Genomic DNA, 72,089 nt, shown 5'->3' with positions numbered 1-72,089 from the left:
ACTCTCTCTCCACTCTCTCTCTCCACTCTCTCTCCACACTCTCTCTCCACTCTCTCTCCACTCTCTCTCTTCACTCTCTCTCCACTCTCTCTCTCTACTCTCTCTCCACTCTCTCTCTCCACTCTCTCTCTCTCCACTCTCTCTCCACTCTCTCTCCACTGTTTCCCTCCACTCTCTCTACTCTCTCTACACTCTCTCTCCACTGTCTCTCTCTCTACTCTCTCTCTCTCCACTCTCTCTCTCTCCACTCTCTCTCCACTGTCACCCTCCACTCTCTCTCTCTCCACCCTCTCTCCACTGTCTCTCTCTCCACTCTCTCTCCCCACCCTCTGTCTCTACTCTCTCTCTACTCTCTCTCTCTCCACTCTCTCTCTCGACTCTCTCTCTCTCGACTCTCTCTCTCTCCACACCCTCTCTCTCCACTCTCTCACCACTCTCTCCCACTCTCTCTCACAAAGTAGTGTGCGTTCCATGGGCGTCCGCAGAAATGTTTCCGGGGGGGCACATTTTTTACTTCATCACCATCCCCCTTGCACCCTTCTCCCCTCTGCCTTGCACCCTTCCCTCCCTCCCCCTTGCACCCTTCTTCCCCTCCCCCTTGCACCCTTCTCTCCTCTGCCTTGCACCCTTCTCTCCATCCCCCTTGCACCCTTCTCCCCGTCCCCCTTGCACCCTTCTCCCCTCCGCCTTGCACCCTTCTCCCCTCCACCTTGCACCCTTCTCCTCTCTGCCTTTCACCCTTCTCCCCTCTGCCTTGCACCCTTCCACTCTCCGCCTTGCACGCTTCTCTACCTTGCACCCTTCTCCCCTCTTCCCCTCTGCCTTGCCCCATTCTCCCCCTCCACCTTGCACCCTTCTCCCCCTCCACCTTGCACCCTTCTCCCCTCCAGCTTGCACCCTTCTCCTCTCTGCCTTGCCCCCATCTCCCCTCCACCTTGCACCCTTCTCCTCTCTACCTTTCACCCTTCTCCCCTCTGCCTTGCACCCTTCCCCCTCCACCTTGCACCCTTCTCTACCTTGCACCCTTCTCCTCTCTGCCTTGCGCTCTTCTCCCCTCTGCCTTGCACCCTTCTCCCCTCTGCCTTGCACCCTTCTCCCCTGTGCCTTGCACCCTTCTCCCCTCTGCCTTGCACCCTTCTCCCCTCCGCCTTGCACCCTTCTCCCCTCCACCTTGGACCCTTCTCCTCTCTGCCTTGCCCCCTTCTCCCCTCTGCCTTGCATCCTTCTCCCCTCTGCCTTGCACCCTTCTCCCCTCCGCCTTGCACTCATCTCCTCTCTGCCTTGCACCCTTCTCCTCTCTACCTTGCACCCTTCTCCCCTCTGCCTTGCACCCTTCTCTGCTGCCCCCTTGCAACCTTCCCACCCAATGGAGGGGGCTTCCACCTGGAACAATGGCACCATTTCAAAAGCATGATGGACCCTGACTGGGCCCACACCAGACGCACTGGCGATCCAAGGGGGGCAAGTGCCCCCCTTTCCCACCCTACGGACGCCCATGGTGCGTTCTAACAAGAGTGCTAACTTGAGGGTACTATTTTGCTGCCTCATCCCTTCTCATATGAGCATTGCCCTGGAGAATGCTGTCTCTGGGGCCCCCACCCCATCCTTGTCCTTGTCTCTTCTCAGAGGAGCAGAGCCCTGTGGGGAATGCTGTCTCTGGGCCCCCACCCCCATCCTTTTTCCGGGCCGGGCTCTGACTGAAGAGAAACAATGTAAGTTGTTTCTCTTCAGTCAGCCGGAGGGGCTCAGAGCAGGCTGCAGACAGCCTGCACCTGCTTTAGCGCAAGCCTCTCTCACAGCTCTCACTGAAGAGCTGAGGGGGCCCCCTTCATTTACTGAAGAGAGTGGGGCCACCCGCACCGCGGGGGCTGCGTGGGCGTTTGTTACGCCCCTGATTCTTAATCGATGTGCTAACTTTGTTCATAAGAATTGATAAAATATCTAGTGTTTTTTTGTATGAATGTATTATCCATTTGTATGAATGTATTATCCATTAACACATTGTTCATGTATTCAGTGACCTGTATGACAACCAACATGTTTTTTTAACAAAAAATGACACACATTTTTTTAATATAAAACTTTTTTATCCAAATTGAAAAATATTTTTGATACATAACAAAATGATAAATAAATAAATGAATGATATCAGTAACTGTCAATATTGTTTATTTTCCTATATATCAACTGTAAGTGTCTGCAACATGCTCTAGATCTTTCTGCCCGCAAAAATAGTTTAAATACCTTGCCCTGCTCTTAGTCCATCTACAGGTAAATTGACATTTGAGAAATTATGTTATTGAGGGTGTTTCCCAGTGCTGATACCCCCCTTTGTGTCCTCTAGAGTTGGTGTCAGGCAGATAAAGCAAACAAAAATTGTCAGTTGTAGTCTTTGGTCCCAACTGCCTATGGCTTGTTTCTATTATTTTTAGAGGTTCTGTTGCCATGCAATCTTTCTGAGGTTCACTTTGCTATGCAGGTACACCCTTCTGTATTCCTTGGGACTCTGGCTTGCCAGACACAGATTTGTGTGTAGGTACCTGTCTGACAAGAATCATTGAGGCAAATCTGGTCCTGCCAGAGGAGTAAGAGACAAGGTATCCCCAAAAGACCCTTCACCAGTTGCTGTGGAGCATGGAAGATGAAGATGCGTGTGAGCTGACCTTTTTTGTAAACAAATTGAAACTGACTTGTGTTGAAGTGTTTCTAATATCTGTTTGCAACAAACATTCTGTTGAATTTTTGTGTGTTTAATTTTGCACTAGAGGATTTATTTTTATTTTTCATGTTTAAACATGCTCACTCTTTCATATGAAAGAGTTACACACCAAGGTTTTAAGTGGTTTGTTGGAAAGGTGGTGGTGTGACCACGTATTATATGGGATAAAGTACCCCCAGGCATACATGTTTGGCCTCGTTCCTCTATATGGTAAACAGCTGCTAATATTTGCTGTAGAAATCCACTGGCTACCAGGCTTGCAAAGGAGTCTGGTAGTATCTTTATGTCTGCATGTCCCTGCCATCTTGCTCATATAACGGCACCTAAAGGCAATGATGGCTATGCATCTGTTGCTAGGTACAATGTTGAGCATATGATGATAGACCTTTTTATTGGTTTGAAAAAAGCGCTAAAAAAATGTGTATTAGTAGACTTCATGGAATTTTGCAATCTGCAGTTTGCAAAAGCATTAAAGCATGTAACAGGTGTACTGTGTTGAAAGGGCACTAACAAAACATAAGAGTTTAAAGTCTTACTTTCTTATTAAAAATTTCCATGAGGTAAGATTTCAGCATCTTCAAAAATTCTATGAAGATCCTTTAAAAGAGGTCCACCTACTGTTGCATTGGTCACCACTACACATTTTTTGTGGCTCAACACTCTTGCAGAGGCAACATCCATGCATCCATATTTTAAATGAAGCCATGATGGACCTCAGCAAGAATGCTGGCCCAGCGTGTCATACTGCCAGAGATCCTGAAGACTATTCCTCTGTGGGATAATGATTTAAATGATGAAAACATCTACAAGTCGCCAGAGGTTGTTTTCCTAAGGTTGTCTGCAAAAAACTATTCTGCTTCAACTTCTCAATGATGGAGACATCTCGGAAGCAAAGTATAAGCAAGTTGTCATGGCAGCAAAACAGTACTTTAGGTCTAGTCATCAGTATATTAAAAATAAATATGCACGTAATAATAATCCTCTAATTGTCAATGCAAAATGGGTTAATATTGCAAACTGTATTAATGTTGCTTTGTCAAATGCTGGGTACTTTGTAGTACGATTTTCCAGCCTTCTCAGATTTGCAGAAGAAGAGGATCCTGCAGCTTTTTGAGATTATCAAAGCATTTCCAATTAGGCAATAGGACAATGTGCATTCACCGAGGCCCTTATGAATGATGGAGATGGCAGGTGCCATCACTGGATGGATATTTTACACGACAATTTGCAACGTATGATTGTAACTGGCACAAGTAATGAAAAACAATTCAAACTGCTTTTTAAGGTTGAAAAGTTGGTATATTTAAAATATCATTCAAATGTAGAACTTGAAACAGTGATTAGCATTGTTAGGAAAAATAAAAGCGACTCAAGAGCATCGTTAAAACTTGATGGGACACTCTCTAATATTTTAACAGTTAAATATACAAGAAAGTAGTGTTTCATGGTATAGTTGGGAACTTCATAAAGCCAAGTCGGCAACTAAGTCATATAATAGGGAACATTCCTCAAAGTAGGATTTGAGCATGTTCATTTTGTACAAGTAATTGTTGAATATATCTATTTTTTTCTATTAGGCCGGTCTCATGGCAAAAATGTAATAAGGCCTGACAATGAGTCCTTAAAACATGGTAACTGACAAACACTTTCCCTAGGGGCACAAAGTATGGTCTCTGGTGTACTTGAATTGATTGATGCCAACAGGGTGGGAGTGAGGCTTTGCAGGAAGGGGTGTGGGGGAGAGGCAAAGTTTACGTTGGGTAAGCAAAGCATGTACATGATGTAGTCAGTGAGACATGGAACTATTTGCGGTTTTCATTCCATCCTGCCCTCTAAATTAAGGCCATCATTTCTAGAAGAGTCATATATTTGACATTACTGTGTTATTCTATATTGGCATCGCTATCCCTCTACCGCATCTTACGGTAAGCCTTATCTACTTCCTAGCACTACCTCGAGAGTCAAGTGTAAAAAGGAAGTAACTAGGCTCTCCAGGCTCTCCCACCCTCTACTATCCTCACGATGGCCCGGGACCAACCTCCCCCTCCTCCTCCAGTCCCACTTGCCCACCTCAAACCTCACAGTCGGAACTCCTTCACCATCATCTCCCCCCCTCCTCTCTACAAAGCTTCGACGCACTTTCAAGCAGAAACTCATCCGCAAACATAAAGAAACCCTAATCATTGACATCTACCACTCGACCTCCTTAGACCGATGAAGATGGACCTAATATTTCACACCGAAAGACCCGAATATTAGGTCTCCACAATCAGAACGCGGATGTTCATCGCCAAAACCACCTCCACTGCTCACAGCTGCAAACTAACTACGATTCTTCCCTTCAGATCAGTTGGCAGGGGCTATACAACCGTGACTATCTTCACCAATGGCACAGTCCTCTTACAAGCCAACAACGATAACCTGGAAGCTTTTGACTCCTTATTTCCCTCTCTCAAGTCAGCCCCCCCTACCCCGCCGCACCTCGCATCAACACCCTCACCGTCCACTCCCTCTACAGACAGAGAAGACCGCGACACGACCCTTCTCGATCCACACACAGCCCGTCAGGCCCCCCCCCCTCGCCACATCCCACCCCCCACGCCCACCCATCTACCACCAACAGGAAACCCAACTCTCACCCCCTACCCCCCTTACCTCCTCACCCCCCACAGCTACCGCCCACCCCCGAGGACAATCACCCCCCAGTCAACAGGCAGTCCACAGCCAACGAGCCTCCCCTCTAATCTCCCCCCAACTCTCAAACCTCCCCCGTCCTATCCTCCTCCCGACCCTCTCCCCCTCCCTCCCACGTCCAATCTCCCACCCAGCCCTCTTCCCACACCCCCTCCCTCTACCCCGATCCCTATCTCCCAACCCACTCTCCCGAACTACAACACGCTCGGCCCCACTGCAGTTGCCCACAACCCCCCCATTGATTCCATAACTAAGCGGCTCACAGCCTTGGAAAAACAGGTCGACTCCATCACCCAAGGCCTAATAGAAACCCTCCTCAACCTCGGTATAGCCTGTTTTCCCCCTAAACCCCCTCCCCGAACGCCCCTCCTCGCCAACGCCAACATCACCCAGGGACCCACAGTACCCCTCAATGCTCAATATAATCCCCCCAAACCTCCCAATACCCCTCCCCGAACGCCCCTCCTCGCCAACGCCATCATCACCCAGGGGCCCACAGTAGCCCTCAATGCTCACCCGATCGATCCCTATCCCAAGGTCCTGACTTCCAGTCCCAAAAAATCTGAACTCTCCAGAGCCCCATGGACCAGGCCCCTGACCACCATCTCATCTCACAACCTAGCAGGCTCAAAACACCTGACCACCAGACCGCTCAGATCAGAAGCGCCTATGTCAGACAGAGAAGCAGCATTACTAGCCACGACCTACGACTCTCCCATCTCAGTCTCACCTAAATCTAAAATCCAAGTAATCACTGGTTACCGGAAAGATCAACCCACCGTCAAACGACAAAGATTACCAGTCCTCACCGCCATACCCAGAGAAGCTAAAGACAAAACCACCAGCATTCAGGAGAGAATTACCAACTGCCTCCTAATCAACTGCAGATCGGCCTCATTACATGCAACGGACATAGCTGAAGCCATCCTCACACACGACATAGACGTTGCGTTCCTCACTGAGACCTGGCTAAATAAGTTGTCTCCCCCCTGCCTAGACATGCTGGTTCCACCGGGATTCTCCCTCATCTCCAAAGACAGGATAGAACAACGAGGAGGTGGAGTTGCTATCATCCACAAGGACAGCTGGAACATCACAGAAACCTCCCCCTTTGAATACAACTCATTTGAATGTCTATCCGCTTCCATTTAAACCAAAGACAATGACTCTCTACTTTGCCATCTACTCTATCACCCCCCGGGCAGAAACAATGAGTTTGGAGACCAACTATCCAACCTGATCGCTCAAGACGCTCTCGGCGATTCCAAAAACCTAATTCTTGGTGACCTGAATCTCCGATGGAATGAAACCCATAACCCTCTAATTAGATCGCTATCCAACCTCCTCGCCGATAACAACCTCACTCAACATTGCACTGAGGAGACACACTACAAAGGAGCCACAGTGGACGCCATCATTGCACAAAAGAATTCAATCACGATCAACCACATACTCCCTGTTGACTGGTCAGATCATCATATGATCCTATTTCACATTAATCACCCCATCATCCCGCTTAAACCTCCTCAAGACCCACCCAAATGGTCAAGAAACCTCTCCCAAGTCCCCCTAGACATTCTAGAAGGGCAGCTAAGCTCACTTCTTCCAGACAACTCTCCACACCTTTCGACCAACGATCTCATTGACCACTACAACTCTGAGCTAGTCTCCATTCTCGATAATCTAGCTCCTCCAAAGCTCAAAAGAAGCCGTGCCACCCCGTCTAGAACCTGCTTCAATGCGGACCTCAACGCAGAAAGAAGAACATTGAGAGCCAAAGAAAGAAAGTGGAGAAACAACCCAACAGCCATCCTTCGCCTACAACTAAAAACAGCCCGCAAGAAGTATAACAACCATATCAAAAACAAGAAATCCAGCTTCTTCCGAGAGGCACTAGCCCACTCCAAAAACAGACCTAAGGAGCTCTACAACATAATCAGACATCAAACATCCAAGCCTCTGCCCTCACCCCTGCAGGCGTCCAAAGAACTATGCGACAACTTTGCCAGCTTCTTCAACGACAAGGTCTAAAAAATCGAACTATCTCTAGACATCAGCAACGCGGCCATCCCGCAGGCCCTCCCCTCTGGCCCCCCTCCCCTCCCTTGGCTTAGCTTTCGCCACGTGCAGGAAACTGAGATAATCTCGCTGATCTCGACCTCCAAACCATCAGCTCACATCTCAGACCCCATTCCTCCCTCACTAATCAAAAAAATGAAGCTCACCTTAGCACCTATCTGGGGCAAAATCATAAACAGCTCCCTACAAAGCGGAGTGGTCCCTGACTGTCTAAAAAGGGGACAAGTCACCCCTTTGCTGAAAAAACCCAGTCTTGACTCTACTGACTTGAACAATTTCAGACCGATATCTAACCTCCCTCTACTCGCCAAAACACTGGAACGCTGCGTTCTCCTGCAATTGACTCATCATCTGGATAACATCAGTCTCCTGGACCCCCTCCAATCTGGCTTCAGACAAGGCCGCAGCACAGAAACCGCGATGCTGAACATCATAGACGACATTCACGGTTCTCTTGACGCTGACAAGTGCTGCCTTCTCATACTCCTTGATCTAACCGCAGCTTTCGACACGGTAGACCATAAGCTCCTCATCAAAACTCTGCAAGCAAGAGCTGGCCTCGGCCAGGTAGTTCTTGATTGGTTTTCTTCCTTTCTCCACAACCGCTCGCAAATAATAAAACTGAAGAACTTCACCTCCGAAACACAGCAAGTCAACAAGGGTGTCCCCCAAGGATCAGTACTTTCTCCTCAGCTCTTCAACATTTATATGGAACCGCTCGCCAAACTACTCAGGAATGCCAATATCCTCTTCCACCTCTACGCGGATGACACGCAGATCTACCTGGAAACCTCTTCACTTAACGACATCCACAGACTAAATGCTGTCTTAAAAGATGTTCAAGATTGGCTGACAAAAAAACACCTGAAACTCAATCCCGACAAGACCGAAACTCTTCTCATCTCAAACAAAGAAGACAATCCTCAAATCACTGAGTGGCTGAAGTCGATCGATGCTCTTAAAGGTTCTCTCACGCCAACTGATTCTGTTAAATCTCTGGGTTTCACCCTAGACCCCAAACTAACCTTGACAAACCACATTAAGAACTCGGCAAAAAGTGCTTTCTTCAACCTCAAACTGCTGAACAAAATCAAACCTTTCATTCCAAACATGGACCTTAAACTAGCCACACAATCTCTAGTTCTATCTAGACTGGACTATGGGAATTCAATCCTTACAGGTATCCCCAAATCGCACTTGGCTCCATTAAAAACAACACTACATGCGGCAGCAAGAATGATCACAGGATGCAAAAAATTTGACCACATCTCCCCAGCACTCAAAGAACTTGAATGGCTCCCGGTGGAAATGCGTAGCACCTTCAGAACGGCCTGCCTAATCCACAAGGCCCTCCACACCGGTAAACCAGAATACTTGGCAAACAAGCTCACAAAAGCAGGCCAAAGCAGATATTTGAGAAGCTCCAACTCCCTGTTGCTCATCCTACCAAAAACCAGAAAGAAGAAAACTGCGGACTGCTCCTTCACTGGAAATGCCCCCAAAATATGGAACTCTATCCCCCCGCATATCAGAACTCTACCGTCCTATGCGGAATTCAAGAACCAACTCAAATTCTTGTTCCTCACCCGTTCCCTAGGTCCTAGATAACTAGGATCTCCCACTGAACTATGTGTTATCTCCATATCCTTCTACCAAAAGTCCTACTGTTACGAACTTCTCCACCTCCAATATTGTCTTTCGAGGACTGCCTTATTTGTTACGTGTCTTTTTGTTCACCCTGTCATTCCTTTTACTGTAAAGCGCTCTGCTACCTTCGGGTCTTGTTAGCGCTATAGAAAACTTCTAAATAATAAATAATAATAAACTACATTATTGATTGGAATGAAATAGAATTGCGCAATGGGAAACCAGAAAACCTAGATTCAATCCCGGCTTCCCCACCTGGCCTAATAATGTGATCCTTGGTAATTGTTTTATTTCATTTTACCTTCTTTTTTCTCATCACATGTAAGAGCACCTTGAAATAAATGTGTTCTGGATATGCACTGTACAAAAACCTCTCCTGTGTTTGAATTAAGAAACTATAATACTGTCCTGTACAATAAAAACCTGGGCCATCCAGAGGGTTCGACATGACAACTGCCGCCTCTAAGTTCAATATTGGCATTGGTGTAGGGCGGGAGTAGGCGTGAATGTTTCTTTGTTCATTTTTTAAAACTATTCCTCAAATGCATTGATATAATCTGATGTACTGAGGTGAAACACTTCTGCACGTTAATGAAATACACTTTTTTACATTTTGAAGAGAATTTGTCATATTGTTAAATGTTTGTTGCACGATGTCTTAAAAAATGAATGTGTTTTTAAAGTTATCTGCTCAAACATGCCTTATTTGCGCCTTTTCTTTTACTTCAGTTAGCTTGTAAATAAACACGTTCCTGTTTATTTAATGTATTGCTGAATGTTAGCTCTTTCTCAAGTAAAATGCAACCAAATGCGGTGTGAAAGTCAGGAGTGCCGCATGCGGCCCCCGGGCTGTACTTTGATTTTGGCTGTCCTAAAATTTAAGGCCTTGCATTGTTCATTCCCAATAAAAAAATGCAGCAACTCGGATCTGAAAGCCTAGGCTGGGGTTGGGCAAAAAACAGAACTGTCAGTTTATTTACCAAACCATTACTGGCTAGCAAAGGAAACACTGCAAGGCAGCTAATGTATATAAAGTACTTAAATGTTTACAATAGTGTTAGGATTTAAAGCACAGTTAATGCATATGCAGCAATTAATAAACTACCTGTAATTCTCAGAAAAACATGTCATGTTTTGCATTTAAACTCTCCTGTTGCTGCCCCGCTTGCTGCTTTGCCCACTCCGTTGAATCTGCTGAAGGATCACACTGTAGAAAACTTTCCAAGGTTGGCAGGTCTGGGATCTCTTTGTTAAAAATAGTAGCTCACTTACCTAGCTACATAAAATAAAAATCTGCCATCTACTTGTTAGATGTTGTGAGACACATTAACCCTCTATGCTACTTTGATACAAAACTGGGAATAGAGAAAGCACTGGTCTCTCCAGCAAATATGTTACCCTCCAAAGTTACCTAATCATAATTATTGTTCCCTGGGATTTACTGGTCAGACAAAGATCTCTGCAGCAGGAGCCTTAACTCAATAAGATATTTTAAAATGCAGAATTTGTGTAACCACTTTAGCAGAAAAGATTTACTGCTCCATTTCTCCTTGTTGCCAATTTCTTTGCGGCATAGCTTTAAAAAACATAAAAGCATAAATTGAGGCTCACAGTTTGCATCAGGGTTGCAATAACGTATGGCCCAACCCAGACGCAAAATCGAATTTGTTAGCTCTCATAATATGCTCAAATGTACTCATGATATACCTGTGAAACGTGTGTGAAGTGTTGAGATCTGACGTCACTTCTTGTGATGTCACTTCCTGTGAGGTCATGGTTTTTGAGGTCACTTCCTGTGATGCCATGATGCTGCGCTGTGATGTCACGTGCCATAATGCCACTTTCAAATTGCCTAACTCGGTTTGTCCCCCGATGTCTTTTTTTATGATTTGGGGCCTGTGTAGTCTATTTTGTTCTAGAGAGTGGTGGTGTACTGCCTTTTAATTTCCTGTCAGTGTATAGCTGACAGGCTGATTAGAGCATCTGATTATTTTCCGCACCTGTGGGTACAGGGTGTGTAAGCCTGTTTACACAATGTATGGTCATTCGATAATGGTGTTTATAGCTTAAATCAGACCTCAAGTGAATCAAGTATGCATTTTTCCAGGGCATGTCAGAGCTTCTAAAGTACCGGTGTCTTCTGCTGTAATTGCATAGCCACATTTCTCCTGTGCCTCACCTTGTTGCTTCTCATTTGATAGGCTGGAACTCTATTTCTTCACATTTTTACTATCGGGACACTTTTTTCCTTTTTTCGCATTCACCAGTGAAGTCTTTCTGTGCGCAACGGTTGCTTAACTTGAATTCTCTTCAAAGGAGCCAGGCTGAGTCTTGATGTCATCAAGGTCTGTCTGTCCCTAAGTGCTGATGGCAAAAATGGTCCTTTTAACATGGTTGCCAAAACGATGTATTGCCTCATGTTCACTACTGTAAGCCAGCCTAACACTGTGATTCTTTCTGTTTTTTTTGTGCAGTTTTATATTGCGCCAACACCACGCGAAGGTAGTGGAGAGCTTTACATTAGCACCAGTTACTTTTTTGTGTAGTTTTATACAGCACCAACACCACCTGAAGGTAGGGGCGCGCTTTACATTAGCATCAAAGATGCATTTATTTTTGTTGGCACAGTGAGATTCAGTGATTTGCCCAGAATCAAGGATGTTAAGCCGATGCCGAAACTCAGACCTGGTTTACCAGCTCCATAGTTGGCAGCTCTGGCCCTTACATCACATCCTCTCCCTAAAAGGACACCCTATCATCTCCTTAGTATTGGCTTCAGTTCCACATTTTATGATTATGGATAAATCACTTAATCTCCCCGTTTTTAAACACAAAAAGCATTGGCAAAGCCAGTAGGATTCTTCTGTGCAAATCTATTGTTTTTAGGTCTAAGCTAGACAGCTCATGTGCAGTCATGTGCAGTCATGTGCTGCTCCGCTAGACAGTGCATGTGCAGTCTCGAAGAGATGTGTTGTGTTCTGTCTGTGGGTTTATAGGCTGCCCATCACCTACCATTGGTAAACTTCAGCATCCCTCTAATTTTCTTTGATGCTATTCCTAATGGCATTTGGGCTGAAATACACTCTTCTTGTGTTTGGCCCTCCCATAGCGCATGGACCAAGTACATTTCTCCTTACACTGTTGCCGGTTTGCGCACCTATTTTTATTTATTTTCAAGCATTCTCCTAGGAGTACTTGGGGTTTCAGGCCGTCTCCTTGTACACATACACACATAGCACTAAAAAGCATGGAGACTGCTTTAGGTGTTGTTGTTTTTGGAGGTCACATGGTGGGTTTATGAGTGTCATTGAAGGGACTTCTTGAAGCAGGAAGGGTGCTTAAGTGATTCTCTCAAAGAACAGATGGAAGCCAATGGTCTATGCGGGAGAGTATTCCATTGGTTGGGCACTAATTATAGAAGAAGTTAGGCAGGGAGGTCAAAGTGCACAAAGTTATGCAGAAGAGACAGATGGAAATGTATGTAGTAAGCGCTACTGGAATGGAGTATCTTTCTACTTCTTCTGGATCTCAGTCCCTATGTCAGGCAATAGGCCTGCTCTAGCCCTCAGTGTAGTGGCAATGCAGTTTCTGCTGCATAGATTCAAGCACTACCCAATATGGATTTTAAGAATGGATTTACTTGTGACTCTTATTTATTACCTAATGTATTATAGATTCATCCAACTTATTTTCTCTGTCTGATTTCTTTTAGTCATTTATGGTCACATGAGGCGTGCCATTGGTGGCATACAAGGCAATACAGCCATTTAGCATTTACAAATTTTCCTCAAGGAAAAATCAGTTTCTTAATTTAAGATTAAACATTATCCCAAAATACAAATTATTCCAAATGGGAAAAGTTTGAGAAAAAAATCAGGACTTTGTGTGGTTGTATACACAGGAGCGTACCTTTTTGGAAATGAAACAGAAATGCAAAACCTTATGTTTTCTTTTTTTAGGCCTCTCTTGTCACAATTCCTCAAACAAGTGTGACACTTGGCAGAGGGAGCGTGGATTCGGCACCACCTAAAATGGCCACCTAGTGGAGAGGCTCTGCTGTGCTATGGAACGGACACAGCTTCTTTGCTTGTTTTCCTGCTATTTTGATGGTCGTGCTTTACTTGCGAAGGAAGACACAAATAAAATGATGCTGGGGTGCCGTTTTGCTTATTGAAGTAAGGCACCTGTCTCCTTTCTTTTTTGGCACCGTGGCTGCTTCCAATGAATATGCCGCCCTTTTATGCACTGTTTTTTACCGGCACGGGAGAAATGGTCACTGCGCTCTGCATTTGATAAGTTAACTGATTCCTGAAATATTGAACAGACTATGTGTAGTGCAGCTTTTATACTGATATTCATTTAGTGTTTCCTGGCGCTCATGACGTTTTTAAGATCAATCTTCCAAGAGTTATCTATTGTTGCTCATTATTGTTTTTTTCTCATTTGAACAGTGAAACATTGGTGGCAATATAGGCATTTAATGTGTTACTGATGACAAGTTGTACTGTTATTTTTTTAGAGGGAAACTACGGAAGCCGCAATTTGTATTTACTCCTAAGGGGTAATCTTCTTCTGGATTGTGTGCAGGTCCTGTTTCAAAGCTATTAACAGCAGACCAATTGCACTCCCCTGGTGAGATGGCCAATTCTGCTAATCCTCGTAATGCCTCTTTACAATCCACTATCAGTAAGGCTTTGTCGCCCTCTTCAACATCCAAGAGGTTACAGCAGGATCCTCCTTCGACTGAGAATTCTGTATCCCTATTTCTTTAGAACTATTGTTGGAGGAAATATGTGCACTGCGTACTTTTGTTGAGGAGACGAATAACAGGATACAACAGCTGGATGACAAATGGACATCAATGGAGAGTCGTGTTGCTATGGTAGAACAGCAGGTTGCGGATTTGCGTGACAAAGTTAACAAAAATCACTCTTTGGAAAAGGAGGTGCTCCGGCTCCATCAGCACACAAAGGATTTGAAGAACAGGAGTAGGTGGAATAATCTTCACATATATGACCTTCCTGAAGCTCTGGAGGGAGAGGATCATGTCTCCTTTTTTACCTCCTTCCTGCCAAACTGTTAGATATGCCTTCCTCAACCTTGCTTAATATTCATATAGCTCTTAGGCTTTGGTCTCGTCCTTCATTGTCTGCATCTTCTACCAAACCCAGAGAAGTAATTATCCTTTTTTTGAAGTTTACTGCACTTACTGGTAGTTCGTTCTGCAGATAAAGCTGAACATCAAATCACTTGACATGGTCAAATAATTTTTCTATCTCAAGATGTTTCCAATGTCTCTGAAGCCAGAAGGAAATAATTTCTTATTCTTTAAGCTCCTTTACGTTCTCTTGGTGCCAGATATGTTTTTTTTGTTCATCCTTGCATCTTTAAAGTGACCTTCCGGAATAATACTACAACATTTGAGGATCCAGACGATCTTAGAAAGTTTATACAGATGCATACTTTGGTTTCTTTGGATATTGTTGGACCTTCTACTAGTTGATATTCTTTTTTCTTATTCTTTGTTTTACTTGTTAGGATTTTAAGATGGTTTAAATTGGTGTTTTTGCAATCTTTGGCATATTTAATATGTTTTCTTTAGAAGCGCTCAATATGTTATAATATGTGTTTTAAGATGTTCTTTTTACCTCTTTGCAAATTAATCTTATGTATTTAGTTAGTGCGTTCATCCTCTTGAGTGTTTATGGTCCTGGTGTGGCTGGATTCCTCCCCTTTTGGGCGTGTCATTGTCTCATGTGTCGCCACCACCCCATTTCTTTTCCTTTTATTACTCATTAGGGTATGTTTTTACAGTCGTCCTTTTTGGATCTGTACTGTCTCTTTCCTTGTTTTCCATTTTTCTTTTTTGACTTTCCCTTATTCACTGTTTGTTATTCTTCTCCTTTTCCTACTCATTTATTAAGTTTTTTTATAATTTTTGACCTTTTCAGGTCTTTTCTTTTTCATGTTAACATTCTCGAGCTATTTATCTGTTAATTACTATTGATAATTACATATAATATCATGGAATATTAAAGGATGTAATGATTCTGTTAAATGACAGAGGATATTATCCCATTTGGTAAATCTTATCCTTACCTAGTTCTCCTGCATGGAACCCCTCTTAATGAGTTAGAAGCTTTAATATTCAAACGAAGATGGGTGGAGAATGTGTTTGTTTCCCCATTATTGAAGAAAAAGAATTGTGTTGAAAATTGTGCAGGAAATCACTCAATTTTACTTTTATTTCGCAGGAAACAGATGATAGTGGTAGATGAATTGTTGTTAATTGTCTTATTGATAATGTCCCCTTGACAGTGTTAAATGTGTATACAGCTACGATTTCTGACCACACCTTTTGGCCCTCTCTTGCTAGGAAATGTACATAATACCATGACTCATATTTTAACTTGCGTGGCGACTGCAACTAAATTATGGGTCCTTTTTTGGATAGATGTTCTTCGACCCAATTTTTGTCCCAAAAAATGCATAAACAATTTCATTGGCCATGGCTAAAGGTAATTTGGTAGATTTTTGGAGGCTCTTTAATCCTACTGTACAAGATTACTCTTATTACTCATCCTTCTCTGCTACACTTTCACATTAACCCTTTGCATGCTCGTGGCGGAACCATTCCGTCACGAGCCACGGTGGCGCTGTGCTGGTGACGGAATGGTTCCGTCATGGCCCAGCCGCCGCGCCTGCGCGGCATCAATTTCGCGCCTGCGCGGTGCGTTCTATTGAGCGGGCGGGGCCATGACGGAACCATTCCGTCACAAGCACAGCACCACCGTGGCTCGTGATGGAGTGGTTCCGTCACGAGCATGGCGGCGCCGCGCGGCCCCGCTAGCGCCGCAGAGGAATTACCGCCGCGGCCAAGGGGTTAAAACCATATTTTTCTAAATCTCTTTCACAACATATCACACATTCATATATTTCTCCAATTATACTTTCTGATCATGCTATGGTTATTACTGACTTGGATTTGGTATCTCCTTGTCCCTCTTCGTTTAGATGGAGGTTCAATGATTCCCTCTTATGGGATGCTCAATTCTCTAAGTCTTTTGTCTCCATTACTTCTGAATTCTTTAAATTTAATGACAACACTTCTATTTCTCCTTCTTTGTTATGGGATGCATTTAAAGCGTCTTCATATATAGATACATATTTCAGTATACATCTATATCTATGTTTGTATACCTATATTTATGTTAATACTCATCTATGTATTCCACTCTTTCATACACATATTAATTTATTTATTTTTACCCTCATTTTTCCTTTCCTTACTTATCTGAATGTACATATTCCCTTATTCACTTTTTCCTCCATTTATTTACATTTCATTCTCTATCAATTTCCCTCATAACTTTCAATTTTTTTTAATCTTCCTCACTTTATTCCTTTTCCATCTCTTTCTATTTATAATTATTTCAATAATATTTATATATTGGAATATGTATATTTATTAACTTATTATATCTTTTTCACTTTCTTAGCATTTTCTTTATACCATATAAGATGTCATATGTAACTTTTAATTCTTTCTGTCTTCTGTGATAATATATTATATATTTGATATGTTAACTGATAATCCTATATATTCATGTGTATGTATCCATTATAAATGTTATTAATAAAAAAAATCGACACAAAAAAATCCAATTACATCATTCACAATTAGTACTGGGCTACCTGCTCAACAGTTGGGGTGTAAGTAAGAGTGGATTTGGTGAAAGGTAGCTCCCTAGGGGCTTAGAAGGAATATTTTGCATTTTAAGTCTTCTAAAAGAAGATTATAGTGGGCATTTTTGTGGGTACCCTTGTATTTTGGAATTCCCCTCCAGAGAGGGAGGCACCAGGAAGGTAGGTCAGAGTTAAGATGAGGATTATGTTTTACTTTTATGAAAGAAATTGCACATTTAGATTGGGTTAGATCGAGGTACTTGGCACTTTAATAAGGTGTATTGTGCTGATTACCTGAATAACGGAATATCGATGATTTTAGTGTTAATTAAGTATTTGAAAATTTTGACTATCGTTGTTGATTGTTTGTATAATTTATGCTTAATTGTTATGGTTTTAATCAACAATACAATAAAACGCTACTACTAATAGTTGTTTTGCATGTTTGTATTAACACATTATAATATCAGAATGGAATAAGATGAACTACATTAATATGAGAATACCTGCCCATCCATTGCTGGCTCCAAGTAGATGCACACTGTAAGGAAACATATCTATCCAAGTTGTACCCCAGCCTTTTTCCTTTTGGACACTCTAAATGTGTGTAATTACTGCTACTGTCAGAGGCTGGTATTGACAGAGCTTCCTTAACTCCCAGGTTATAACCTTCTATATGGGACTGTCCGGCCTCTGTGAGAGGTCACCAGGCTGACACTGGGAGGTACCAAATATTACTAACCAGCTCAGAGTACAAGGGTATCTCTATCTGGACATTTTTGTGTTTTCAATATGATACTCCAGAATGTCCAATACATTTGTATCTAAAGCTGTAATGTTGATGTCTAATAATATGATTTTGGAATGAATATTTAGGGTCAAGTCTGAAATCAGAGTCACCGTATGTATAGCAGATGAAATGTTTTGAGAGGTATGTAGATTTAAACATTTTATCCAGACAGTAACCAATAAGGTATTGGTTATTTGGGCTGGAATTAAAAACTCATTACCAAATTCACATTACTTCTTCTGAAAGAAACTGAATTCAGAATTCTTACACTTCATGGGATTATTGTCTAGAGATACCAGGACACTGCAAGGAATCTGTAAAGTAAGTATGTAACCAACATTTATACCTTTGATTTGGTCCTCTAGTGGGGGCAGCTGTGTACTGGCCCCACTATCCACATGATGCGTCCTTCAAGTTGTTCCTCTTGGTAGTGTGGAATACCCTTGAAATCCACAGGAAATGGTGTGGAGACCCATATTTGGTGTTTGCCGAATCTCAAGGGGGCATTCCCTCATTTGTCATAACAGCTGACACAAGACAAATGTGATAATGCCTTTTCCTCTGAATAGTGCTACTGGTACGGGAACAGGGACAAACAGGCTCTTGGAAGATGCCCTTATTGTGCATTACTGAAGTACTGGAGCACAGTCACTGCACCCACAATGGTGTCCTTTAGGTGGTGTCACAGGTGTTGCATATGCTCCCCTCACAGGAACTCCCTGCATTCTCACACTAACACTGTCAATGGCAAAGTTCCTATACCTTCTTTTCAATCAGCGGTCCAACATTCAGACATGGAGTGGTGGTTAAAAACCATATTTATGTCTTCAGTTGTTGTGTTGTCCCCAGCACAGACGTATTCGCACCAATTTGTGTCACAATTGGTGCACTGTTCCAGTCTGCACACAGTCTCAAATGCATAACATGGCAACTGGTTATATGCCTGTGTGAAAAATTTTAATAAAATGTGGGTGGGTATGCCCAGACATGGGTCCCTTGCTCACTCTGCCACTGGATTCAAGCTAGCCTGGCTGATAAAGAGTGACAAATCCCGAAACCGGTCCCAGGATGCTTGTTTCCAGTCCAGGGAGGACCTGGCTTGGCAGTTCGGTCTGGACTGTTCCCGTGAGGCACAGGCTCAAGACTGATTTGGATATGGCTAAGTCCAAACTGGGGTGGCTTAGTGGGCAAAAGAATGATGGATTTAACCCAGATCTCTTGACTGCGGCAGAACGTTTGAATCATTCAGCATTCTGTCCATCATTTGTTGCAGTTACACTGCTCTGCTAGGCATGCTGTATTTAGGTATGGACTTGAAGCTTCGCCCACTCTCCGCCCATATTTTTAATTGGCTTGTGTCACTGCCCTTTGAAAACTTTGGCTTTTCATTGGTCAATAGGCATAGTAGTCCCTCGTTACTCCCGCCTTGTCCCATTTTGTAACCTACCATGAGGAGACACCATGTTACGTGTGTTGTTACTCGGTAGGCTTTTTACAGCCTCCGTGCACTATTTGCTTAAATGGGTTCCTCCTGCCTGCTGTTGCAGGCAGGACACGCTCTCCCCCACTGCTTAATTTTTTTTTATAGCACAGCACGCCCAATTACAGTCACAGTCATGCCATTGGTTTATTTATGGCACCGGACGCAGACGCATTTTTACTATTTCTTAACCTTTTGTTTTAAAACTGCCCCATGCCGCGCTTTCAAGGCCATGCAAGTGAAAAAAAGACATGGGGCGCTTTTACAAAAAAACCATCTGTTTCTCAAGTTGACAAACAAATATTTGTTTTTGTTAAAACACCATAAACAGCGCTTTCACTTTAATGGCGGCCATGCTCCTTTCTTTAGACATGGCTCGTCTAAGGAAAGGGGCGTGGCTGACATTAAAGTGAAAGCGCCACATGGATGCTGTTACAAACAAGCCCTTGCAATGCAATAGCAAAGCACGAATGAGGCACATTTATTTGTGCAACTCTGAGGTGTCTCAGAAGCCCAGATTTTAATAGGACCACCATAAATCAAGAAATTGTCCTCTTTGATGTATAAATAATACATATTCTGTGAAACTCGATTTCCACTCATTATCATTCGTGCACTAGATAGTTTTATGAGTAAAACTGCATTCCTGTGCCAATTCAGTGGCAATTGCAATGAAAAATGTGCTGTCTGTTAATGACTGTTTGCTACTTCACCATGATTTAGTAATACATTTGCAACAGTGTGCTGCAAAATCCACCATCATTTACGTAATACCCTCTTATCAGTCTCCTGCTGAATACACCTTCTACACTTGTATTTTGTGTGACACTTGGATTTGTATCAATCCCTATGATTTCAGTGATGTGACATCGATTGCAGCACACCCATTTTGAAAGCTGTTCCAACACCACTACTGTAAGGAGTGCCAGCAATTTGTATTGCCTTTGAAAAACAGATGTTCCCTTTATTCTCAGATAATCGCATACCTAAAGTTTGGCCTTAAGTTTAAAAACACAAACGTGTCAAAAAAATGAGGCAGAATGCATGACACGTCACTTTGAAGCTGATGTGCTTGCATTTCTATGCGTTACCCTCAGCTCTATAGATCACCCTCATTGTTCTAAAACAAAACTGGTGAACGAGGCCTGCGCTCATGTGCTGAGCCAGGGCTTTCGGTAGCTGCCTCTCTGCCTGGAGGCTATAAAAACCCAGCAGGGCAGGGCACAGGGCACGTTCCATCCACAGGACTTTTGGCTGGTCTTTCTCGAGGTAAGAGCCGTAGGTTTTTCTGGGGTAAAATAATTATTTTAAAAAGTTTTTAACTCTATGTTGGTAGCCTCTGTTATCTTTTTAAGATCTTTAAAACTGCATTTTAAGAAGGACTCCTTCAATACAATGTGGCATAATTTAATTTCTATAAAGGTTTTTGAAAAAGTATTAAAGTAAGAGAAGTTCTGAAAATGTGGTTCCCTGTGCCACAAGAAAAGCAAAACGTAAACTGTGTTCACGGTCATTAGAATAGAAACAGAGAAGCAATGGTGTTCTACTGTAAAGTCAATTATTTGTGTAAATGGCGGCACTTGATCCCACCTTGACTGCACATTGCTGAGAGGTGCACACACTGTCCCTTGATGTATATATATATATACACACACACACACACATATATACACTCGTATCCTTCACTATTAATCATAATATTAATAATTTTTATAATATGTTTAGCAAGATTATTGAATTTAGGACACACAAAATAGGTTGGAGCGAAGCACAGCAGAACAGGCTGGGCACTCTCACCTGTTAAGAAGGTTTCCAACCTCTTTTGGCAAATAACTTTATTATAACGCAATTACAAAATAAAGATCTACTGTTACTGTAGACATATTGGGAAAAGGAATAGAAATGTGTCTATAGGCAGGTCTAAGACATTTCTTTTAGTAAAAGAGCTGTGATGAAAAACCCTTGCACATCCTGTGCCCGATTCACTAAAGGGTAAAACTTCCACCCCCCTGTAAAAGTACTCCTGTGCATGGTGCAGATTTGCAATTCTTCTCTAGTCACATAACTCAGCAGTAGGACATCTCTGGAAAGTTGTGCCAGTCGCAGACATACTCACAGACTCAGCCTGTTTAGCCCTAGTCTAACCCCAATCCCTAGAGATATCAGATACTGTCTTACCGGTGCCCCACTATCTCCCCAGCCAAACACCTTCTAGGCACGGGTGGTCAGCGCCAAGATGCTCCGTGGAGTGTAAGTCGCGCTTTACAAAAATAAAATGACATTACATTACATTACTTTGCTCTTTTCCTAAGACAGAATTCAACACAGGGTTCAATTACGCATTGGGGAGGGTGAGCCCCACTTTATTTTCTTCAAAGGCAAAAAAGTTTTCCCTGTGTAAAAATCCCTTCTTCTATCACCCCACAATGTTTGGGTGTCTTCTATTTATTATTGTTAGGTATCCTTTTGTGACGATCTGACTAGCTTATAGGGATCCGTGTTTAGTTTTAAATGTAGGTTCACATCTAAAAATGGTGTTAAGAATGTGCCAACTTGAATATATGAATCTGGAGTCGATATTTACTGCGGTAAATTCCTCTTTTTGTGGAATCTTTGTACTGTGAAGGTTTTTACATCCCAAAGTGAACCTACCATCGAATATCTATTTATTTGAATTCTGGTTGTATCTGCTCTGATCAGTTTAATATTTAAATTCTGGTTAAGTACTCTATAAACCAAGTGTGCTCTGTTTTTGTTGATTCTAATATAATGTCTGAGAAATACACGCAGATGTGCAGCTATTATTAAAGTGGCCAAGTTTGCCTGTTTCATTTGATGTTGTGACAGTCCCGGTTTCAGGCATATGTCCGCTTGGCTTGTTCATTTTACTGCGCTCTGCAGTGTGTAAATTATCATTTGAGCCTATATGCAATGCAGAAGAGGAAAATCGTTACATACTGCACAGAAAGCAGATTGCTGCTCTTTCATTTTATACATTTGTCAAAAGAGGCAGATCTGTATTATACTGAAAAACAAGGGAAAAAACCGCTTGACTCTTATTCATGGCACCAATTTCCTGAAATGTAATCAGAGAGAGTGCAAGTTTTGTACCTGCAATCGCTACGGCATTCCTTTATTCTTTAACCCTCCACATTGTTTTGCCACCTAAACGTGGTGGACATATGCTTGCAATAATGAATAAAACTAAACACAGCAGAGAGTAGCCATCTTCCAATGGTAGTTCACATAGTGAATCATTGTTTTAAAGTTCGAACACAGCTACCCCATCTAAAACCAATGTGTTGGCTATCTTGGAATGGTAAAACAAAGACATATTGTGGTCAATACCATTCCGTAATGGCTAGTTTAGTAGCAGTGGCCATGCAGTGTGTGAAGTACTGCAGACAAAAAGAGCAACAAGCAAGTGACTCGTTAGCACTGTCTGGAAGCTGCAGTATACTCTATAAAATGAAAATAAAAAGGAAAGGAGGAAAGAACTGAAAGGGGACCATTAAAGGGAGAAACTGGAAAACTAAAGGACTTGTCGACCAGACATGGTACTGAGGAATGCAGGCAGATATGTACATGTGATGAGACAAATCCCATCATTCACAGTGCAAGAAAGCAAATGGCTAAAGTTAACTGACCCATTGGCTAATGATGAATGCTGTCCATGGATGTAAAGGACACTCACACAGACCAATGGTAGAAGAGAGCTGACTCACAAAGGTTTCTTAAAGGACATTATCAATACCACAGTATTTGCCTACAAACATAATCTGTGAGATGTCATGTAACAAAATAAGTCTGCAGGTTTTAACAAGGGGAAATAAAAATCCAACCACAAAGGTCTATTTGTGTTAACTATGTGTTACATATTAAATACATTAGGCCAAATGTCTTCATCATAATAAATAGATCAGGCTCATGGCATTTGAAATACCTTTCCCTAATGAACCAAACATGCTTATTTCCTTTATCATTGGGGTCTCACTATAATCAACTCACATCTATTGTTTTGAGCATAAGCTTACCCACCAGGCCACCACCAGGAATCATGTAATAGAATTATGCATTTGTACAAAATTACAGTTGTCAAAAAACAATACAAAATCCCTTGTAAAAGGTCCTAATTAGGATTATCATAGAACAAATATTTGTTAGAGTGGGTGATCAACACCAAAACCATTGCCTACTACAGTATTTTGTAGGTCCATGTAACAGAATCCCTGCCTGTATGCTTTAGTGCAGTGTAATAAAATACATCCTTAAGAGCTTGCAGTCCATAACACATGATTTTCACAATAAGTAAGAAAGGACTACTGCCTTTGTCATACCTTTTCAAAAAAACAGATCAAACCAATGGAATCTAACATAACTTCTCCTGAAGGACCAATCAAGCCTATTGCCTTCATCGTGGCTTTGCCCAATAAACCCATTACGCCTACTGTATAGAGCAGAAGCTCTCCCTCAAAGGAACCATAAAGTCTATATTCATAAAATTTTAAATGTGTACAATTTTGCAAGTGTCTAAAAATATACAATTGCCTCTGAGTGGGTCTAACAAGGATTATCACTGTGAAAATCTTCAATTCCTGTTATTTTCAGAGGGGTGACCAACAACAAAACCATTGCTGTAGTAATCTGTGAGATTCCATGTAACTAAATAGCTCTCTGCATGCTTCAATACGGAGTAATAACAATCCTCCCATAAATCCCCATTGACATTTATATATCCTTTTTTTTTAATAAACACGGCAGACCATCTGCTTTTATTGTAACCTTTCATAATAAACAGATCAGGCATATAGCTTTGATCATTGCCATGCTACCATTACAAACCCAGACCTCCTGCATTGAGCATAAACTTTCCCACAAGGCAAAAGGTGCAATACCAGCACTCTTTTCCAGTGACAGCACACACCCTTTTCCAAATTAAATGCTATATCAAGGAAACCATTAAGTGGGGAGAGCCTAAACCCCTCTCTTAGTAGTACTTTTTCCATTAATCAGAGAAGGTCTGAGACAACTGTACTGTCATGCCAGACATAAAATCAAAACCATTACAAATTAACATTATGGGAACAGACTGCATAAACTGCACTGAGTCAAGCAAAATGTATTTCTCAGTGGTATGATATGGTACGATGCTGGGGGAATGTGTCACCCTGTTTTTGCCACATACTATATATGATGCATAAACAGTCTGTATAGAATTTGCGATGATACAGTTTGAGTGATCATACTCCTGAGATGCCACTTAGCTTCGACTTAGTAGGCATTTAGGGCCCGTTTTAAAGTTTGGCAGACAGGTTACCCCGTCACCAACATGACGGATATCCGGTCAGCCATTTTAGAGGTATCATTGGATATAATGAACTGGTAATATAGCTGAAGGGATATCTGTAATGTTTGTGACGGAGTAACCTATCTGCCAAACTCTAAATCAGGCCCAAAGTTTTGTAAAGAGTCAGAAGTTAGGTTTTCAATTCAATATTATTAAGAATATTATTCAGAATGGTGACTCCTTATTCGAAATGAACACCTAGAATGTCAAAGGTTGGCATACAGAACTGCACTTCAAAGGTATGAGCTGTTAAACTTTGTAAATCACCACTAACAAATCATGCACCATAAATAATATTGTGCAAAAATGTGGCAAAGCACCACCCCAACGCAAAATAAACCGAACAAAAGACTGATTGGAATATGTCAAAATGTATGTAACCCCACCCGCATCTCTCTGTATCAATAATTATACCTATAAAATTAAAATGTTGTTATGCTGAGAAAATGTATATGGTTATACAGGGTGGGTTATTATTGAGCAATGTAAACAGTGCAATGATGTTCAAATATATTTTGATGTATCTTTGTTTCAGTGAAGAGCCGACATGACGCAACATTGTACCAAGTTTGCTGGCCACTGGAAAGTAAGGCATTAAGTGTTTGAAATGACCTCAATATTACCGGAAAGTGCATTATGTCAATCACAAGTATGAGATTTGTTTAAAGATTAGTCTCTTGAATAGTATTAACACTACTGAGTCCTTGAGTCACATTGCACTGATTTTGCTATTGCAATTTATGCGCTGCCCTTTCCAAATTATATGGATTGCACTGCTCCCTATGCAATTTTGTATCAACATTTGCACTACGTAAAAAGGTCAAAAACATCATTAACACCTACTGACCAGTGCATAAATATTTTTTTGCCCCAGTTGGTTGGTCCAAATATTGGTGCAAATGTTGAAGCAAAATTGCATCAACATTAGTGCAATTTATGTTAGTCAAAAACATGAGCATAAAACATACGTGACACCACTACACTGTTTTTCCATACTTATAAGGTTCATTAAAATTTGGCATGTGATTCTGAAAGAGTTGTTTACAGAGCATTCCTAATGCAATTTACACACGATGTTAAGATTGTTAACAGGAGTTGCAGATGTGATTAATACCGAGTTCAAGTTCCTGTGGAAGCAAATATTGATCTGGATAAATATAACAATTACTTCTGGATCCATCCTAGGATGAGATCAACTCTTACCAGGCATTTTTCCGCTGTATTGTTATCTCTCCTGATACATATACTGTTGACATGATAAATGTCCCACTACGGCCATTATTATTTTTAAGCCAAACATGTCAGCTGAAAACAGATCTGCTCGAGTATAGCCCAAACAAATGGCAATTGTACATGATTAGAAAAAATAGACATCGAAGTATCGAAATGCTGAGTCATAAGAGAGACTAATTGTAATGCCTGAAAATCGACTACAGATTCTACATGCAATTGTCCCCCAGAGTTTTTCTCATGGAAGAGGACAGGGCTAGGATGGAAAATTTGCAGTATTTTCAATCGCGAAGAAAATACCCACATAGACTCTCTTTTCCGAAATCATCCTGGGTATACAATAAATATAATCTTGTCAGGTGCCATAACTGTTTACTTACACATGATAGTCAAACCACTTAGAAAATATGGCGTTAAAAGGCATATCTTAAAATTTCCTACACTAAACCCAACATTGTATTTCAAGGTCATTCAAATCTGAACATTTTTTATTGTACCTCCATAAAAGTAGTTATTTTTCCTTATCTGCAACAAAATATGAAATGTCATCAACTCCATAATTTCCCAACACCCATTGCTAGCATCCATAGCAAGACAAAACCATCATTAGTTCCATACATGGTTTCAATTCACATATGGGATGAAGGACACTATATTATGGTCGGGTGTCTGAGTGGACTAATGTGTCCACTGTAGGGGCCTGTGTTGGACCTCCTGGCCACAGGTTCAACTCCTAGCGGGTCCACTTAGCCTTTCATCCTTCTGAGGACCATACAATGAGTACAATTGAGTTCCTGTAACAATAAACATCTGTTATTTAGCACCAAGATACCCTTGGGTGTATGTGCGCTTTACACATACACATTATGTTTTTATTTTAAATCAATGGAAATATTCCAGTTACAGTTCCAAATGGAAAGAATTATAGGAAATAGAAATACTCGTTGATGTGGAACATAACAAAAAAAAAATGAGATTCATACTGAAATATACAGGCATTCAACTGTCTATAAACGGCTAATTATCTCCTATTTAGATAAACTCTTATGTTACTTTGTTGCCGCAATTACTCCGTCTAGAAGTATCTATGGCCATCTTCTCAGCTTGGCCTGATGTGTGAAATAAAGATGTGAATGACGGACGCTGGTTTTCATTCGTGCTTAGTGTACTGTTTTAGATGTCTTAAGCGAAGAACAAAAACATTAGACACCCTTACAAACCTAGGACCTGGTTCAAAAGTGATTTGCATGTTAATTTTTGATTTAGAAGTGGCAATGACATTTTACTAGTGTAAAGCCACTTTCCTGAGTCAAAAACCGTGCTTTCTGCTCAGAAAAAAAGGTTATCGTTGTTTTTGTGAGATTTCTGTGTGAGTAAATCTTTTCTCAGGGGAGGGGGTGGGCGATCTAGGGCAGCAGGATGCCCTGGAAAGTTAATGCGCACCTATAAATGTGTGAGTTTATGATGACTATTAACAAATGTTGTTGTTGCCCGTTCCTATCCTGGAAGCAGCTGACTTGCCTACTCACAAGGTACCACTGTGTGCCACCCAATATCAGCTCCCTTCACACAGTCACCTGGTGAGGCATTGATATCACATGGTCGGAGACAAAGTGAGGTGGAAACCCATACTGAGACTGAGTTTCGAGCTTGTAAAAGGAGGATTCTCGATTCTTTCAGCCAATGTCCATTAAGGGGTTTTGCAACCTTCCTAAGACATTGATGGCAGCCTCCGAAAAATGTTTTATTTTTATTTTCAATGGTCTGGGTAGCTAGGTGTGACTTTTGAACCGTGCTGGCACAGAGCTGTGCCCACTCTCCATGGGCCCTCCATAAGTGGGTGGCCCTCCACAGCTGGTCATGCTGTAAGTCTGAGGCTCTGGCCCATCAACAGACTCACCCCTTCCTCTCACCCTATGTAAAGGTTTTCTCAAGTTGACAAGTCTGAAGCAGCATGACCTGACCCATGCCAAGGGCAAGATTTATTTTGTTTACAGAATGGAAATGTCAACAACACTTTCTGGGTTGTTAGGAAAGTACACACAGAAAGAAAAGTTAGCAATGCTGAAATGGAACTCGCAAAAGGATTTTCATGAGTACTATTGAGAAAACACCAACAAATGGAACTTTTTACAAGAACTCCTGAAAACCGCTGTGAGCTCCAAACAAAGTAAATCTACTTCAGACATAGAAGGAAACTTAAGGAAGTAGATTTATAATAGTTTTTGTGAACCTGGCTCCTAGTGCTCAGATTTTCAGAACATCAAACCCAAAAGTGCACGAAGTATTAATATGTGGATTTAGAAGTCTAGAAATAAAGGAAATTCTATTAAAGAATAGCTTTGCCTGAAACAGTTTAAATTCATTACCAGCAGTCTATTTAAAATACTTCTATTGAACAAGACATTTTTATTGCAATGGCTTCTTCCTACATTTGGAAATCAATGACCACATTATAAAACGCGATATTTCCTCTAGATCGTTGTTTGGGATGAAGAATGCTTCCAGGGCCGCAGGCACGAGTTCACTGCTGAGTGCTCCAATATTATGGACTCTGGATTTGAAACCGTCCGCTCCTTCAAGATTGAGAGTGGCGCGTGAGTACTGCCTGAGTCATTTTTTTGTGAATTTGTGTGAATTGTGTGAATTCATACACATACGTTTATGTCATTATTCATTTTCAATAAGAAACTTATAAAATGACGTCGTCCTGAAATAACTTATAATTCTCCACTTCACTGATCCTATCTGCTTCTCGTCCCCCCAACTCTTACAGAACACATTCATGCCATATATATATATATATATATATATATATATATGTATATATATATATATATATATATATATATATATATATATATATATATATATATATATATATATATATATATATCACGAAGGTCACCTTGTAAGTACCTCTTCTTCCAACGTTTTGGTTCTTCCACCTCGTAGAAGCCCTATCTCTAGTGCATCTTTGACTCTGAAGTCCTTCCAAACACTCTTTTCACTACTTTTTGTTAAATGCCAAATTGCTGTCAGGTCGTAGCATTGTACGGTGTAGGTAGACTGACCATCAAAATAGCAGGTGTATGACATTTTGCCTTCTGAATATTTTAATAATGTCTATTGTTTCTTGGCAATCACTGCACCTCGCTCCACGTACGACCCCATTTCATTTTTTTCCAGAAGAAAGGCCTTTGTGACACTTCACAATTCTGTTGCAAGATAGATGCTTCACTTGCGTTGGCCCAATGAAATATACCATCAGCTTCAAAGAGCATTATTATCCTCATACTATATGGTACTAAAGCATGCTGGTACAAAGATTTTTTTTTAAAAGTATCACAGAGTATTAGATTGTTGAAGGTTACAGATGGTGCTGATGCACAAACTAATAAATAAATCTACATTTTGGAGAGGTGAATACTTCCACAGACGTAATGTTACTGGATATGTGCATTTGAACATATTCCACATATTTTTTTTACCCCAAGTAAACTACTGTTTTGCTACGGTTTTTAGGAGGACCCCCACCACCATCATTTAAGTACACCTTATCTAACTTTTTGGGAACAGTTGAATTCATGCATATACGATAGAAAAAAAACATTGAAGATGTTTGGCAGTGCAAACTACATTCTGGCTATGTGGGTGTTCCCAACATTCCCAAAAGCCCCTCATCTGGGTGTCCAAATTGTGCAGTCCAGTGCCAAACCTAAAATTATGTAATACCCAACCACCTGTAGTTCCAGCTCCAAATATAATTCTGCCACCATGTTGAATATGTGAATCAGGATCTTGTGATCAAAACTTTCTGTCTACAAAGCACGAAAGTAACTAAATATTGCTGAAAAAGCCACTGTACCCATATTCTGCCCATCCCTTCGGCATCCTCTCTCATCTTCATTTACTGAATTATTTTTGTAGTACGATTATCAAATACATCTTTTTGTGAGTTAACTTTGTACTGAGACCAGAATGTACATCCACTTATCAGCACTAAACAGTCCATACTCGGTCCCTTTAGAGGTGGCACATAAGGTGATACTTGGTGTTGGCTCACACTACACAATTCTCTTTTTCACTGCCACTCAATTTAAGGTAGACTTTTCACTACAAGCTAAACAAACAAAATGATAAATGCTCAAGGCGTTGATAAATAGCTTTCTTGTTATAGAATCCCTATCTCGAAAGTGTCTGTGCAAACTGACACGAAGTAATCATGCACTTGTGAATATAGCATTTTATTGGCATGAACCTCCAGCTAGTACAAAAACATCTTAATGGTGCCATATCTCAACTTAAGTGTCACCAGGTGGAATTACTAGTACCCGTATTCCACCTGATAACCAGACTTACCTAAAGGGAACCTGCCTAAAACGTATAGGCCATAACACAACCTGTCACACAATCGAGAATTATTAAAGCTGTCATCTATGAGTACAAGGAGAGACACTTCCTGTCCATTAGTGTCCTTGTAATCTCTGGTAATCTTAGTGAACAATCAGATCTGGCTGACACAGATAAAAACCTGCAATGCGGATGGAGGGGTGGCTTGGGGGTGAGGGGGCCGGTGAGCGTGCTACGGGGGTTTATTATTATTTTTTTTTTAAACACTTACCTGGTGCTGCCGGCCGCCTCGTGGTCTCCTGCTGCCCTGGGAAAGCATCATGACTCCCCATCCAATCCCTGCACTCAGGGCCGGACTGGCCATAGCGGGCACAGGGTAATCCCCCGGTGCGCCGCCCGGGTGGGGACCGGTTTTGGGCCCCTGGGGCCGTTTTTGTTACAGGGCTGTTTTTGCAGCATATCGTCCCTGTATCAAAATAGGCAGAAAACCAGCCCTGGCAAAGAGGTCGGCAGGACCCTCAACCCCCCACGGGGGGGGGGGAGGAGGAGTCCGAGCACTTTGCCAGGGCCGGTTTTGTTTCCCAGTCCGGCCTTGCCTGCGCTGCTCTCAAGCATGAGAGCAGCATGGGGATTGGCATGGGGATTGGCCTGAGCAGGCTGGATTAACACTCGCTTAGGCTCAGGGAGTCTGTGCTGTTTCTCCAACCCGGCTGTGCAATACAGCTGGGTTGGAGAAACCTATGTGCGCATGTCAGTTTGATCGGCCTAAGACAACCGGCCAAACTGACATGCACACTTATAAATGCACATCTACCATGCCTCCTTCCCCCCTCGCATTGGCCCAGCCCCGCCCTTCCCTGCACATGCTGGCTGAGCCAGCAGCTGAAAAATAAAACATTAGTAAAATATCATTGTTTGAGCTATAGATCACTTAATTTCTATTAAGGTCGCTGTTCAAAGTCAACTATAGGAGCTGGCACACTTTCACACTGTATATTTGTAATTTGTCCTGCTTATACCTGACACAATGACATCTTAATGTGTGTGCGCTTTTGTGAAAAGCTTGACATCGCTGGGTTTATATTTGACCTCTTTGCTTGTCTTTTGAATCTTTGTGCAGGTGGGTTGGCTACGAGCACGCTGGCTTCCAGGGGCAGCAGTTCATTCTGGAGAGAGGCGAATACCCGCGCTGGGAGGCCTGGAGCGGCAGCAATGCCTACCATGTTGAGCGGATGACCTCTTTCCGACCAATCGCCTGCGCTGTAAGTAATGCTCCAATGAGCAGCTTAGGTGAAGAGTGAAATCATCAATTGATGTCAAATAAGACAAGAAGCCGCTGTCAAGACAGCCAATGACCGTGGACCTCACTATGGGTCATTTTGTAAAATGGAGTGGTAATGCCGGACCAGTAATTACCATAAATGGTTGGTATTACAATCTCATTTACTTTGCCATTACAAGTATGAGGATTGAATGGGGAATAACATGTGGACCTGGAATTACTGGGCCATTTACTAGAAGCAGAACTCCGGTCTCCATATCCCTCTCGTGAATTCCATATGATCCGATCAGGTGGAAATTGTGAGTGGAAAAGCAGATGCTAATTGCAATTGTGGAAATAACACTGGTAATTCCTTTCCCGGAAAGACTTGTAATCATGCAGGGTGGTATGGATAAACCTTTAAGATTAAGGTGTAATGAGCTATCAGTTTGAGCCCATTTGGCTTTCTACTACTGTCTACTTCCCTAAAACTCCAATACCTAGCTTGCTACTAAATTGCTTCCTTGGTGGCAGGTTTACTAAGGAATGAAGGGCCATGATACGCAAAATAATCTCTTATTTCATAGCACCAAATTTGCTGACGAGTACGAAAGTATCATAGAGTGTGGCAGATAATAACTGCGACACACCATGTACGCTCAGTCTGGTTGAGCGGTATTGTAGTCTGAAATACAATCACCTTGTAAACAAGTTTATATTAAGTTTATTTTGGTAAAATTCTAGAAACAATGCAAATTAAAGTAAATCACTCAGTGCTTATTTTGGGCAGGTGGTGGGCAACCTACACTAATTTTGTGGACTGGGACCTATTTATTATCATCAGACTTTGACCCAAAGCTAGAGAGAGGAAGTTAAAAAGGGAGGGAGAATGAAAAGAAAGGTGGAAGAACTGAGAAAGCAGGGATAAAAAATAACCTGCAAGAGTGAGACAAAGTGACAGGAAGTGTAGAGCGATGGAAGAAAGAGGCATGAGGGGGAATCAAGACTAGACAGCTTTGATATATGGCAACCTCAGCCGTCGACAGCACTGAGGAAAACTTTGGAAAACTTTGGAACTGATATCTTAATATTTTGTGCTTGCTATCAATATCAATTCAATGTGCTTGAGGATTGGAAAATAGGAGTTAAAATATGTTGTTTTTTAATATGTCACGTGCCTCTGTTTTCACGCAGAACCACCGCGACTGCAAGATGAGCATCTTTGAGCGTGAGAACTTCTTGGGAAGGAAGGGAGAGCTGAGTGACGACTACCCGTCTCTTCAGGCCATGGGTTGGTGCAATAATGAGGTCGGCTCCTTCCGGGTTCATTCTGGCGCGTGAGTATATGATGCAATGATGCAGAATTTTTAATACCAGTCCATCTTCATTGTGAAAAAAGAACGTCACTTAATGAAGGCAATGAAGCCAGAACTCTGGAAGTAACTATGGAGTGTTCTCTAGACTAAAAAGAAATCCGGAGAACCCAAAATGAAGCATAGACAATTCGGTGAAAATCTGATTCCACAGAAAATGCATGCAGAAGCCAGGCTAAACCTGGGGTTCAATAATTTGGGGAAAACTGACTGAAAGTCTTACTTTTGCAAAATAAATTCTAGGTAGAATGGGAAAAAAATCATTTATTTAAAAAAAAAATTCTAAACTTGGAACTGTAAAAAAATGCATTATGGTAGTCTGTTTCATATGCGACTACCTAATGCTTCCCATGTAGGCTGTATATTTATCCCATTTGGATATTTACACCTCATGTGCTAAGGTTAAATGCATCTCATCTAAGCCTCTTTTCACGTGAGAATAGCCTGAGCAGCACATGGTATGCAACGTACAGAATGCTTGAGTTAATTACTTAGCCACATTCCAGACTACTCTTTATCAACCTCTATGCCATTGTAGACAGATACTTGCCATATGCAAATGATTTGCCCCAACAGAAACAGTGCAACCCCTACTTCCAGGCCAGGTTGCCCCAGACAAGTTTCACCCTCTTAGCTATCATCAGGGAGGTATCGCTTGAGTACTGTGGCACAGTAAAGCCTGGTTTCCAAGTCTGGTACATAGGTAGCACACTTCAGGCACCTCCTACAACAAACAGAAAGCTGATGGAAGGAATGCTTGAATTAGTGTCAATCTCTGACGTCACTCAGGCACACTATGCCATTCAGATATAGACCTGCCTATCGGATCGGACAGGAATGATTTGTATGTGGCAATTATCTTTGCCTCAGTGTGTGAAAATGATGGAATGGAATGAGTCCCGAAGAGATGAATAGTGCCCGGAATTATTTCTAGTATTTCCTCCATCACGTTGTTGTTTGTTAGAGTAGCATTGTTAGAGTAGCACGTGATAATCATACCTATGCGGTTGGATAGTAGGCAGAGATTACACAGAAAACCTGGCATGGATCCTGTCTTCCATGACCAATGTTAGACACCCATGGACTAAAAGAAATAAAAGCTGCATTTTGAAAAACTAGCAACAAAACTATGTAGCATAATAAAGACATTATTTGTAGGTTTTGTAAAGGTATCCGTTTATTAGTTGCATAGAAGGTTTTTTATAACAGTAACATCAGCATGGATGTATTGCAGCTGCAGGAATGAAGACAATATCAGGCTACTGCTGGGGGAAGGCTGTCAGAAGGGTTCTACAGTGATGGCATGGGTTTGGGGCGTAAAGAATATGTGATGTCACTTTCAATACCTTGGTATTGTTGTGAATTAAAGTTCATGGCTAAAGACTATAAATATTGACTGCAGAGATTCGAATCTGTGATTTGCAGGTTTCACACAATTCTCAGAATCAAGCCCTGAACTCACTGAGCTACTTAACAAGGCACTATACTGCATAACTGGCAAGTTTCTCAGGTCCATGCGATGTACTACTCCATTACAGCTTTTTACTTTGAATTCTGGAACTTGTAGCGCTGTTTTATAATGGAATAAACAAGATGACAAATTCCAGAATTCAGAGAAAAAAACCTGGACTGGAGCAGCACATCTCATGGACCTGGGGAACTTGGTAGGGATGATGCTGGTTTATTTACAGAAGAGTCCTTTGTTTAATTTACCACACTCTTCCTCTGTGTGTAGTCGCGTCGGTGTGTTGTGCATATAAACTATTCCACTGGCTTTGATGCACCAACTGGGCCCTGTGGCTACACCGCAGCCCAGATCCTTGGCCAGAAGCTAACTTTGTCTGATGCTTTCCCAGTTCTGTGTATTTTGAACTAAGGTGTGGGTTTGCTTTCCTTCCTGCAGCTGGGTGTGCTACCAGTATCCCGGCTACCGTGGCTTCCAGTACATCCTGGAATGTGACCGTCACTCGGGAGAGTACAAGCACTGGAGAGAGTGGGGCTCCCATGCACAGACCTTCCAGGTGCAGTCCATCCGCAGGATCCAGCAGTAACAGCGGCTCCCGGGCATTTTAACCTGATGCAAACACTGACGAGCAGCACAATAAAGATGATTTCTTTTCTTTTTCATCCTACTTGGTGTGTGCATGATTTATTATAATCGTGATTGTTTGCAGAATTATGCTGTGGGCTGCCGGGAGTGGAATCTGGGACGACTATAGATTCGCCAGGAAACAGGTTGCTAGTTGCTGCTGGGTTAAAGTCGAGCAAACTATAGGCCTGATTCACAAAGGTAAACTTACTCATTGGGTACGTTTACTATTTTTTGTATTCACAAACTACAAGGTAATAGTAAGATTACGACTGCGGAGAGTCCGCTGAGAACTCCTAAAAATAGATAGGAAAGATTTATCTTTTTATGTGCGGAGTTCTCCGCTCTAACTCGTAAACTCACTATTAACTTGTAGTTTGTGAACACAAAAAAATAGTACATTTACACCAAAGTGTAAGTTTACTTTTGTGAATCTGTTATCCCAGTAAACACGTCTTTCTTTAACTCAGCTATATTACAGGCCGGTATGAAATGTTATTACTCTACAAAATCTAAGAACCATCCAATCCATTTTGAGGCCTTTTTCACCAAAGCATTTGAGAGTAAGGACATCAGTACTACAGGACTACGCTTCCTACGTACTTTACACACTTTTAAGGCTGGGCCCCAAAACTTACAACTCCCAATTTCATATCATTATTCCCTCAGTTTTCTCATTTTATTCTCATGTTAACTAATGTGTGGCCAATTCTCAAAAGCATGTTGAGAATGTAAAAGAGTAATTCTCCAAAACCCCTTTGTATTTTCAAATGTGACTTCTGTGTTTTCAAGCCTAATGGCAGATAATTCAGGCTTGCCAACCACAGTCTTTCTCTCAGCTTCCTACTGTGACTATTACAAGTAACTCAAAACCTTTTGGAAATGGTTGTCGTTAGTCTTCGAATCTCTCACTGGTGCAATGTCAATGCCTTGTTAGGTGATGGTGGGTTTGTTGGATGAATGGCGCAATACGCTCCAAAGTGGGGATACTCCATGGCTGAGAAGCTCTTATTTCATGCAACAGCCTTCCTTCACCAGGTTGCGCTTCTACCACTCCCAACTTTCCCAAGACTGTGCTTTAATTCCCAAGCACACAGGTAAGGCTGAAGATAAAGGCACTTCACTTGCCATTCTTTGAGATACATCAAGTTAAAAAGAGACATATACTACTTTGTGACTTTATGTGGTAGTATATTCTTGAGAAATACACACATCGCTCAATAGGCGGCGGCATGCTAAAAAAAATTTTTTGCGCCCTTAACACGCAAGTGTGTCTAAAACACCTCCTATGTACCGCAGAAACTTTTCCTAAGGTGGTTGGTGGCCCAGTACCCTAAGTAATGTAAAAGAATTTCAAGGCTAAAAGTGCTTTTTCCGACTGTAGTGAAGGTATGGCAAAAAAAATAATTCCTGGAAATGTTCATGGGTTATTTATGTGTGCTCTGTGAAAACGTACCTAAAATATCCTTAGAAACTTACCTAAACATCGTTACCACAAGAAATATTTGAGCTTGACAGCTACTACTAGTGTAAAGATAACACTATAGTTTCATTTAACTTGCTGGGGCAACAGGATGTGAAAAGGTTTAGATCCTAAGATATTTTCCGAGACATTGTACAGTGGATTATGGAAAGGTGTGCCAGGGTGTACATTGGTTTAAACACAAGAAAACCTAGGGGTCTAAAGAAAGGTACCTTTCGTACACTTAAACCGCAGCGCCAGCTTGCTGGAGAACTATAGTAGGGGTGGAAGACAGATGCAATTGAAAAGAAGAGGTGTGAGTGATTGTGACAAAGAAACCCGCTTGGTTTTGAGGATTCCCATCAAACACTTGTATGATCAAATTCTATCATTTGGTCATCCTCAGGGGTCTGGTGTCTCTAGATCATTGAGACCCAAATGTCCCCTGTAGTGTAGCGGGGCCAGTGCCCACAAGTACTCAGTGACCAATGATAGACAGAAGATGGGTCTGGGTGCAGTGCAAAAACTAAAAAAGTGGTGAATTTAAAATAGAATAGAGGACAGAAAAATAGATTTATTAAGACACTATCCTCTTCCTAAATAAAAACAGCATGAACAGTGCAAGAATGCAGTATGGGAACAAATTACTGCATATCAGGCCAACATGTTTCAACCTCAAAGGGAAGGACCCAAGGTTTTCGTCAGGGCCCTGTTCACAACGTTGCTACTGCGTAGTGACAAACTCATAATAGGTTCAAAGGTTCAAAATAAGCTTTATTCGATATTTAAACAAATATCATATAAGCATACCTTAATATACATAGTTAAAAAAGAAAAAAATGCATTTATATAACAAATGATCAAGTATATTTCAATTAAAAATTTCATACAAAAATTCAGAAAAAGTTAAAAAGTGTGCATTAAAAAACAGATAAAAAACAAATAGGAGTAATCACTATCTCCAATTTCAATCTAAAGTTTTCCTAAATTTTATCACTAATTTTAAGAACTGTTCCATTATGGTTGTCACCTCCTTATCTTCAAGTGCCTGTAGACGCTCAAAAGCAGTTTTACATGTCCTGATATTCCATCTCTTTAGTAAGGGTAATAATAGGGCTTTTCTCAAAATCCGGTAAAACTTACAGAAGAGGATGGTGTGAATATTAGATTGTTGTGAGATAGTGTCACAGGGACAGAAAGAGGTGATCCGTGACCAGTCATTGCATTTTGGGAATGTTACGTATCGAAAAAAAGAGCCCATTCTAAATCTGGTGAGTAACATCCTTGAGTAGCACGGAAAATCTGATGATAGATATTGTTGGAGCCCCTTGTGAGGTGTCACCCTTTGATATGCCAGGATAGTGTCAGAAAGTTTTTGTTTGTTCCATCTGACTGTTTCCAGATGGGCCATTAAATTCTTTCTCAGATGTTTTCGCGAAATATTTTCTAGTGACGAGGGATCTATGTACCATTCTTGGTGCCCAATCTCAAAAAAGAAATTTCTCACATAATTCAGCCAGTTAGATTGATTGAAATGTTTAGCCCCTTCCAAGTTAAGAATGTCTTGTAGCACCTCTCTATTAAAAGCAGTCTCAGGGGTAGTCCAAATTTTATGCCAGAGAAGGAGGGGTTCAGTTTTTATAGTATCTGTTATGTACGGGAGATCCAGTTCGATGTGCATTTTATATACAGAGGTTGCCTTTGAGGCGGCGAGAAGATACCTTAAAAATTGGTTTTCCAGAATTTGTATCTGTGAAATGTTTTTGTCTACGCCCCAGAGTCCAGCCCCGTAGGTAGCGGTAGATGTACATTTAGCTTTATATATAGTTAGTAGTTGTTTAACCGGTCTACCCCCTATCTTTCCTGCAAAATCCCGGAGACCTCCAATCGCTCTCCTAAAAGCAAGTTTCCTCTTCTCTATTGCCGCTTTCCAGGATAACTTTCTGTGTAGACAGATTCCCAAATATGTAAAGGCCTCCACTGTCTCCAGTCTTTGGTCCTCAATAAAGATGGGGCATGGTTTTTTTTTAAATCTTTTGTTACATAGCATGGTGTACGATTTTGCTATGTTCACTTTGAGGCCCCTGTCATTCATGAAAGTCGTGAAAGCTGATACTGCCTTTTGTAGGCCCATTCTGGTCTGGGATAGAATCGCAGCGTCATCTGCATAAAGCAGGATTGGGATCGGTTGACCTCCTATTTTAGGGAAGTCGCACACGATGGTTTTCAGATGCTCGCCGATCGCGTTTATATAAAGGGAGAAAAGCAGGGGGGCCAGAATGCACCCCTGTCTAACCCCTCTATTGATGTTAAATCGTGGCGAGCACTCTCCCCTCAGTCCATATCTCACTCTTGCTCCTGCATCACGGTACAAGGCCCTAATGAAAAGAAGGATTGACGGATCCATCCCGAAATGGTTTAAGATGTCCCATAGTTGGTCATGCTGGACACAGTCGAATGCTGAAGTGAGATCTATGTATGTTATATAGAGACTGTGCCTTTTGGTGTCGATGTATTTTGACTGGATTAGATGTAAATTGAGGACCTGTTCAATTGTACCTCTGCCAGACCGGAAACCATATTGTAATTTCGAGAGTATATCTTTCTCCTCTATCCAGGTGGTTAATCTTTTCAGGATTATGCGTCCAACAATTTTCATTAAGGTGTCGAGGAGGGATATAGGCCTGTAGCACGATGGCAAGTGCCTGTCTCCTTTTTTAAAAATTGGTATTACTATAGCCTCTCCCCAAGTTGGCAGGAGCTTTGTGTGGTTTATAGAGTTAAGGACAGAGGTCAGTAAGGGAGCCCAAAATTCCATCTCTGCCTTATACACATCTGCAGGGATTGCATCCGGTCCCGGGGCCTTCCCAGGCGGGCTTTCTTTGATGGCTGATTCCACCTCCTCAAGTGAAAAAAGGATTTGGCATGGACTATCCCGGGTTGAGTTTATGGTCAATGGATCCGGGTTGGGGTTATTTAAACATACAGGTTTGGTGTAAAGGTTCTGGAAATGCGCCGCCCACATCTCTCCATTTATTGCCATGTCCAAGTTCCTCTCGGGCATTTTTACCCATGGCAAGGGGGAATTGATAAGTCTCCAAAAAGCAGACATGTCGGCCAACTGCGATGTTTCCACCAATTTCTGCCATGCTTCCTGTTTCAGTTCCTTTTTTCTCTGTTTTATGGCTAGACGATATTGATTTCTGGCCTGACGTATTTCTAATTGAGGTTTGGGTAGGACACGCATCAAGTTCTTTAGGGAATTCAGAGCCTTCGTACATTTTGAGTCGAACCACCCATTTTGAGCAATGATACCAGTTTTGTACTGTCTCGTCATGAGTTCTTTCAAGGTTCCCTGAATTTTAATGAAAGCATTACAGATGTCATCGGGATTGTCCTTATTAGAAAGGCAGATATAAATCTCCTCCCTCCTTTTGTTGACTAAGTTCTTGAGGAGGTTTTTTGGGTTGATTTTATCCCATTTGACACAATATCCGTTTTTGGCTCCCAGCATAATTGGTTGTTCGTAAGTATCTTTCTGTAAGTTCCGGCTCTGCGGTGGTCCCGGTAAGACTAAGGTCATGGACAGAGGATAATGGTCACTGTGTGGATGGTCGAGTGTGTCCCAATCTCGTATTAACAATGCATGTGCTTTTGAAAATAATAAAAAGTCTATGATGGTGTTCCTGCCTCTGCCATGAAAGGTTGGTTTGGGGGGGCATGGGGTCTGTAGGAGCTCATTTGCCAAATGTAGGTTAAAAGAGGTAACAAAGGTGTTAAAAAGGTCCCCTGACTTTGTATGCATAAAATGGCTGAAGGTGAGAAAACCAGGGTCTGAGGCATATGTATCATAAATGTCACAACCATCTCTTACTGTGTTTAAACAGATATGGCAGTTTAGATCGCCCGCAAGAAGAATTGCACATTCTCCGCCCAAGGTTTCTTTAATCGTGAGCAGGGCTTGATGTAAGTTAACCATGGCTTTCTCCAATTGGTCTACAGGGATGTTATTGTAAAAATTGACAATTAGCAATGACAATGACGGGGCGATATCCAATACAATTATCTGGAAGGAATCTTTCAATAGTGTTTTCCTAATCCTCTGACCGACTGATACACTAATATAGGTACATAGACCCCCCTTGTGTCTGCCCTGTTTAGTCCCGGCAGCCGGTGAGTGGAATGTCTGAAAGCCTTGAAGGTGGATAGGTGAGATCGCCCAAGTTTCCTGGAAACACAGGATGGAATACTGATTTACCACCTTTATCCAATCCGGTAAAATAGTTTTAGATGAGAGTCCTGCTAAATTCCACGAGAGGAGCTGTAAATTGCCAGTTTCTTTCTTGTCTGCCTTATTGTTAGAGTATGACTTGGCATTTGTACTAATGGGAAGACAACTTAGACTTTTTTCTTTGCCCCTGTCAGTATTTTGGCCTCTGTTATTTGCCCCAGTAAGTGGGGAGTTTTTATTTGGGCCCTTTTCAGGATTGACCTGCGTATGATTGAGGTAAACGGTGGTACTCTCAGATCTCCCACTGCCGTCATTAACTTGCTTCTCTTGAGTGAGTCATTCTACGTCCTCCATACCGCGGAGTGGCTCGAAAAAGTTATAACAGGGTAAGTTCCAGTTTGAGTGGAAGAAAGAGAAGGGTTTGACATGGCCCTGTGGGTAAAACTGTAAAGTCGGTAGTAGAAAGGGATCGTTTGAGGGGAAAGCTATCTGATCTCTTACTCCCTGGGTAAAGTGATTTTTTCCATACTGCACAAATGAATGTTTAGGAAAGTGAAATTTGTGTGGCTTAGAAGACATTAACTCTTCAGGGTAAAAGTAGGCTAAAGGTTTTGGCAGAATTGGTCCCCTGTGGAGGCCCGAGAACCAGTCTGTGATATGTGAAATAACCCTTGGATCTTTAAAAGTAACAATAACTACATCCCCTTCTATGTCTTTGGGGCGAATACCAACCCAGTCGGTTCTTCTCACCATTATTATGTCACCATTTATATGAGGGGGTAGAGGCCTATTTTCCCTGAGCCAGAAAATCACCTTGTTTTTTAAACTGTGATGATTTTCGTATCCTCCTGAACTTGATAATGGTGCGACCCCCGTTAGTATAATAACGTTTTGTGATGCAGTCGGGGGTAGGTCGGCATATCTTTTACCTAGCCGTTTATCATGTAGCGCTGCAGGGTAGATTTTCCCCCGGGTAGGAGGGGCATTACCCATTTTCGCCGAAGCAATGAGAGAATTAATTTGTGTCGAATTTGCCTGCATGTTAGGAGGCGCTTTTGGAGGGGGAGCTGGTTTTTGAGTAATTAGTGGCTTCTTTGTAGAGACTGACGATTGGGTTTTATTCTGATTTGATTCCGGGGTTTGCTTCATAGAAATCTGGTCTTTGATCGAATTATCACAACTAGTTTTCCACCCCCCAATTTTCGTAGTAGTAGGATTTATTGTGAGGGTTGTAGTTTTTGCTTCCTGTTCAGATTTATCACCCGATTTTGACATAGAGTCAGGAATTACTACTTGGGTTTGGGTCAAGGTCTCGGAGAGAGAGTGCAGTTCAGTGGCTATTCTTTTCACTCTCTCGAGTATTGGTGTTAATAATGCCTTCACAAGATGTTCCATGGCATCTACAAAATCTTTAATTGTGGGAGGGACACAGGAAGTTAATATTTCCCGTGGAGGTTTTGGTGTTCCCTCTACAATTTGTAGCAGTTCTTTAGTGAGTATGTCCTTAGCCGAGGTTTGAGTTTTAGGGGTATTTTTTGTTGGTAGTTTTTTTCGGCGTTTTTTGGGTGGGGATCGAATAATAACCTGGTTCTTTTTGGGTTTCTTTTTCATTAGAGAAGCTTTATCTGACTTTACTACCACTGGGGAAGGGTGAAACATGGAAATCTTTTGTGTGGCCTGGGAGGAAGGGATTTCTATTATATCAGGCCCAACAAACTCTGCAGTCTTTGGCAGGTTTGGAGTGACCAAGTCTATGAGGTCGGCGGATGCCGTGGTTGTAGAATTAACAATTTTTAAAGGGGATGGGAGCAAAGATCCATTATTTGGCGGGAAGTAAGATTGAAAAACTGAGGGCACATTATCAGTATTCATTAAATCCTCTACCGTGGTTTTTAAGGTGGAATTTAGTGGGCTGGGCTCAGGCGTAGGTGAAGGAACAAGTATAAGAACGTTATTTTTAAGTTGCTCTATTGATTGTCTCCTAGCAATACGCCTCTCTGCCAGGGTCAGGTCTCTATCAATATCGGCCTTAACTTTGGTGAAAAATTTGTCCAAGGGGCCGCAAATTAAGCTCCCTTCACCCATAGGTTGAGCTTCGCATCCAGCTTTCGCCATAGTTGTGTGTCTTTTGGGCAGGGACGCGGAATATAGGGGTGGCCCAGCCCGGCCTGTTCAGGCCTTGGAGGGCCGTAGAGGGCCCGCCCTTTGCCCGGGCTTAGCCCCGGGCGTCCCGCTCGCGTCCCGCGACGCTGAGGGCTTCCTGCTTTATGCTGCCCCTCCCGGCGCGTATGACGCGTCGGGGAACGCGCCGCCGCTGAGCCTGTCGGGATTTGGAGTCCCGAGGCGGCGGCGCGGCTGGTGGCGGTGCTTGGCGTCCTTCCCTCTTATGAAAACAGGCGCGGTGTCCACTCAGGGACTCAGGGTCACTCCGGTTACTTGTGCAGATAGAGGGCTCCCCCCGCTCCACCGAGGGCTTCCTGCTTTATGCTGCCCCTCCCGGCGCGTATGACGCGTCGGGGAACGCGCCGCCGCTGAGCCTGTCGGGATTTGGAGTCCCGAGGCGGCGGCGCGGCTGGTGGCGGTGCTTGGCGTCCTTCCCTCTTATGAAAACAGGCGCGGTGTCCACTCAGGGACTCAGGGTCACTCCGGTTACTTGTGCAGATAGAGACCTACAGCAAACACGCTGATAATCTCTGTCGACAACTGCAGGTTCGACATTATCCTACCACTCTGGTAAAGCGCTCATTGAAACGAGCAAGCAATAACAACCGCGAAGCCCTCCTGGAGATACCGGTGGAGAAGTCACCTTTAACCAGAATTACTTTTGTTAGCACTTTTAATGAGAAATCCAATCAAGTGCAGAAAATTGTCAGACGCCATTGGCGCATTCTTAACAGCACTACAGATAAGATCGAACCCCCATTGTTTGCTTTCAAGCGCTCTAAAAATTTAAAAGATTGTTTGATACACACCCGGCCACGTGAAGCACGGCGCGAGTCTAATGACACTCTATGGCAATTACCACCTGTACAGGGGCACCACCCATGTGGGGGTTGCTCAATGTGTGGGTTGACACAGAAGACTAGCCAGATTGATATAGGGACTGGGCGCCCGTGGATTCTAAAGCATTTTTCCAACTGTAACAGCTCTCATGTTATATACATTCTCACGTGCCCGTGCAACAAAAGATATGTGGGCATGACAACCCGTAAAGTACGCACCCGCATGCTCGAACATAAAAGTTCTTTCAAATGTAAGAAAACTGTGTCCAAACTGACCAAACATTTTTTGGAGCTCAATCACAAAGAGGACGAGTTCAGTTGGGTTGTCCTAGAAAAACCATTCATACCCAACCATGTTACGAACCCTACACGGTTTCTTTATTTGAAGGAACAAAAATGGATTTATTTATTGCGTTTAGAGAGCCAGGGACTCAATGATGAAATCCCGTGGACCACTCTGTAAGGACCTTGGAAGTACAGTCCATTTAACACTAGACATAGTGTGCATCAGTTAATAGGTTTTGCAGGGATCTGTTTGCCTATAGATTTTCCACGGAGACACTCTCTGTTTATATCCTGGGAGAGGTCGCCCTCAGCAATTTTGACAAAAAAGCCCCTATTGGCAGTTCTACAATGCGGGCGATATCTGCATTTACAGTGAGAGGCGCAGTGTCTCTTTAATATAATTTGAGGGTTTTGCACACAGTGGGTAGTGAGGACCATGTTGCTATGGGATATATATCCGTTGTGCATACAACACTTAGAAGATTAGAGAAAGTCCTTGATGCCTATAACGTTGTTTGCATCCTCTGAGGGTTTTAGAATGGGTGCGAACTACAGAAGAGACGTGATTGACGTCATTCTGTAGTTCGTGAGTATCGCGCGACTTCACTAATCACCATTGCGCATGCGCGCAGCCATTGACACTATCACCGGTGAGGCGCGCGGGGTAAACAGGCAATGGCGGTGCCGTTTCTCTAACGTAAGCGGTGAGTAATGGCATACTACCCGCGATTGACAGATATGGAGGGCACACCCCCGCACGCACACCCCCTATTGGGCGGGGCCCGGCGCCGGTTCTTAAAGACAGGTCCTTCTCCCGTTCGTTGCCTCCCCCTGTCTCAGCGTTTTGCTTGGGGCAACGACGGAGAGGTAAGGTTTGCCATGGGGTTACTGGGACCTATGTGAAGAGGCTTTCCTGGCAGGCTTTCTCTGAGACTAGACTGTGACTGTCTATCTGACAGTGTATTAAGAGTTGTATGGACTTATGATTATTTGTATTGTCCAGAATTCATTGACCATCATATAGGTCATTAACTATTAGTGTAGAGGAGTGTTATTAGGTAGGTAGTTTTTCTTGAGTTAGTTGTTGTAAAAAGTAGACTTAGGAATAGAGGCTTGACACATTTGTGGGGAGGGATAATATGTTAAGCAGAGTAGTACACTTCTGCACTGTTCTCCACTCCTGACGCCTCAGTTTTCCTTTTTTAGAGCGTGGCCTCCCCTTTATCCCTGAGTCAGAGTCCAGGTGAGGTGAGGTCTACTCCCCGGCAGAATAGGGTGAGTGGTATTTTTTGACCCTTGTGAAACACTGGAGGGTGTAGGATTGAAATGTGAGATGTTTTGATATTTGGGGTGTTTGTGTTGTTCTTGTAGATCACTGTTTGGAACCTTCTGCACGGCGGAGTTTTGAACCCTAACGCTGTATCCTTTTGTTTGGTTACTACACGGGATCTGTAATATTTAAAGATATATTATGAGTTTGTCACTACGCAGTAGCAACGTTGTGAACAGGGCCCTGACGAAAACCTTGGGTCCTTCCCTTTGAGGTTGAAACATGTTGGCCTGATATGCAGTAATTTGTTCCCATACTGCATTCTTGCACTGTTCATGCTGTTTTTATTTAGGAAGAGGATAGTGTCTTAATAAATCTATTTTTCTGTCCTCTATTCTATTTTAAATTCACCACTTTTTTAGTTTTTGCACTGCACCCAGACCCATCTTCTGTCTATCATTGGTCACTGAGTACTTGTGGGCACTGGCCCCGCTACACTACAGGGGACATTTGGGTCTCAATGATCTAGAGACACCAGACCCCTGAGGATGACCAAATGATAGAATTTGATCATACAAGTGTTTGATGGGAATCCTCAAAACCAAGCAGGTTTCTTTGTCACAATCACTCACACCTCTTCTTTTCAATTGCATCTGTCTTCCACCCCTACTATAGTTCTCCAGCAAGCTGGCGCTGCGGTTTAAGTGTACGAAAGGTACCTTTCTTTAGACCCCTAGGTTTTCTTGTGTTTAAATCATTGTATTGGGGGTTTAACCTAGGCTTGGTCGTTAAACTCCCCTAAGACCCCTTTTTCCTGTCTTTGTAATATAGGGTGTACATTGGATCAAAACTTTCTTCAACAAAGGCCACTTTTTTAGCATTTGCAAAGTGGAGAATGAGATTAAAATTTCAGAACCATAAATGAATTCATGGCACTGTGACGTATCACAGCCATGCCTCTTTTCTTTCTCATTCATTGATAATAGCATGTGGTGGAGCAGTTGATAGGAGGCTAAATCAATTGTAATCATAAAATACAAAACAGCCTACACATAATATCTTAGCAAATGACTACGGATGAACCCATGTTGTCTTTGCTACCAGGTATGCTAGGTCCATGGCTGACACCAAAAACAAATTATATTTATTTGGAAAATAAAATGAACTCCAATATTCATTTTGTTGTTCCAGCAATGTTTTATAATTTTGGAGGATTCTGTAGTGTGGAAGTAAAACAAAATAAAGCACCAGATACTAAAGGCTATCTCATGGCGCTTGTTTTAATTTGCTTCCTTCTATCGAGGAGGGAAGTATCTGTGATGCAGGAACATGTTTATGTGTCTGCCAACCACTAAGCAGGAGTCTTCTATGATTGGAAACTGGGACTCTGGGGAACGTGGACTGCATAGTCTTGATGTAGCTGTGGCTGAACTCCAATGATGCCAAAGCAGTCTTAGTGCAGGAACTGGTCTCTGTGTGGAATATCTGTGTTACTCTTAGTAGTTTGGCTTCCAATAGAGAGTAATGCACGTGTTCCATCAACAGCAACACCAGAACAACATTACAGTTTGAAAGACAATATATAAGTTAGCAATAGAGAGAAGAACATGAGTACAATGGTAAAAACAAATGAAGAAAATTCGATGTGTCTACAATTGTAAAACAATTACATAAAAATTAATTTATGGGGTGCTGTAGACTAGAATCTTGCCACCCAATACAGTAGAACCAAGATGAAGAGAGACTGGGTTATAGGTGGTGGTTTTTCCTTGGCAAAATATAATCTTCGGACTTTGAATGTTTAAGGATGCCCAAAAAATTCACTGGGGCAATAGTGGAGGCTGTGTGCAGAAAGGATTCGATGAAGCCAGAAATCGAGTTTTTTAATACCGTACAGTAGCCAGGAACTTCATGGCAAAAGCTCAAAGAAGCACAAACAGCTAAAGTGTGGCAAGGGAGGGGGGGGTTCTCATTTTTCAAAGGTTTGCACCCTGCCCCAGAGATAAAAAAAAGTCCTGTTAGAAATCGGGTTTCAGGTTGGTAGAGTTATGCACCCTGTCCAAGTAGGTACAACAACCCTATTCAGGGTGAGTCACAACAAACCCTACTGTCCTCACCCTCTGGCAGCATGGCACGGAGCAGTTAGGTTTAACTTAAGAGGCGATGTGTCAAGTATTTGTGCAACACTTCAAGCAATGACACAGTGAAAATACCACAAAAGACTCCACATCAGGTTATAAGAATAAGCTTAATTTTATAAACAGCAAGACAAAAATGTAAAAAATCCAACAAGTAGAAGTCGCGATATCAACTTTTAAAGAATACATGTAAAATAGCGCTGAGAAGCAGTAAGTGCTTAAATGGATTATCTGGTCACGATGGACCAGGGCAAAGGCAAAGGTTGAGGCCGACCATAATGGAGAGTGGGCTGGATAAAGGGACCCACTTGGGCCCGCTGCACCAAAGTACCTTGATCTAGGTTTTTGTTGACATAGAAGAAGATGCGAGTTGCATCCAAAGACATGCGTTTGTTGTCGAGCCAAGCAGTGGGCGAAAGGCATAGAGATTCTCCATGCAATGGTGGCGATGCATCAGTTTCGAGTGCAAGGCGCCAGTTCCAAAGGCGATGCACGGCTACTTCTGTCATGTGTCCCAGTTAGGCCCAGTGTGAAATACTGCCATTTTACATACACATGTTTTTCCCAAGTTCTCTTCTCTTTAACACAGTGACTTTTGACAGACATTTGCGTGCGCAACAGTGCATATTAGTTTCCGTGAAACTACACTTCCTTACAAATTCCACTTCGCAAGAGCACTGTCACGATACCTTGAACATCCTGTACAAGGTCTGAACATACATTGTGCAAACGTGGTTGTTGTTTATCCATGCAGCTACACCGCTATCTACAGAACATAAACAATTGCAGCCTCACTAAAGGTCTCAGGACCAAACAAGGATGCTTTTTGTTATAAATAAACAAGAATTTCTGGGTTTTAGGCAAAGGATCACTTGCTGTCATTGCAAGGTTACTACAGGCAGAAACCTCAGCCCAGCTGCTTGCTGATCCCTCTGCAGGGAGGAATGTCCAACTTGTGATCAAGCTGGGGACCTACATACTTTCCCTTCAGCTAACCGGGGTTGGATCATCTGATGGGGGATCCTTGGCAGAACACAAATAACACCCTAGACACTAAGGTTAGGGATCGCATAGTAGGAGTACGCTATCTAGAGATTGTTTCATATACATGCCTATATACATTGATTAGCTAGATGGTGAAACTGTTCCTTCTGTACACTGTCCATATACTGTTAATTACTTTTATCTGCTTCTGTCTATTGATACTTGCAGCGCATATATTTTATACAAGAATCATGATTGTTCAATAAATATTGAAAACCTTCCCCTGTGTATTCTTAGTATAATTCTCAGACAGAGAGCATGAGTGACTGAGCGAAAGGGTTCTAGATCTGTTACCATGACTCCTGAGGTAGTAAGGGTTATCATCGTGTGCTGTGGTTGCCCAAGCCATTTGCTATATGTCTAGGTTTAGGGGTGTTTATGATGGCACCATGAGCTAGCTGGCCTATAGTACAACATATTCTGTGGGGGTGCACGGAATTAGTCTGGCACCATTCTACAGTTTATGTTGACCAATAAATTGACAGTTCCTACTGAAAAGTGGAAACTACACAACACTGCTCCAGCAGCAGGTGATGTGTTGATTCAGAAGGCAATGCACTGGTTCTGAATGTGGCTTGCCAGCTCTGTTTTATGATTTGACGAGGATACGCCGGTTCCGATCCATGCAAAGGTGAAGATGGGCATGTTCAGTCTCATGCAAAGGCAAAGAAGCACTGGGTTGGATACGGATTAATAGGTTTTGATTGTAGAAGCACCTTAGGCCTCACTTCCAAGGGTCTAGGACGGGGTGGGATCACTTGTCAGGGCAGACTTACAGCTTGTAGAGTTCAGATGAAGATAGTTGAAGTCTTTGGTATCCCTGAGACTTAGAATAGGAAAAAAGCCAGCAAGCCCTTGGAATCATTCTGGGTTCATGTGATGCAGATCCAGTCCTTCTCACCCAGGCAGGAGAACAGCAGGCAGCAGGGCAGCTCAGCAAGGCAGGAGCACAGCAAGGCAGAAGTCCAATAAAGCAGCAGTCTAGCTGGGTGGCAGTACTTTCAGCAGCACAGAAGCACAGCAGCTCTTCTTCCTTGCAGAGTAGTCACAGGTCCAGAAGTGTAATGAATTTATGGTGTCAGAGGCCCAGTACGTATACCCAATTGTGCCTTTGACGTGAGGGAGATTTGAAGTTCACAGAGGTCCTCCATTCCTGCCCTGGCTCCAGATCACTACAGGGGGGTATGCAGCCCTTTGTGTGTGGACAGGGCAGAGCCTTTTCAGATGTAAGTGTAAGTTTGTGCCCAGCTCCTCCAACCCATCTACCAGGAAGTCCCATGAAGACACACATCAGCTCCATTTGTGTGAGGCTGTCTAGAGGGAATACACAAAGCCCAGCTGTCACCCAACCCAGACTGAACACAGACAGGCCGCGGGCACCAAATGGGTAAAGTAAGTAAATGGCAACTTTCTCAAAGTTGCATTTGCTAAACTGTAATTTAAATTCCAACTTCACTATAATTTGTGATTTCAAATTGTGAGTCCAGTGACTCCAAACCTGAAAAGTCAATTTGTTCACCATTGAGAGTTACACTTATAAGATGTAATAAGGTAAGCCCAATGTTATCCTATGGGAGGGTTGAGCTTTGCGGTAGTGAAAAACGAAATTGGGAGTTTTTCACTACCAAGACATGTAAAACTTAAAAGTACATGTCCTACCTTTTAAATACATGCCACACTGCCCTGTGGGTTAGACAGAGCCTACCTTAGGGTGACGTATATGTATAAAAAAAGGAAGGGTTAGGCCTGGCAAGAGGGTTATCTTGTCAGGTTGAAGTGACAGTGTAAATTCACATATAGGCTCTTCAGTGGCGCTCCTGTGTTAGAAGGCTACTTCCATGGGTGGCATAATGAGTGCTGCAGGCCCACTAGTAGCATTTAATTTACAGTACTGCACTTTATTAGGGACTTATAACTAAATGATAAATGCCTATTGGGGTTAAGCCAATGTTACCATGTTTAGGGGAGAGAGCAAAAGTACTTTATCACTAGTTAGCAGTGGTAAAGTGCACAGAATCCTAAAATCAGGGAAAACAAGGTCAGAAAAATGGAGGGGGGGAGGGGGCAGGCAAAACGTTAGAGGAAGACCACCCTAAGACTGTCAGGTCTAACAAGTCTCACCTAGTGCTCCAAAACTATACAAACATTCAGAAAAGGCATAATGAGCACCAGGCTACAAATACATGTTACAGAACAGGCTCCCCACAACTCTATTTCAGAGCAATAGCAAAATGCAACTGGCTATTTGGAGACCTCTGTCACATCTCAAACTCCTAACGTCCACAGCAACTTCTTCACTCACCAGGCAATAGGGCAAGGTTTCGCATATTCAAGATGAATACATTTTGGTTACCAATGGTGTACCGCTTCTTTCTCTCAGGCAAATAAAGCTCTTCTGTTTCCAAGAGGAGCTGTATGTGCCTTTTCTGCACCCTGCAGCTTTATGAGAGAATTCCACAAGGCAACAGGTTTTCTGATGGGATCTGGCATTCCAGTTGATGGGTGTCATTAAAGAATCTAACACTCTGGATGGACATGGAGGAACCGTCTGTATCAAAACGACACATTTAAATGCTGCTTACGATTTCACAAATATTAAGAGAGGCAGGCATCAATACTTCGGAACAACAAATACAAAACAACTCCTCATCTTAATCTGTGCAAAGCAGTTCTATCCTCAGCATTGGATTATGCAAGTTTAAAACAAATGTCAAACCAGTCAGTAATCGGCGATACCTCTGAGTAAATCTAAAGTTCTAGCTCTTTCCCCACCCAACATATTTGGCAAAGTGAAGCAGCCTACTCGAGTCATAAGATATATGGCAAAAACTATCTTAGAGTCCATCCTATGATGAACTTCCTGCACAAATCCATCTATTTGTGCGGGTTGGTTTCCACAGGAAAATGTGACCTACTTGTGTGAAGAGCACGCTCTTCCCACTTTCAGCATCTTTTGCATTTGAACAGTTGGCCAGCTCAGCCCCCACAGAAGCCAAGTTGCACAAACCACAGAGGGTCGGTTAAGAGAATATGAATAATGTTCTGCTAAGGTTTAAACTGGTCTTACGACAAACAGTGTAGATAAGCAAAATCTAGTGTTTATATTGATTTTGCCATACTGAATTACCTAGATGCTGCAGAATAGAAATGTGTAGTATTTTCCTAATACAAGATAGTAATTTATTGCTTGTTATTTAAACATGAATTTTATGTTACAGCACACAGTCACAGCTGACTTACAAAAATGCCAATGTGGACAATTATTTCAAACAAAAGGGTGTATCATTTTTTAGGACAAAGCCCATGTAGATGGGGGTCTGGTGAGCACGCATCAGCTACTCCAGAGTTAAAATTCAGGATGACCATAGTATGAAAAGATTAAAAATTAAAACTAGGGTACCATAGCAAAAGGTTGGAGTTAATTAGATTCAACAACAGATGCATGGGTCTGAGTGTACTGCTGGAGCTGGTAGGCTTCATCTTCTCCCTTGATTCAGCATCTTGCAATGCATTGCTCACGTGTTTTTAGCAAAGGTTTAAAAATCCTCGCCTCCTTGTTGTCATACTGGCCGAGCAGCTGCTGCTCCATTCTCCACACTTCTAAAATACTTGGTGTACAACCCGGAGAGCCTAGGGTGGGCTAAAGGGTGAGAATACCAGAATCACCAGACAACTACAATAAACTAAGGCAACTGGATTATCTCAGGCACCCACCCAGATGCGTCTGCAAGTATAGGTTTTACCATAAGGGAGAAATACATGAATTCTCCCTTGCCCTGCTAAGCATTCTATTTACTATTTCAAAGTGCCTCCTAGAGCACCTTTCCCCTGCCCATACATCTGCAGCCGTCCTTCCAGCTCTTCAGTCAATGATCCTGGAGTTTCAAAAGTTCCAAAGAACGACTATGTAATGTTGCCCCATGGCACTTTTACAAGGTCATCTTAAAGAGTTTTGGGGCTCAGGGCAAGTCATATTTTGGGGGACCCTTTACGAAAAATCTTTGAATATTATTACTTATTTTCTGCCGTTTCAAGCTCCTGTGACGCCTTCTATTTGAACTTTCAGAAATGGTGTCACATAAAAACTGTTGAAATATTTCTTTCTGGGTGCCCCAGAAGTCCTAAAGACAACACTGGGCAAAGAGATACAGAGTCAAAGGCAGCAATAGCCAGCGCAAAGGAGAGATAATGAGATATACAAATAGACCGCCACACAGCCCCCCTGTGTGCCCGCTGCTGCTGCCGTTAACAACTAGGTTTGTGCCACCGTTTTTGATTGTGACTGCTCTGTATATTCTTGCTTCTGCTGCCTTGCATCCTTTTGCTTGTGCATCCTCTGTGCCCCTTTTTTCTCGTGTCCCCCAATCTGCCAGTGTCCCATTACCTTCTGTAACCCCCCCGCACCCCCCTCCGTGGTAGAGAGAGACGTTAACAACTAGGTTTGTGCCACCGTTTTTGATTGTGACTGCTCTGTATATTTCTTGCTGCTGCTGCCTTTCCCACTTTTGCTTGTGTCTCCTCTGTGCCCCTTTTTCTCGTATCCCCCGTCCTGCCCGTGTCCCATTGCCTTCTGTGACCCCCCCGCTCACCCCTCCGTGGTAGAGAGAGACGTTAACAACTAGGTTTGTGCCACCATTTTTGATTGTGACTGCTCTGTATATTTCTTGCTTCTGCTGCCTTGCCCCCTTTTGCTTGTACTCCTCTGTGCCCCTTTTTTTCTGGTGCCCCCCATTCTGCCCGTGTCCCATTGCCTTCTGTCACCCCCACCCGCTCCCCCCTCCGTGGTTCCCGCCGCTGCGTCCCCTGTGTCCCCGCCCACCTGCACTCCAATTTGCCACCACGCTCCCGCCTCCCAGCTGCACCTCCCTCCCACACCCCTTGCGCCTAAGACGAGCCCGTCTGCGCCCGTCCACACCTGGACCGCGCCTGGACCGTGCCCAGGGCCAGGACATCTGGCCCCCGTGAACCTCACGACGCCCGCCTCCACTACGGCCCCAGCACCCATCACGCACTCAACTCCGGACGCCCACGCACCTGCTGCCTGGCCGCCCCAAAGCGCACCCAAGGACCCTTCTCCTGCCGGAACTGCAGCTTCACCAGCATCCGACCTGCCAACCCACCCACGAAAGACCCTAACTCCCTCAGATGCATCCTGCTCAACACCCGCTCCACCCAGCTGTCGAACTCTGGGACCTACTCGACACCAACGCCCCAGACGTCGCCTTCCTGACGGAGACCTGGCTGAACCCCTCCTCGGCATCCAACATCGCCATAGCCATCCTGGAAGTCTACAAGATCACCTGCAAGGACCTCACCAACGGAGTTGGAGGAGGAATTGCCATCGTCCACAAAAACACTCTGAAAGTCTCGACAGACTGCGACGACACCACTCCATCGCCGACTTCATCAGCACACACGCCCTCACCTCCACAGAGTACATCCTCCTCGGATACCTGAACTTCCACCTCGAAAACAACAACAACTCCATCTCCGCCACCTTGATCGACAACCTCGTCAACTTCGGACTCAGACAACTCATCATAGCACCCACCCACTCCGCCGGCCACCCACTGGACCCCATCTTCTCAGAACGCTCCCACATCTTCTTCGACCCCACCACCGAACTCCACTGGACCGACCACCGCTGATCCACTTCACCTTCCGGAAACCCACCACACACCACCGTACCCAGCAGACACCTCGCAGCAGCTGGAGAAAAGTCACCGAGGACCAGCTAACCACCGCCCTCGCCCAGAGCCCACCCGCAGACCCGACCGACCCCGACGCTGCAGCCTGCAACCTCAGACAATGGATCAACGACTGTGCCAATACCCTCGCCCCGTTCAAGAAACCCCCCCAACACCCACACCAGCAAGAGAGCCAGCTGGTTCACCGAAGAGCTCCAGGCCTCCAAGCGAACTTGCCGAAAACTCGGAAAAACCTGGATCTGCAAACAAACACTGGAAAGCTACAAAACCCACAAGAACGCCACCTGCAGACATCACCACCTCATCAGATCCACCAAAAGGACCTCCTTCAAAGACCGCCTAGACAACTACACACACAACAGCAAAGAGCTCTTCAGCATCGTGAAGGAACTCTCCAACCCCAGCTCCAACACCAATGACATCCCACCATCACAAGACCTGTGTGACTCGCTGGCCACCTTCTTCCATCGCAAGATCACAGACATCCACAACAGCTTCGACACCATCACCCCCGGTAACCGCCAAGACTCCTGCTCCCACGATGACCACCACCCGCGTCAACCGCCTGCTCACCTGGACAAACATCCACGACGACAACACCATCGAGATCATGAAAACCATCCACTCCGGATCCCCGGAAGTCCCCTGCCCACACCATATCTTCAACAAAGCCAGCAGCACCATCGCACCCCATCTTCGGAAAACCATCAACATCTCCTTCGAGACAGCGACCTTCCCGGAGAGCTGGAAGCACGCAGAGATCAACGCCTTACTCAAGAAACCCAAGGCAGACCCCAAGGACCTCAAGAACTTCCGATTCATCTCCCTGCTCCCGTTCCCGGCAAAGGTCATCAAAAAGGCCATCAACAAACAACTGACCAGCTTCCTCGAAGAAAACAACATCCTAGACCTATCCCAGTCCGGGTTCCGCAGCAACCACAGCACCGAAACTGCCCTCATCGTCGCCACCGATGAGATCAGGATCCTGCTTGACAATGGAGAAACCACGGCCCTCATCCTCCTGGACCTGTCAGCCGCCTTTGACACGGTCTGCCACCAGACACTAAGAACACACCTCCATGACGCCGGAATCCAAGAGAAGGCCTTGGACTGGACCACCTCTTTTCTCTCCGGCAGAACTCAGAGTGTCCACCTCCCCCCTTCCGCTCCAAAGCCACCGAGATCATCTGCAGTGTACCCCAAGGCTCATTCCTCAGCCCAACATTGTTCAACGTCTACATGGCACTGCTCGCCCACGTCGCACGACGGCACTACCTCAACATCATCTCATACGCCGACGACACCCAGCTGTTCCTCTCCCTCACCAAAGACCCCCACATCGCCAAAACCAACCTCCACAAAGGAATGAAGGCCGTCGCCGACTGGATGAGAAACAGCCGACTGAAGCTGAACTCGGACAAGACGGAGGTCCTCATCCTCGGACCCACCCCCTCGGCCTGGGACGACTCCTGGTGGCCAACCGCACTAGGAGCACCCCCTACACCCACTGACCACGCACACCACCTAGGGGTCATCCTCGACTGCACTCTCTCCATAACAAAGCAGGTCAACGCCGTCTCCTCCTCCTGCTTCAACACCCTCTGCATGCTTTGCAGGATCTTCAAATGGATCCCCACCGAAACCAGAAGGACGGCCACCCAAGCCCTCGTCAGAAGCAGACTGGCCAGCTCCGATCCACAGACCGCGCCCTCGCCACCATCCCCACATCAGAAGAGTGACCGCAGGTGGCAGATCATTCTCCCACCTCGCCGCCAAGACATGGAACACCCTCCCCATTCGCCTACGGCAGACCGAAGACCTTCTGACCTTTAGAAAACTTCGCAAGACATGGCTCTTCGAACAGTAGCAGCATCCCCCCCCAGCGCCTTGAGACCCTCACGGGTATGTAGTGCGCTTTACAAATGCTATGATTGATTGATTTATTGATTGCTAGGGAGAAAGTTCACTTTACTAAGTGCCCCTTTGAAGGTGAGGGCGGTCCATGTCTTAAACGTCTCTACACATTGAACCCCCCTGCTCTGACATACAGCTGAGTACTAGTCCCAGGTAAAAGGTGTGGCATACATGAGCAGCAGCACTGGCTCATGTGAATAGCATCTCTGGCACATTAAGGGGCCGAGTCCGATCTGAGTGGGAAAGCACTCCAACAGAGCCGGATCAGGGGTGTTTTCCGACCAATCCGGACTCCTGCAGTCCGACCGATCGAGTACAATGCGGCCGTATGCTGTCGGACTCGGTTCGGTCGGACTCCCATAGAAGTCAATGGGAGCCAGTCGTACAACGCGTACATGGGCTCCCATTGACTGAATGGGTACGTCGCGGACAAGTACGCCCCCTACAGTGGGTACGCATCGGTGCCATCCGCACCATACATGCCTGTGTAGGGGAGACCCATGGGTCTCCCCCTGTGTCCGAGTCATAAGGCTGCGGGTAACAGGGGGACTGATGCGGACCCCCGAGGTCCAACTCCGGGAGCTATTCTGTGCCGGACGCTCCGACTCGATCTGGCTGTCTGAATCGAGCATCGTACTAGCTTGGTCGTGAAACGTCTCCATTGCGCGCCATGGTTTGCTTGTGACCGAGTCGTACGGAGAGGTTTGGACCCGGAAACGATTTAGACGGAGATTTTGCGCTTGTTTGCATCGTACTTCGACGTCCGGACCCGTGTACGACTCGGACGGAAGTCCCGCCTCCGAATCGGATCCACTAATGCCGAACCCGATTCGGTGCCCTTCTAACCGAGATCGGAATCGGCCCCTTAGTAGTGTCTTAACCTCTGTAGGATATTTAGCTGCCCTTTGGCATATCTCAGGTTATGTTGGCAAATTAAGCAGCACCACTGGACTATTTGAGAAGCGCCTTTTACCAGCACTCTGAAATTATTGAGCATACATATACATATTGGTAGCAACTTGGAATTATATTTTGCGCCTCACTCAGGAAGTCTAATGAAGCATTACTCCTGAGCATCTGTGAGGTGTACATTCAGTTTCAACTATTGTTCTCAGCTCCAACCTTCCTTTTTACTGTCATGTAGTTTTTTGATTGAGTGCATACTTTCAATTGACCTAAATAGCTTACTTTGTAGTCAAATCACAGAATTTGCTTTACCCATACCATTGCTTTTTATTCAAGTTATGTTGCTCTGAGATTTAGATCTTATAGGCTGATGCTTATAACGCTCTGAGTTGCTTGAAAGCCACTGTTGACAAGTGGCATGTCACATTGGCCTGGCCATGTCATTAGCTTAATATTTGCTGAGCCTATGTATACACAGGATCAGCCAAATGTTCTTGTTTGAACTCTCTATTAGTTTAGATTTAGTGCAGCACCTCCCCCGGCAGAGCGGGGGACTCAAGCCACTCACCAGGGGCCACCACCAGCCAGCCTGACTACAGCAGCGGCGCTCTCTGCCATCGAGCGCCGCCGCGGACCGGGCACCGGAGAACAGGGAGCGGGGAAGCAAGGACTTCAATCCCCAGCATCCCGAGCGGCCGGAAGCCGCACACCGCGAGTTGGCGCCAGGCGGCGCATTTAGTGCAGCACCTCCCCCGGCAGAGCGGGGGACTCAAGCCACTCACCAGGGGCCACCACCAGCCAGCCTGACTACAGCAGCGGCGCTCTTTGCCATCGAGCACCGCCGCGGACCGGGCACCGGAGAACAGGGAGCGGGGAAGCAAGGACTTCAATCCCCAGCATCCCGAGCGGCCGGAAGCCGCACACCGCGAGTTGGCGCCAGGCGGCGCATTTAGTGCAGCACCTCCCCCGGCAGAGCGGGGGACTCAAGCCACTCACCAGGGGCCACCACCAGCCAGCCTGACTACAGCAGCGGCGCTCTCTGCCATCGAGCGCCGCCGCGGACCGGGCACCGGAGAACAGGGAGCGGGGAAGCAAGGACTTCAATCCCCAGCATCCCGAGCGGCCGGAAGCCGCACACCGCGAGTTGGCGCCAGGCGGCGCATTTAGTGCAGCACCTCCCCCGGCAGAGCGGGGGACTCAAGCCACTCACCAGGGGCCACCACCAGCCAGCCTGACTACAGCAGCGGCGCTCTCTGCCATCGAGCGCCGCCGCGGACCGGGCACCGGAGAACAGGGAGCGGGGAAGCAAGGACTTCAATCCCCAGCATCCCGAGCGGCCGGAAGCCGCACACCGCGAGTTGGCGCCAGGCGGCGCATTTAGTGCAGCACCTCCCCCGGCAGAGCGGGGGACTCAAGCCACTCACCAGGGGCCACCACCAGCCAGCCTGACTACAGCAGCGGCGCTCTCTGCCATCGAGCGCCGCCGCGGACCGGGCACCGGAGAACAGGGAGCGGGGAAGCAAGGACTTCAATCCCCAGCATCCCGAGCGGCCGGAAGCCGCACACCGCGAGTTGGCGCCAGGCGGCGCATTTAGTGCAGCACCTCCCCCGGCAGAGCGGGGGACTCAAGCCACTCACCAGGGGCCACCACCAGCCAGCCTGACTACAGCAGCGGCGCTCTCTGCCATCGAGCGCCGCCGCGGACCGGGCACCGGAGAACAGGGAGCGGGGAAGCAAGGACTTCAATCCCCAGCATCCCGAGCGGCCGGAAGCCGCACACCGCGAGTTGGCGCCAGGCGGCGCATTTAGTGCAGCACCTCCCCCGGCAGAGCGGGGGACTCAAGCCACTCACCAGGGGCCACCACCAGCCAGCCTGACTACAGCAGCGGCGCTCTCTGCCATCGAGCGCCGCCGCGGACCGGGCACCGGAGAACAGGGAGCGGGGAAGCAAGGACTTCAATCCCCAGCATCCCGAGCGGCCGGAAGCCGCACACCGCGAGTTGGCGCCAGGCGGCGCATTTAGTGCAGCACCTCTCCCCGCGACGCGGGAGCGCGCGGGAAGCGCCCGGGAGAAGCCCGGGACAAGGGCGGGACAGTCTTTGGCAGTCGTTGGCAGGAGGAGGCAGGGCAGGGCCAGGAGGAGGCAGGGCAGGGCCAGTGACTCTGCCCCTCACAATGGGGAAACGCAAGCTGACTGTGAACACGGGCGAAGGTAAGAATGCCAAGGTACCCAGGAAAGCTGAGTCAATAATATCTTATCTCACATCTGCGGTGGGTGCTCTGAACGATGAAATAGCAAATGCCGAAAAAGAACTGGGTCTAGATCAGCCTATCACAGAGCCGGGGGACCTAAATAACACAGTTGCTCCCGAGCAAGCCTCACAGATTCCACTAGAACCCAGCATTGTTGTAAGGGCTCCTAACATTCTCCCAGCAACTTTGACCACTACCCATCCTCCTCAATCCAGTAGTGAAATTGTATATCATGAACAGGCTAATAATATACCAGCTAAAGCCAAACGCAAAAGAGGTAGGACAACCCGTAAAGGTGACTCGGGTGGTGTGGACAAATCGATCTCAGGGGATGCCCACGCCCACATGATCGAGGTAATTGAGGGCTTATTTGAATCCCGGGTGGAACCTTTGCTAGTAAATATAGCGAAAGATATCGTGGACACTCTCAAAACATGCGTGAATAACATCATGAGTAAGTGCGACAAGATCGACAAACTCCTACATGAGCGCTATGTACACTGTGATACGCACGATAAAAACAATCTTATACCTGACCAACAAGGGAGGATACCCCTAACAACAAATGACACTGCCACTGTGCTAGTTGGCCCACGCATGCAAACATCTAGCACTAACTGCACCGCCATGGATATAGCACATGACGACAAGACTGCTTCATTGAGGGGGGCTCAAACAGTGGCCAGTGTGATGGATGGGGCAACAAGTGCGGCACCAACTTCTTCAACACAGGGGCACAAACTCATTGACTCTTGTAAAAGACCGTCTCGGGCAGTGCATCTTCCTCCGGACGCTGCCCGTTTAATTGTTATCTTGACTGGGATCCCGCGTCTCAAACCACAACAGATCGAAACTGAACCTGAGCTTTTAAATAGAACTAGAAAATGGTGCTCACAGTTCAGCAGCAGGAGTGTGGATGTGGGCAAACACATCATAGCTGCGAGGAGGGTGGAATGGGTGGGAAGGAGGGCCAAATGTATTTCTGGGGATTGTGTTATTGTTAATTTTGACGGAGGTAACCTGGCAGACACTCTTTTATGGGATGGTTCTGAGCTAGTCGGTGACGGTATCAGACCACTCCCACTAGGGTACTTTTATCCCCCTCCCATACACCCCCAGATAAGATCTTCCCACCCCCCTATTCCACACCCAGATAAAGCCGGCTGGATAAGGGCCCCCTCAAATATATCTTATCAAACTCAACAGGCCTTACTGCGGGTGAGCTCCAATCCCGTAGTAGCCCCACCCACCCAAGCACACCACAATGGCATCCAGGGGGCAGGGATCTTACTTACTAACAGGTTCTCCCCTCTTTCTCCGGACTCCCCTCTGGATTCCAACGATTGACAACCACCCAATGTGCCCCCTTTCATGGAGGCTACCACTGTCCGTAGGAATTGCCACATCTCAATGGTAAGCTGGAACATCGCTGGGTTAGGGAAGAAAGTCATGGACGCTAGATGGTTAAAATTTGTGTCCCAATACGAGATTTTGGGTTTCCAAGAAACGTGGAACGTCAGAGACAACTTTTTCCTGGACGGGTTCCGGAGTTTCTCAGTCAAGGCAACCCCAGGGGAGGGCGGAAGGCATAAAGGAGGGTTGCTCATTCTCTTCTCCTTAAAATTGGCAGGGATTACCACTAAGATTGATTGCACCTCTGATAATATCCTCTGCATCGAGTGGGTCAGGCCAAACTCCCCGCTAATTCTCATAATTAATTTCTATAATGCCCCCTCAAAGGATAGTAACTGTTCTCATTTGAAGTCCCTTTCTCTGTTTTTATCCTCATACAAGTCAAAGCAACGTGCTTCATTCGATATCCTGTTATTGGGTGATTTTAACGTACATCCATGTGGCTGGGGTTGTTTGTCCAGGGAGGTATTGGGCCCTTTGGGAGCCGTTAGTACCCACTTTGAGCACACTGCGCATGGGGCGGACTTAGAACACCTACTTGCCAATTTAAATTTATACGAGGCTGAAGGGTCATGGGGTGAAGTGAGGGCACCAACCTTTGTAGGCAGGGATGCCAGTACAATTATCGATTACATCTTCATTACTCCCGGCCTAATAAGCATGGCGGTAGCCTATGATGTGTGCACCTCCCCTTTTAGCGATCACAACCCTGTAGTCCTGACATTGGATATGGGCGACAACACTGCGACCCAGGTCGAGCGCCTGGGGGCCGGTGGAGACGCCCTCATCCCTAGGGAGCAGGGTCGTAGATTAAACTGGGCAAAAGTTGTCCCGGAAAACTTCATGGACAATCTTGTTCAGAATAGACAAGCTGACATCATAACCTGTATGGAGAGTACAAGTGAGGGAATGGCCATTATTACCTCTTTCACCGCCATATGTACACAAATTAGCCATGACCTGACGTCCACAAAAACCAAGTGGTTTCCACTAGTCCTAGATGGTTCGATAGGGAGTGCTCCCAAAAACATAATGTTCTACTACAGGCTCTTAAACATCAGCCCAGAGATAGGGAGTTGGTGGGTCGGCTCAGAAAAGAATATAGGCAGGCTATCGAGACACGCAAAAAAACTATAAAAAGTGAGGCATGGGACAGTTTAACATCGGTCAGCGTGCTGAGAGATAGTTCCCAATTTTGGTCGATTTTAAATCATCCGTATTTTGCCTCTTCCAACAACACTGTGCTGGATTGTGTGATACCAGAGGATGACTGGGTGAACCACTTTAGTAAAATTTATAACAGTGCAGATCTTTTAACCACACCCCATTCCCATCAGCCACCTACCGAACCCCCCCTTTTGTCCTTTTCTGAATTTGAGGTTATCAGGGCAATTGAAGAGATGACTAAACATAAGGCACCGGGCCCAGACGGGGTCCCTGCAGACTTATATAGCTCGCAGACACTATTCTGGGCCAAAATCCTCACAAATGTCTTTAATACAACTGTCACCGTGGGGTTTCCAAAAAGCTGGTCCACTTCAACCATCATCCCTATATTTAAAAAGGGCTCCAGATCGGACCCGGCATGCTACAGGCCGATCTCATTAATTGACTCTGCCGTAAAGATTCTTGGCAGAGTCATTCTACACAGATTAGGAGACATTATTAAGGAGAAGGGGTGCTCTCTGACCTGCAATATGGTTTCAGGGAGAAAAGAGGTACAATAGAGCAGTGCTTGAACCTCCACATGCTGATTAGTAAATACACCATGGCCAAGGAGGGTCATCTATATCTGGCCTTTATGGACCTTTCCTCGGCCTTTGACTTGGTCAATAGGGCCAAGCTATGGACCATACTGGCTGGTATTGGGATTGACCCCCCTCTAGTAGACTTCCTGGCCGCACTCCACGCAGATCTTTCAGCTAACATCAGAACTACCCGTGATGGTAAAACCACCAGACCATTTAGTTCCAGACGGGGTGTCAGGCAGGGCTGTATCTTAGCCCCACTCCTGTTTACCATCTATATCAACTCCCTTGATAAAGCCCTGGAGGGGTCCACACTCGATATTCCTTATGTGGGGGGATCTGCAGTTCCCGTACTCCTCTATGCGGACGATGCGGTGCTTCTAGCCCGCACAGGGGTGGGGTTACAGAGGCTCCTTAATGCATTTGGTCATTTTATGTCTTCGCTCGACCTGCTGGTCAATAACAAAAAATCTCATATTATGCTGGCAGGGAAGCGTCCAAGGCCAAAAAAGTTGAAATCTTTTAGTTGCTGTGGAGAGGGGATCTCGAGAGTACAAGTGTTCACCTACCTGGGAGTGATATTTGAAGAGAAGGGTTCATGGTCCCCACAGGTGGATGCGAAATCCCTAGCCGTTACCAGATCCACCTCTGCACTTTTGAGTTTCGCCAAGCGTCTTGGGTCTCGACCGATGGAGGCATTATTGAAGGTTTACAAAACCAAATGCCTATCTATAGCCTCCTACGGAGCCCCATTGTGGGGCCACGCAAACTGTGGCAAACTACAAATAGCAGAAAATCATTTCCTCAGGTCCTTGTTGGGTGTCCCACAATCCACACCTGTCCTTTCAATACATACCGAACTAGGGCTGGGTTATCTTACTGACTCACTCCAACTAGCGCCCCTTATGTGTTGGACTAAAACTTGGCTGAACAAGGACATTGCTCTGAACCACAAAATCCTCAGGGATTGCATGACCTTGGACAATGCCTCAAAAATTCCATGGCTAGAATACATAAAGGGGGAGATGGGCAGACTCGGCAGACCAAATCTATACAGCCACCCAAACACTATACTCAAGGGAGATTTGAAATGGATCAAAGAAAACTTCATGAGGAGGGCAGTTCAAACACGGGAGGAGAAAGAACTAACTAAACCAAGAGTCAGAGCCAACTTCTTACTCCTGACCTCGCCCCAAATTGAACCTTATTTAAAAATCGTGAGCAGACCTTACCATCGTCACCTGCTTATTAGATTTAGGTTCAATTTAATCCAATACTCCTTGGGCGATCTTCCCGTGTGGGGTGTTCCTGATGAATCTACCCCGTGTAGCTGTGACAAATTTTCTGACCAAACCCTCATGCATTTCATCATGTTTTGTAGCCACTACAAAGCGAGTAGGTTGAGGTTTTTGGCACCCATTTTAAGAGATGCAGGTTTTGTTCAGGTACGGCCTGTGATGGAGCGAGATAGAAAACAAAATTTTGTTTAAACTCGTGAAGTCACATTTCCATAACATGAATAATAATATTAATGATTTGTGATATGTTGTGCTAATACAACTTAGATTAAACTTTACACATGGGGGGACTAACATGTGTGCTCATAAACGTGCATAATTGTTGCATCTTTTTGTTCGTGCAAAATAATAAAATAATTTATTGTTTTCGTTTTTGTCATTACTAACTGCTGCAAACTTAAAAGAAGAATGTGCTTGTTTTGCTTTTCCTTGTCTGTGTGATGTCATTTCTACTATTCTAGGTGCATATAAGTCTCATGGATTAACGGAGACTGGTAGATATAAACGCTGCTTTATTTGTTTGCATTGGCTAGGTAATATTTGATTAATCGGGTGGGTTAATTAATTAGTAAATCTTGGGGTGGATACAGAATCTACATTAATTCTTACATTAATACTTTTCTTGTGTTTGTTTTATACTAGAAAGCATAAGTTGCCTGCTTTTGGGCCTAGTTTACACGAGTTGATTCTGCAAAAGTGCTGAGATGCCCATTCTGAAATAAATTGTTCGTCAAAAGCTGCGTTCACAAAGCAAAAACTGACGTGCTATCATCATTCTGTCGGACATGGCCAAGGTCGAAAAAGAACATTTTGTCAGCCCTTAACTTGGCATCCGCGGAAGTCAATTGGAAGTCAATGGACGCAGCGAGAACGACTTTATACAAATGTTGCAATCCTAGGAAGCTCCTGGTTGCACTCGGAAGGGACAATGGTCTCTAAGAAAAAGTGACTTAATGGAAGTTTTGAAATGTGGGTGACATGTCACTTGTCACTCTCAGCCAATGGGACGTCGAAGATTTCTGAAAACTTTCCTTTGCGTAGTTTAGTTAGCGTAGAAAGGTATAAAAAGTCATGCCCCTAGGGATGGGCTGGCTGCTGCTTTCTGACTTTCCGATGAGGGTGAAGTGCTGTCGGACTTTGCGTGGAGCACGTAAGAATCCTCAAAGAACTTTACTTTAATTTCTATCTATTTAGCTCAGTTAGGGAATTAGGTTTTAGAAATGCTAAACTTTATATATTCACTTTAATTTTGAATCACTTGTTTAAATTGTATTTTTCTAACGTTTCTTTACAATCATGCTTGCTTTATTGCTAATAAAATTCATTTATAAAACTATCAACTTATATACCATAATTTAGTAAATAAAATCTTACTTTTGACAAACAAGCTGGTCTTGGTTATTCAGGAGTGTAGGTTACTATTAGCTAGATCACGTCGCCAATGGTGGTCATTTAAATGGTTAGGTTTTATTCTAATGACAATATTCTTTCCACAGATGTATAAAATTGTATATAGTTTGTAGATAATGTGTATATAGATTTAATCTGACCACCTGATTCAGTAGGCTCAAAATATGTCAGGTTTATAAATGGGTCCATATTTAGTATAGAATTTTGTTTATAGGTTATGAAGTTGGGTAGCGTTGTTTATGATATATTTTCTATAGGCCGCTGGATCACCTGCTCTACTTTACCTTCAGTTATTAGGCAGCATCAGGACAATTCTCGGGGTTGCTAGCTTCCTGGTCGCCGCTATGTGCACTAGGTCCAGGATTCTATCCCCGAGACAACTGGAAGGGTGATTTTATTATTATGATTCCCGGCTTGCTTTTTAACTTTTATGAATTTTACTGAACTGTTCTGTTTTTGTAACCCACATGAATTTATCAAATTGTAATGAATTTTATCAAATTGTAAATCAATTTTTAAATACATGTTGTCTGTCGCTTTTATGATTTTAAATGTAATCGAATAAAGCTTGTTTTGACTTGACTTGACTTGAACTCTCTATTATAATAATTTCAGTCCTTTTATAACCAATTTTATTGGGGTTTGTACAATTAGAACAAACACAGTACAACGTGTGGTGCCCGTCATATAGCACCAGACAAACTGTTCAATCCTGTCATCAGTTAAATACCACATCCTCAATCGTTCACCTTTGTAAGCCGTAGCTCCTAATTTTCCCACCATTTGACCCATAGTATAGAATGTTTTTGTGGGCATCCCTGGCAACTTACATTGTCTCTTCCAGTTGTGTGCACAAATCTATCCTCCTTTGCTGCCAGGGTAGGTAGTTATTTTATCCGCATGCTATGTCTGTCTTGGCCACCAAGTTAGCCAAGTTAGCCATCCCCACCAGTCTCCTCTCCCCACAAATGTTTTTCAGGCCCTCCAGAATTCTTAGCATATTAATTTTAGGCATCAGGGTGATGGTGCTTATCATGGACTTGAGAGAGGGTACCCCCAATTTTTGTACAGAAGTTTGTAATCACCGGACATTGCCAAATCACATAAAAGAAAGCAAAGTCTGGCCAGTCACACTGCATGCAAGTGGGGCTCATGACGTGGGCAGTATGCCATGTGTGTCAAGGCATGAGGTATGGAGGTAATGGAGTTGGAACAGCCGGAGGCAGGAGGACAAAGCCAGTTCCAGGTTGCCATACAGACCTCTTATCAGTCGGTTTCATCGGGGGGGGGGCACCCAGCCCTCCCTTTCTGTCTAAGTAGTTCCAATGGCTTGGATACATTATGTACTAGCTTATTATACATTTGAGATATTCCACCCCTGGAGGTGTTTCCTATGAGGAGTTTGGCTTCAAGAGGCTTATGTTTGGGAAGGTCCACCGGTTCTTCTTTATATTCAGCCAGTGTGTGTCGGGTGTCGGAGTTGGAGGTATTGGTGGAACTGGGTCTTAAAAAGCCTGAAGTGAGTCTGCATTTCATAGAAGAAGTGCATTTGGGTGCCCTACCAGACATCCTCTAGAGTGGAGATCCCAATCCTGTCCAATTTGTTAAACCCTTCTAGGTGTGCAGTGTGATGAGATAATGGCCTTTTCAAAGAGGAGTCTGGTGGATAAGTCTGCCTTCCCACAGCACGGCATTCAGTGCCACCCTCTAGGCCAAGAACACCATTTTAGTTACTTCAGGGAGGTTCAGTGGGATTGAGTCACTGTATAAGAGACCCATCAGTTGGTCCAACCCTAGAAGGGAGTGTTCTGCTCGGTAGGCTGGGTGGTACCACCCACTGCAAAGCCACTCATTTACGACCAGCAGTTGGGCAGCACAGAAGTATATTTGTATGTCTGCCACTACCATCCTTCTGTCATATGTCAAGAGATGGCATTTGGGCATGGCAATCTGGGGGGCTTGTTAGCCCAAAGAAAGGAGCGGACCTCCGAAGCTATGCTCTCGAACTAGGAGTTCGAGATCAGCAGCAGAATTTTGCAAGGTATATAGAAAAAGAGGAATGGCCATCATATTAAAAAGGGAAACATATCCAAGGACAATAATCAGTAGGGTATTCCAGCGTGAAAGGCCTTTTTTCATTTTGATAAGGAAAGGTGCCTTGTGAGTGCGGGCTCCAGAGCTATGGTGATGCCCACGTATTTAAAACTCAGGCGATGTATCAGTATAGTGCTGCCAGGAGATTGATTCAGAGTTGGCTCAGACAGGCATTAGGATGGAATATTTTGGTTCCGTTGGAGGCCCGAGACCTCTTCATAGAGGCTTAACAACCTTAGTCATCTGGGTCCAGAGAGATGGGGATTTGTGAGGAATAGTACAATTCCATGTGCTTGGAGTGCAATCTTGTCGTACATGCTATCTCCAGTCCCAGCTGGATACCTGAGCATTGCAGTGCACCAGCCGTGGCTCGATGGCTAGGGTGAAGAGGAGTTGGGAAAGGGGGAAGCCCTGGCAGGTGCTCCTCTGAATGGGAAAGGGCTCTGAAAGAACCCCGTTCCCTTGGGCTACATAAGCCATATGTGGGACTAGAACCTCGGACCAAACCCCATGTGTTCAAGCACCCCATCTAGGAAGAACCAGCTAATCAAGTCATATGCTTTGTCAAAGATGAGGATTTGCAGAGCGCAGGGGTCTAGGGCTAGTGCCTGACATAAAGCCTTATTGGTCCGGGTGAACTAGGGCATTGATAATCTGAGTAAGGCAGAGGGCAAGGAGTTTTGCGAGGATTTTGAGCTCCATTTTATCAGGGATATGGGGAGGAAGTCCACGTATTGAGGTTCTGGGCAACTCGACTTGGGAATGACCTCTATGGTTGCAGAATCCCGTTCTTGGGAAAAGGCCCCCTCATCATAGTCCTCCTTATACAGGTCTAGCAGATGTGGAGTAAGGATGCACGGAATTTGCTATAATATTCAGGAGGAAAATAGGCCTCGATCTCAGTGTCTAGAAAATCCTCACATTGGGGTTCCATAAGTGCAAGCTAAATCATAGAAATGTCCATTCAGATGCCCTGCACTACCTTGCTGTGACGGATGTATGATGTTACAACGCATACTTTTACAACGCATGCCTTTACAACGCATTTTTTACAACGCAAAATCCTATACAACGCATTCCATTACAACACATGCCATTACAACAAATTTTCTAAAAACTACCATTACAACGCATACCATTACAACGCATACCATTACATTGCATGTATGGTAAGTATTGGATAGTATAGGGGTAAAAATTACTATTCTAACTCCAGGGGGTGCAACAGTAGGGTAAGTGTTGGATAGTGTAGGGGTAAAAATTACTATTCTAACTCCAGGGGGTGCAACAGTACAGTAAGTGTTGGATGGTGTAGGGGTAAAAATTACTATTCTAACTCCAGGGGGTGCAACAGTAGGGTAAGTTTTGGATAGTGTAAGTGTACTATGCGTTGTGATGATATGCGTTGTAATGGTATACGTTGTAATGACTGCCTGGTAATGACATGCGTTGTGATGGTATGCCTTGTAATGGTATGCGTTGTAATGACTGCATTGTAATGGCATGCGATGTAATGGATCTTGCGTTGTAAAAGTTTTGTTGTAATGGCAGTGCGTTGTAAAAGTTGCGTTGTAAAGGTTGTTTCCCGCTGTGACCGATCCTAACATGATCTATCATGCTATTATGGCCAGGCTTAATGAGAAACCTAACAAAGCTTCCCCTGAAATACAAGTTGATTATACACAAGCCTATTCTACAGTTTGACTCGAAGAAAGCCTTTCCCAAAACAGAGAAGGTGGAGTGCAAATGGAGAGTTGCTTACAGAGAGGGCCTCTGCGAGATGTTTTATGTATTTGTTTTAGCGATTTTATAGGGCACCTAATATACATCAGGCGTTGGAAAGTTTTACAGAGTGAAAAATGTTGATACATTCACATTGCATTATGGTGCTTTATCTATCGAGGATAATAGGCTTAAGACATAAAAGTGGGATATCCTTTTATTGGAAGAGGTGTGGGAATACAGAATAGTAGAACATTCTGTATTATCAATTGAATTTCTCTTGCTTTTTGGCTTCTTAATGTAAGTCAGCGCACAAAAAAGAACACAATTTGCCAAATGTTCTCTGAATCATGAACGGATGGGTAACCCCATATTGAGAGTCATACAAATAGCCATGATTCCTAACCTCAGAATCTTGGGCACATTTAAAAAAAAAACATCGTTTTTCTCATACCCTTTTTTCTTTTTTTTTAGATTTTAAAATATGAATTTCTGCATGGTCGGTACACAATGAAAAATCAATATACGCTAAAGTGTATCACAAGCTGCTTTTGGACAGCCAACAAGCATTCTATATTTCTGAAACCAGAAGGGTATACCGAAGGTCGCATTATACTACTTTTGTTAATTAGCCATCTGGGCAAAAAATTAGACATGAAGACGTTGCGATCTATTTCTGTTTTTGCCTATTTCTTACACTACTTTTATTTTAATGATTAGTTTCTTTGGGAAAACCATAAGCAACCTACATAAATTACCTGGTACTGAATTTCAAATTGTGTCTGCTTTTCAGAATTATATAGCAATTTGGGTTCAGACATAGGTTTAACACCTGTTTCATAAAATAGGTAGAAAACCTAAAAAACAGAGGCCCTCATTTATGGGATTTTGGCATAAAACAGCGCAGCAAAGCACCATGCTGCGCTACCCTACGCCAAAGTGAAAGGGCAGGAATGCACCGTATTTATTATTTATGCAATATGGTGCATTCCTGTCCTTTCTCCCTGTGCTGGCACTGTTTCAGCAACCTAGTGCCAATGTAGATACCCTTGCATCATGGTGCAAGTTTGCCTCCATTGGATGAAAGAAGGGACACCTTCTTGCACAAAACCAATCCTAGGAGGCTGTTTCCTCATCTGTGTGTGCTGCAAAATGCAGCACACACAGAAAAAGGAAAACACTAGGAGAAATAGAGATAATTTTCCTTCTTATGCCTCACCTCGGGAGGCGTACAGATTTGGCGTTTCCCCATGTTTACATGATTTTTAAAATCTGGGGCAGTGTTTAAATCCATGCGTGTTGCATGGGAAAACCCACTGCAACAGCCATAGACTGCCTCCCTACAACAAAGTAAGGCGATGCAGCGATTTGCGCTGCATTGCTTTACTCAAGATTTATTAGGCCACTCAAAGCCATGCATGGTGGCTTTGTGTGGTTTTATAAATTGAACTAGGAGCCCTGCATCACGCATGTACCACTTTATGTGGTGCAAAATGTATGCAGGACTCTCATAAATAAGCCTCAGAATACATAAATAAAGATGAGGACTTAATTACAAGTATTAAAAATAGTTGTGAGGTAGCTAGAACAACGGATGTATGACGTTACAACGCATACTTTTACAACGCCTACCTTTACATCACAAGTTTTACAACGCATACCATTACAACGCATAATGCTTTTGGGCGCTGGGTAGTGAATAGTTTAATTTTCTATTCCAACTCCAGTCCCCGTGGATAGTAGGGAAGGTGTTGGATAGTACATTAAACCTATTCCCTATCCTAGAGCGCCCCCAGCGCTATGCGTTGTAATGGTTTGCGTTGTAAAAGTTGCGTCGTAATGGTAGTGCGTTGTAAAAGTTTCGTTGTAAAGGATGTTTCCCAGAACAACTGGTGAGCGTGGAGGAAACAACAGGTGTACATGTAGAGAAGTTGCAAAGCCTTGGGCTTTATTAATTTGAGCCAGTGGGAGCCACCAGCAAGCATTTCTGGGGAGTGCCATTTATTTTCCCTATCGGAAATTTCCACAGAACAAAAGAGGGAAAACACACAAACGGGAAAGAAGAAGAAAGAGAAAGACAGAAAAATGTCACCAAGAGAGAAAGAATGAACCTGCAAGAGTGTGATAAAGGGGCAGAATGTGTCTGGTAGTAGATTAAAGAGGCATTAGGTGAATTCAGGACTACACAGCCTTGGTATTTGGCACACTGAGAATTAATAATGCCAGCTGCAGTTGTCTGAGCAGTGGTTTGTGCACCAGCACTCACTTTTTCACAAATAAAGTACTGGGGCTAGTACAAGGCTAGACAGTATTAGGAAGGAAGATTCAAGAAGAGAAATAAGATATGTTAAGAGCAACAACAATGTTGCAATAAAGGAAGAAACAAGGAGTAACTGAGATAAAAAAGGAACTGATCAATTTTTACTACACCACTAGTGAATAATAAACTATTATTCAATATTAGATTCATGAGAATGGGCAGCAAATATGGAGAATGGAGCCCAGAAACCTACAAGGGTCAGCCACTTCTACAATCCTGGTACTGATACTGCCATCTCTGAGGCCAGGGGTCACAAAAGCAGTACCAGGGATAACAAGTGGCAAGCCGGGGGAAGAGGGGGCTCATCTGGAACTCCTGGTTACCCCTAAATGAAGACCATGTGTCCCTTCCCCTACCTCTCAGCTATTTCTTTCTATCCTGCTTGCCTCTTTATTGCCCTACTCTCTCACCTGTAGCCCCCTTTCTCTAAACAGTCACAATATCCACTCTGTATTACTTCTCTTGCACCTGTTGCCTACTTTGCACATCTGTTTGAACTGGCTTATTCTTTGTGTCTATCATCTACCTGCTCCTTTTCTCCGATGTCTGTTTTTCATATGTCCCCCCTTCTCTGCTGTCGTTTTGTAGGCTGCCTTTTTATAATCTCTGTCTTACACTCGCTGCCCTCAAAGAAAATCACCTGTGTCCTTGATAAAAGATGGAAGGCCCTCCACCAATGGCTGAAGAAAAAAATCTACATATCTAGACGTGTTTTCAAGACTACTCCCTCTAGATGACACTATCAGTCTCCCTGGGGGGTGCTGACTGTCTTTATGTACTTTCGGTAACAGATATAGGGCGGGTAATTTAGGGATTTAAGGTAAAAAACTAATATTCCTCACATTCAAGGAGACCTCTCTCTTTCCACTCACCCAGTTGCTCCTGGTGTACCTTGTTTGCTGTCTCATATTTCATTTTCGTACTTGTTTCGTACCTGTCTTTCTCATTCAAGCGACTGTTCCCTTCTCTTAAATACATTTCTTTAGAGAGTACCACTATGTTTCCCCCTTTTTTTGGATTTTTTGACAACTATGGTGTCATCCTTCCTCAAGGTATTAAAGGCCAGAATTTGTTCATTAGTGACATTCTTAACACCATACCATTTTAAAACCTGCTTTTAACC

The 72,089-nt window shown here is 44.0% G+C and overlaps 1 protein-coding gene across 1 annotated transcript; it reads left to right on the top strand.

The window, feature by feature from the left end:
• The first annotated feature begins 20,281 nt into the window (after positions 1-20,281).
• On the top strand, positions 20,282-34,791 carry CRYBA4 (crystallin beta A4). The gene is made up of 6 exons (XM_078666065.1): positions 20,282-20,364; positions 24,978-25,028; positions 28,151-28,269; positions 31,146-31,287; positions 32,481-32,623; positions 34,563-34,791. The coding sequence occupies exons 2-6, from the start codon at positions 24,990-24,992 to the stop codon at positions 34,708-34,710; spliced, it is 591 nt and encodes a 196-aa protein (XP_078522191.1). The 5' UTR covers positions 20,282-20,364; positions 24,978-24,989; the 3' UTR covers positions 34,711-34,791.
• The last annotated feature ends 37,298 nt before the right edge of the window (positions 34,792-72,089 follow it).

This window comes from Lissotriton helveticus, chromosome 11, assembly GCF_964261635.1.
Source record: "Lissotriton helveticus chromosome 11, aLisHel1.1, whole genome shotgun sequence".
NCBI lineage: Eukaryota > Metazoa > Chordata > Amphibia > Caudata > Salamandridae > Lissotriton > Lissotriton helveticus.
The sequence above is the reverse complement of the archived record's forward strand: the minus strand, read 5'-3'. Positions and strand labels throughout refer to the sequence as shown.

Excerpts from the sequence above, each read along its gene's own strand:
- CRYBA4 (XM_078666065.1), top strand. The coding sequence starts at position 24,990 with ATGACGCAACATTGTACCAAGTTTGCTGGCCACTGGAAA. Across the intron at positions 31,288-32,480 it reads TCCGACCAATCGCCTGCGCT|AACCACCGCGACTGCAAGAT; the intron begins GTAAGTAATGCT and ends GTTTTCACGCAG. Across the intron at positions 32,624-34,562 it reads TTCCGGGTTCATTCTGGCGC|CTGGGTGTGCTACCAGTATC; the intron begins GTGAGTATATGA and ends TCCTTCCTGCAG.